The following is a 63,185-nucleotide window of genomic DNA, read 5'->3' on the forward strand; positions in this document are numbered from 1 at the left end:
CAGTTCAGAACACCGGTTAAGAGCCGACCAATTTGCAGAATACGACAAGCTTATCTAAGTAGAATCTAGTTGCGCACAACGGTATAAAAACAATTGTCTGATCAAAGGACAATAATGAACGTTGCAGCAGAGTTTAAAGTCAAAACGTTCTAGAATGGTTGTAAGAAAGGACAAGACACGAATATCGAGTAAAAGATTCAGATTGCAACAAACACATTTGATGAGTCTTGATGTACGGTCACAAAGCCTCTATAAATACAAGATCAAGACCATCAACAAACGCGTGTATGAAATTCATGAGAAAAGAAGAAGGGCACGATCAACGTATATCAGCTTACAAGAAGCATTCCGCCCAGATTTGAGGGAACACTTCAACTTGTTATCATCTTAGATTAGAAGCACAATTTTCTCAGTATGTGAGAACATTTTCGTGTTGTATTCATTGATCAGTTCTCACACACTTACACAACATCGCTCACATATATACAGAGAGTTAAGCTTATTGAAAAGCTGAGTGAGTCTTGCACAAATACATTAAACTTGTGTATATAGTCTTTAACACATAGACATTAAACAAGTGTTGGCTGGAAGGTGTTGCCTTCAATCTAGACTAGGAGTTCAGTTAGGAAGTAGTGTAAGTCCTAAGTTGAGTGGGTTTGTACAAGGTGTTGTATAAATCAAAGTCTTCTAGTGAATCTTACCTGAGATAGTAGAAGAGGTGACGTAGGAGCAGTTGAAGTTTTCAAACATCCATAAACATATTTTGTGTACCTAATTGTTTAACTATTATTTTCAAACTGATTTGATCAGTTCGAGCTGTTATCAATTCAGTTCTCACCATAACTGTAATGATACATGCAAGAATTGATCCCTCTGTTTTCAGGTTTTCATTTTACACAAGCTAAAATTTTTAAACTAATCAGCTTTCTTGACTAAAGATTATTTCGAGTATTTTTCGCTTGGTTTAAAACCAAACTCGATCTAATTCATCGGTGTTTACATTCTTAGAACACGGGCTATTGGAACTCATTGAGAATATTGTGTTTGAAGCACTCTCGCAGGTGTTAGAACCGATCTATCAATTGGCATCAGAGCTAGTTGTTCTAATAAGAACATTTGAAAACTGATATTTTAAATTTTTTTCAAAATGTTATTTAAAATGGTTTTCAAAATCCCCTTAAAAATTTTATATGAGTTTACAGTGGGAAGAGAGAATATTATTGGATCTGCAACTAACATTGTAGTCACTTCTCTCGATTACGTAATTTTGTTGTTTTAGTAGCTTGCATGATTTCGAGTCCAAACTGACAGCAGAATAACTAAACTGATCAGTGGACAAGATTTCATTTGTCAGCCTACCAGTTCAGCTGATCAACAGATGAAACCCAACTACGCCGAAATGTTGGATGATTGTTTTTTCTGTGTTTTTTAATAAAAGAAATTTAAAAGGCTATATTTATTTAAGTGTTTTTTTTTTAAGTTACAACTTTTGTATTCCTGACTAACTCATTATACTGAAGGGGCAAATGTCCTATTTTAAATATTACTTTAAAATATTATAAATTTTAAATAGAAAAATAAAAAAGTTGATAAAATGGCAAGTTTGATAAGTTGACAAACAAAAAAAACGTGCAAGTTTTTGGATGAAAACAAAACTTTGATAAGTTGAATGTCTAAAACAAAAAATATGTCAACTTACAGGTCTAAAACAAATTTTCCTTAAAAATATATATGTGTAAATTCATTTATTATGTGATTGTTTTAGATCAATTAGTTTTATATATATATATATATATATATATTATTTATTTGAATGGAGCAGACTTATAATGAACAAATAATCATCAACTAAAACAACATATATATATATAACGGAATTAAAGACCGAAACGAAAATGAAATTTAATTAGTAAATTCGGTCTTCATACATTTTTTTAAAAAAAATAGTTTTTTACGAAAAATTATTTATATATGATCTCTAATTTGCGAATGAACATTGTAGTCGGAATTTAGATAATTATTCGGTCTCGACAATTATTAGTTTTTAATATATTTTTTTGAACGCTATAAGTTACTGAACCATTCAAAAGATTTTGAATGCGCAAATGTTACGACTAAACTAGTGGTACATTATATTCAATGTACGCAAATGTTTAACAAAATGACTAGATAGGAACAATAAAGCAGGCATAAATATTAAAGTGTTAGTAAATGAGACACGATATTTATGGATGTTTGGATATTAACAACTCATATGTCACTCTTTCTTACACTTAAGAATGGATCCACTAAAAGACTTTGATTTATACATCCCTTGTACAAACTCACTTCAGTTAGCATTTATCAGTGCCTAAATCGAAACTTTTAGTGACAATTCAAACAAAGTTGTAAATAAGTCTGACTGTCATTGGAACCTTTTGGTTCAGACAGATGCGACGCAACTCTGATAGCTTTGAATAGCTAGAGTCGGTGAAATGACACAATTTGAACCTTGATGATTTGATATGAAATGTAAGTATGTGCTAGCTAGTGAACAACTTGATATTTGAAAGAAATAGAATGCACGAAATTTTGTATACTGCAGATTGTAAAGACTTCATTCTTCTTGTTTCTTCAATCTTGAATCTACATATTTATAATCGAAATTCTCCAACGGTCGGAAAAATTTCAAATGCACTAACATTCGACAAGATGACATTATCAACTTCTCTTCACAGTACATTACATTTAATGTCCATTTTTTTTCCTTTTTATGGCTTTGGGTACTTCGACTTCTGAAAAGTCGATTGACTCTTGATATATAAGAAAACATTTCTGTCAATCGAAAATTGGTAGGATATTGTGTACGATGTGTCATTGTACTTTAGCTCATGAAATGTCCGTCTAGAATTAATCTGCGGCTTGATCTACTAATGCGATTTGGTTGGATTGCAGATTGAAGTGGAACAACTTGATATAATCATTTCAACGAGAATGCAATCCGGCTTGACTTGGCATCGAGTTAGAAACCTGTAAATATATATAAATATCAGTTAGACCCTAAAAAAACTCGAAACTATTTGTTATCATCAAAACCAATGATATTTTAAATCTAACACAAACGCAAGGTAAAACACAAGTTTATTTTTGTAAAGATTATTTTCTATTTTTTTTGTCAAAATTCTGGCTGATTTTTGCCTGAGTTGTATGATACATATATTTAAAAATTTTATGTTGATAATTTTTATATCAATATACGCAATAATTAAATTTAGTATTTGGTGTTTATTTACATAAAATGAATAGAGTTCACGTAATATCATGTTGTCAATTACTAGAGAAAATATTATATATTTTGTTAAAAAAAAAAACATAATATAAACTAACATAAAAATCTTACTTTTGATCTTAAATTTTTTAAACTTTATATTTTTGTAGTGTGATTAGATAAATACTAATTTGCCCTAAATAATATTATTTATTTTATTTATAATTACTATGAATTAGCCTATAATTATATTTTATGTAACATTTATTTTAGTCGGTGTATTTAATATATATAATAAGTTATTAAGTTTGTATAATACACGTGAGCCTCGACCATTTATTAATAAAAATAAGTCTCCTTCTATACGTTTTGTTTTCTTTATTTTTCATGAATTATATAAATATTTATACTATATATATATAATATAATTAATGTAGAATTTAAAAAAAATTGACAAAAAAAAAAAAGAAAGACGAATGAATCAAAATTAAAGTGGGTCTTCTTTCTTTCTTACATTTTATTTTATTTTTATTTTTTTAGGAACCTGAAATTTAATTTTCCATATATGAAAATAAGATAAATTGTTTGGTACAATAACTGTTAGTACTGAGTAGAACAATCGAAACGTGATGATTGAGCTGTCGTCCGATTTAAAATATTTGAGTTACATCATTAATATTAACTATAAATTTTGATAAAATGACAAAGATCAATTCTGCATAAATATTTCTCAGTGCCTCTGTTAGATCAATAATTGGTTATTATATGTATCAAATTTTAATTGATTTTCTAATTGTATTTAATTATAAATTTATCACACCGATAAAAAACTATATATGTGACAATATTGAAATACAAAGAAAAAAAATAGAGTAAATTAGTATAACATTCCAACACAGAAATAAAATATTGAAATACAGAAGAAAAAACAATATAAATTAGTATTTAAATCGTGAATTGTCCAACAATATGACTAAAAATAAAAAAAAATATGCAAATTACGTGACAAAAAAATACAATTTCCAACCCCCCGTTTTTTCATAAAACCTGATAATATATATTTCAGCGGTGTTTTCTTTTTAGAAAAAGAAAAAAGAAAAGGAAACATTCTTACAAACAGATGTTCAAGAGCATGTATACTCGAAGAGATTCAAGTATCAAACAAACACAGCAAAATTCAATTTATTATCAACCCTAAAGTTATGATCTTCTTTTTTCATAAAATACATGTTTTTGGCAAAAAAGTGACTTCGAATATACACAAAAAATTCGCCATCATACAGGTATATCTTTTGCTCCAAATCTTCACAAAAGAACTAAAAATACCATGTAGAGATTTTTGCCTTCTTTCATCTCCAATGGTTATTCATCCATTACCTTGACATGATTCTCCCAGATTTCTCCTTTTCGTAGCCCTTTCTTCTTCAAAAATCTTTTCAAAGAGAACGGATAAATTTCCAGCAAGCAACTTAAGAACGAAAGACGGTAGAGAGAGAGGGACTACTACCTTTTTGGTCATGCATTGCAATATGTCTGTGATTTCAGAAAACTCCGGTCTCAGAGATGGTTCTTGCTGCCAACACTTCTCGAGCAATTCGACCAACAACAGGTGCGTGTTTCTTGGTATTGCTGGCCTCAGACCCTAAAGAAACTGGCATTTAGCTTCAATATTTCTTAGAAAAGAAAGCTATTTCCTTGCATGAAAATATTACCTGCTGGGCGACACAGACTTCTGCCTGTAATGGAGTCATGTTTGCATGGGGAAGCTGGCATTTCGAAACCAAATTGTCACACCCCGAGACCGGGGTTAGTTGACACCGACGTTGTTTTACAACCACACAATTGAAAACAACAAGCCTCGTAGTACAGTATAAACCAAAAACCAGTTTATTACTCGTAATCAATCAGAAGATTGTCTTTACAACGTAGATTCTTAAAATGAAAAAAATAATATGCGGAATCTTTTACAACTTACTAAGCCAAAACTAAAATAAACTTCTTGAATCATCTTATTATCAGCCCCAAAACTGGTCTTGCTCATCCTCCTCGATTTTCTTTTCTGATTTATCTGGGGAGAGTAGAGTAAGGGGTGAGTGATATGGTCGTCACTCAGCAAGTGAGGACCGTTCGAGCACAATATAACAACATGCATAATTTCGAAAATCACATGACTTGCACTTACATAACATCATTCATATCACATGGATAACATTTACCAGCACTGAGATTCATCCACTTTCTATGGTTTACTGATATCAGTCCCTAATTTTTACTCCTCTAAGGGGGCGAGGCCGTATAGCGGTTATGTCCCCCACCGCGTAAGGGTACGTCATGGTTGGGATTCCCACCCATATACAGTCGAATCCTCACAGTGCCCAAAACCGTATGACAACCAACACAAGAACGGAGTAGAAGAAGAACGTACTCGACCGTATTTTCAAAAAAACGAAATAAATATGCATAAACGAAAGTTTAATCTTTAAAACAAGCCCACTTACCTTAGACTGGAAGAAAACGTGAAGAACTCTGAAACTATAGAAGAATCATGCAACCAACCCCTCGAAAACGCAGCAGCACATCTACCGAAAAATCAGCCGTCTTGAAAAATTCATTGCGCCTTATTTTACCGTTGGATCGGACTCAAAATTTTACAGTACGTTCACAAGTACGTTAAATATATCATGAACGGTGAAGATCGGGTTTGGAAGTCGTTTAGGCCTGTTCATACAGAAAAAACGTAGGTATGCTGAATTCCCGCCTAAAATCTGAGCAGTTTTCTTTCAAAGTCTATAAACAAAAAACTAATCGTTGGATTTTGCTGAAATTTGGATATGTTATGTGAAACATACCGAAGCATATTCTGAACGGCGGAGATCGGATTCCAGGCACCCGAGTGAGAGAAACGAATTTCTGAACTTGAACAGAATTTTGATGACTCGTGCAGAATTTTAGGAGCAAAATTTCGAAAATTTGGGGAGGAACTCGAAAAATTCATGTAAATTCTGAATGAGAGGGTCCTCTTATTTATAAGGGTGATGTAAAAATCCTACCATAATTCGATTGATATTTCTTCCATAATTTCGAGATAATTATTCCATAATTATCGAGATACTCATTCCTTAAATATTAGGATGCTACCTTGTTGAGAAAATCTACCTTGTGTGTAATATTTTCTTCCAAATTTAGTAGATGTCCAGCCTTAATTTATCGTGTATCTTGCACCGGATTTCGATTTCCATGTATTATTTATATTTTCGAATTTATTATAACTCGAAAATAAATTCTTATACATGTCTATATTTAATTAATTACGTGTCCAAAAATTTGGGTTCTCACACAAATTAACCTGACTTGAGCATAATTGCAACTCACAGAAGTTCAGTGATGAAACACTGCGGATGACGATTGCCCCCACTCAATTTGAATTTTTGGATATACATAATCTTTTGCAAAATAGAATTTCTCTCCCCAAACACATTGAATTGCCACAAATCTTGGGTCCATCTATTGATATATGTATTGCTATAAAAAAAAAAAAAGTACCTTTCCAGTCAGGAGCTCCCAGAGCACAACACCGAAGCTGAATCAGACGCTTTCCTCTCTAAATGAAAATCTATGTTCCAATTTCATATATTTCTCTCAAAACAGCAAGTTCTGCACTTGTAAATACAAGGGCAGCACTAAGAAAAATTTATGGGCCGACCCCTAGTTCAAGGGACTGACAATATCACACCAATAATATTTCGTTTTCATTATAACGGGATAAACAGACCTTTAAACATTAGTATGCCACAAGCTAATTGTAATTAAAACACAAATCCAAAGGGATACAATATTTTGAATCAAATTGACAGATCAAAGAATTTTCTTGGAGGTCTTGTACATGCACCTATAAACTGTACTACATTTTTGTGCCGCACTCTCCTGAATAGCCGAAAGACAAAGGTTTAGGCAGAAGAAATTGAAGTAATCTCTTGTTTGAAGAAAGCTAAAGTTACATCGTGTTCAGTAACATGCAGGCAACATCTTGGGGATAGAAAATATTAAGTACACATAAAACAATTAAAATACAAAAAACAACAATCAGAGTGATTTAAATGACATTGGCAAGACATCATAATGGCCGGTTACAGCCATGTCATCCAATCTTTAGCATTTCTTCAAGACACTAAAGTAAGCGTAAAAAATTTGAATGCCTGGATGAAATTTGGAGGCAAATGACTGAACGTGATGAAGGAATTACACCAAAGCTTGATAAAACGTAAACCTCAATATGTAAACTTCTTGGGTGAACTCTCTTTGTATGTCTTCGTTAAGGCATTCGGTCCTAAGCACCTTGATTGCCACATCTTGACTGTGAAACACACCCTTGAACCTGTGTTCATTTGGGGGCAAAAAGAGAGACATATCTTGAGCCAACAGAATCACTAAAGAAAAAACAAGCAAGAGAAATGAAACTCACATGTCGCCGTTCGATCCTGAAGCAATCTTATGTCTAAACGTGAGCAAGCTGAATCAATCTCCCAGACATCATTCAAAGGTGATCCCACATGGTACTGCATAGGAGCCTTGATCTCTTGTTTGAAATTCGACTGTTTCTGCGTTGAGATATGAGAAAAAGCTTGAAGTAAAACATATGATGCTTTCTATGCAAATTTGAATAGCTTGACACCTCAATGCTTGAAATTTCTTTAACCAGTGTATTCCTTAGTTCTTCAATGCCCTAAAAAGTTGCAAAAAACAAGAAAGTTAAAAGTTGTAACACATTCTTCTTTTTTAAAATCATAAATTGCAACAAATTCCAGGAGCAAGAATCTACGTAGGATAATCTCACTGTATCAGAATTTAATATTAGTGGATAAAAGAGTTTAGAAGAATGCAACAAAAAAGGACTGAGTCGAACTAATAGGTAGATTTTCGAGACAAGAGAAATAATGGGAAAAAAACACCTCGAATTCTATAAAAACAAGTTTAAAAATCTTATTGTAAGGTCGTTCTTCCTGAACGTCCCTAGTTCAAGGACGAGGACAAGTACTCGTGTCCTCGTCCTCATCCTCAACAACTGCTTCTTCAGTGTTTCCTTCAGTGAATAGAATGACACAAACCAAGATCCATAAAATAATTCATGAACACTGAGAATTTAATGGAAGCATATGCATGCAAGTTCATGGATGTTGAAGTTTATTTCGCGAAACATGCTAATATTCCCAGTAATTAAAATGTTGAATTGCCTCTTATGAGTGGTGTACAAATAGCAAACAACACAGATAAAAGATAAATACCTCGTGCTCCCAGCCATCAACAACAAAGACATCTAATGAGTAACCATCTATTGTGCAAAAAGCATGTGCTTCTTGAATGTTCAACCCAATCTCAGACATCAGGCAAGTCAGCTGTAAATATGGTTCAGATACACAGTTATCAAAATAAATAATATATGGCTGTAGATTTTGGAGAGTGGTCACAAGAAACAGTGACACGGGTGGATCATCTTTCAACATAATCAAAGTTCTAGAATTAGTGAATGGAAACAGTACAAAATACCCAATGAAGGAATAAAATTAGAATTATCATGTAACCCCCCCATCGAAAATACAATCTCCAGTCACAGGAAAGCAATGACAATCATAATCTCATTTATGAATAAATAAAAGGCTCATGAAAGTTTATGTACTCATTAAATGGTGTATAGGATAAGAGAATTACTGGTATCCACAGGCATTTAACTAGTTCAGAATGAAGAGACATTACCCCATTAAGGAGCTTAGTTTTGTCTTTCGTTGATATTGTTATTTCAAGCTGTTGCCTGAAAAAATCACATCCCAGCCCATACACATTGAAAAAACCATAGTAAAATTGACGGTTCAAGAGAAAAATTACACATTCTAAAAACTCAATATAGATCAAAATCTTTCAGAATATTACCGAGTTAACTGCAATTTCCTACTCATAGAGCCATGCCTGTCAGGAGCATCAGATTCATCGGTTTCATATGAAAGATCAGTATTTGCAAACATCCCAAATGCCGGTGGAGGATGAAGACTGCAAATCGAAACAAAGGACTTCAATATCAGATGCACTTTTTACCTCGTTTTGTCCAGGGAAAAAAAAGCACTTTTTGGATGCATGTTTACATAATTAATTTCCTACTTTCCAAATAGACTATCCCCTTCGTTAGTGAATCTTGAATGGACAGAGGAGTCCTCACCAGGATTCCCATCAGACATAGGATGAACCTGCATTGCATGAACTATGGATATTTATTTGACTAACTCAAATAGGAGGCCTACAGGAAACGCGAATAGAAAAATTAACTTCCAAATTTAAACTAAATACAAAACTTTAGATTTAAATAAAAAATTTTCACTTTAGGACTTTGTATTGCTCTCAAATTTATGCACGATGTAAATGTCAGTCCACTAGCTCATACTTTAAAGCATTGATCCCATCAGTCAATTTGCTTCTTTACCAGCACAAAAAATTTGGAAAAAATGTTGTTCATGAAGCTATATATCAAGCATTAAGACATGAAACGGAGAAAAGTTTAGATCATATCAACCACATAGTACCTTACTCTGCATGAATCCATAAGAAAACGAAGAATGTAGGCCTAATAGCAATAAGCATCGCTATAATCCAAAACTATATCTCTAGTCATAAAGAATTAAGAACAATTAAAGTATTATGCACCTGCACGAGGCGGACTTCAACTGCAGGTCTAGTGAGAGGATCATGTGCCATGTGCAACAATTTCTTGTGCATCAGAACATCCTTTGCCCTTTCAGTGTTCAAATCCAACGCATAACTACAATATTAAAGCAGGGCAATTGGTCGTAATGAAACCATTTCAAGCTCCATAAGAATTGCTTCTAAATCTAGTCTATCGGTACCCACTAAATCCAGCCATATCTCAACATTCTCGCAACATTTGAATCACTGATGCACAGTTTCCAGAGTTCAATAAGGCACATCTCTATGTTTCTTCGTCAACTATGACTTTGCCTACTGTTAAACACAAAAATACTCCCACAAACATCACTAATCCAAGCAAAAAAAATTTGATCGCCTCAAGCATGCAAGTACTAAGCAACATGCCAACACAAAGTACAAGTACATAAATTTTCATTGCAAGAAACAAAAGGGCTCCAATAAATCAACTTAAACCATAAAGGAGTTCCAATTTTACTAAATAAGTACTACTAAAATGCACTACAACCATGGAATTTCAATTTTATATGTTTTTGATTCGTCACTAAACTCAAATTCTCAGCCCAAGTACCAAACAAATCATTTCGCTTCTCCATCTCCACTTTCCCAAAGCTGATCAAATAAGCCAAAAATAACCCCAAAACACATATGGCCTGGCCTACTTTCAACGATCAAATATCCCAAAAAAAGAGGAGCAAAGATTGAAACTTTACCGAAGAGGAAGCATACAAAAATGAACCCACAACTCATCTTCAAACCCCGGCTGCGCAGCCTCTTCCACGTCCAATTCCTTCAATCTATGCTGCACTTCTTGAAATACTTCAACTTTCAGGCTTCTTTCCCGGCACTTACCCGGCGAACACTCCGATGCCCTGCTGCTACAGCTCTCACTGTCACCCATCAAACCTTCACTTCCACAAGAAAAAACAAAAACCCAAAAAGATACAAAACATAAAACTCAAAGAATATGCACTTTGATTCAGATTCCAAATAAAAAGGAAAGTGGATAGGGGCGTGGGGAGTGATGTAAGAAATGTATCAATCGTGATATATATATTATGTATGCATATTCTTTACAGCAGTTTGCATGAACTGAAAGTGAAACGGGCTGATCAAAATTTCAATAATTAATATTGATTATAAAAAAGGGAAAATCCACAGTTTTATGTTTGCTGCCATGGATTCTAATAGCTTGGGTGAGTTGAAGTACTCTCAATTTTTATTTTGTTTTTTACAAGATGTTTTTGCTGCCATGGATCAAAAGAAATGCTCTCGATTTATTTATTTTTGTGTATAAAATGTTCACACGAAAATCTTATACAAACTTAGCATAGATTCTCTGCTTAGCTTTGCTTCTAAATTCTTGGAGTTTAATTATTGAACGTTTTAGTTTAATGAAGCTCTATCATTTTAGCATTTTTTTGAATAATATATTTTAAAAAATCGTTTGTTTTAAAGAATTTGTCGAATTAGAATAAATGTCCACGTTAGAGCCCAACCAATTAGTTCACTTGTAGAGCTAATTCTTTTATTTTATATTTGATATTCGATAGATACGATTTATAAAAAAGTTATACAACCTATGATAATGATACAACTCGATATTTTACAACGCATAACAGATCAAAGAGCAACGTTTTGATCATTCTCCCTTATAAGCAAATGTTTACTATCTCATTCTCTTCCCAATTTAATTACCACACAAGCTTACAACTTGTGGGAAACAAACATGTAAAATAATTACTTTTGATATCAATTATAAGATCGATTATTTGTTATTTACCAGAAAGTATAGCTAGTGATAATACTACAAAACAAATATTTTAAAACATACAGGAATTCAAACATCACAATTCGATCACTCGTCCAATGAAAAAGAAAAAAAATTGCTCCGTAATAGGGTATTTGGAATATAAATAAAGGAAATTTTGTTTTTAACCCCATACAAACTAGCCGTCTTTGTGATGCAAGTTAAATAGACTTGGTTGGATGCATGTAAAAAATTCTTGAAAATCCTTCAAATATTGTTCAAGTTAATATATCATAATGAGTTAAAAAAATCAATAAATAAATTATAAAATATGCTCAAATATTTAGCCAAAACTTTTGAAATTTTCTCGTACTTTTCTTTGAAATCCGAAGGGAATCATTGTCAAAATAATGTTGGAAGTATGGTGACGTGAAGCGCAATGAAAAATATCACTTGAAGTATGCTTTAGTTGAATAAATAAGATTGTAACATGGGAAAGTCTTACTATATAAATTTAGTGGATCTTCGTTTTAGATTTTAGTCGAATAATTTGTTAAAATTTGATTTTAATACACTCACTATTTGACCAAAAGTAAAAAAAACAAACAAACAAACAAATTTAATTTATTATGTCAAAAACAAACTTTGACTATTTAAAGTTAGTATTATTAAGATGGGTAACATCTTAAGAAGTTCTTGAGCTTCAAGTTACTGACGTTGCGTTGCTTGATTTGGTTAGCTAGTTCGACAATAAAAGAGTGACATTAGATCTTAAATAGTGATACCGTCTCTATTGCGGAAAATGCTAAAGGTAAAACAAAAGATAAGACTGATATGAGTGACGTCATGAGAAGTTTCTCACGTGTCAAGCTGCTGACATTTTGTTTCAACCAATCCATTAAAATATATACAAAATTATAATTATTTGAATAATTGAAAACTTAAACTTAAACCGAAAAACTTGAAACATAAAAATAATAATAAATTTTTCTTGAAATTTTCAAAGGTCACGAGCGAGGACGCCCTAGATCCACGCCCCTGCGCGCTTGGCTCTCTCGAGCCACCTAAGGTGCACATGTGCGCTTTGATATCTACACGTTTTTTCTTTGAGATAATCCTTTAGCTTTATCTCCGGATCTAATTTCTATAACAGGGTAAAGAATATGAAACATGATAACGTGCGATCCGGAGATCATGACCAATATATAGATAATTTATATCGTTATTTTTGATATTCTGTTTTAACACATCATAAAAATATAAATTTTATTTTGACTTCTATATATTAAAAAGATCAACAACCTATCAGATACATTAAAGCTCGTTAACCAAAACCTTAAATTATTACTTTAAGTTTTGAAATTCATCTTAACAGACAACTCATATCACATATAATTCACATATAAGCTCATCTAATTGAAATTAACAGTAATATTTAAAGTTATTTTTCTCATGAAATGGAATGAAAAAATATATGCACTCGTTTGTTGCAAAAAGGCAGACACAAAAGATATGTACACTGCAGTTTTTTAATGTATGATGCGTTTTTTTCTCATCCTTAAAATTCTATTTTGAAATTTCATGGAATGTCAAATACAGGTTTTGCTGGTGTTTGGGACTTTGTTTTTTAGTTGTTTTGCAAGATTTGTGTGGAACTCTTGATCAATTTTGTTTTTTATTTTTTGGAGTTATTTTGCATTATGAATGTGTTCATGTCATTGTCGAAATTCAGTCTTATAAAAACCATTTCTCTTTTTTTAGGCTTTCACTATTTTTTTCATCATGTGTTGATCTAGTACATTAGCAATATCTAACATCACGTTAGTTCTTTAACGAAAAAAAAACTAAAAGAATAAAAGAAATCAAATTATTGGGCTAAGACTGACATTTGACAAATCAATCAACTATAAACTAATATATATATGATCAATTCTATAACTTTACCTACCACTTAATTACCCGTCACTTTATTATGTTCCTACATTTTGGGACTTAATTCTCAGTTGTATCTAAGTATGTAACGTCTCGGATTTGACGATTATCCTCACTGTACCAAGATGATTCTTTCCTGTAAAACCCGAAAATTTCGAACATTGTAATTAAATATTCGCATTCCTCAAGGAAATTTTAAGAGCATAAATTTTTGGATTCTTGTATTAGGATAGACATCCATGCATGTGCATGATGATTGGAGAATATATTGGAAATCTTTAAGGTTGAGTTTTAATAGTATATACACTTGTGAATGTATATTTTCGAAATTTGGGTAGGAAATATTGCATAAATATTGCAAGATTGGAAAATATCATACAAGGTCTAGAGAAATTAGTGCATGAATATTACTAAATTCGAATGGTAGATACTCAAGAATATTTGGGATCAAGAATTAAGGAAGGAGATGGTGGTGAGATCTCATATATGAGTAGGTTGTATATTCGAAATTCAATTAGATTTATACACCTAAATATTGTGGTGTTTGAATACTAGACTATATACAAGCTTCAATTGAATGAATAAACTAATGGAACTTCGAACCAATCAAGAGTATTAAATTAGGAAATAAAGAGCATAAATTGGTAAGCTAAATCATCAGCCATGGAAAGGAATTTTTGGAGTCAAAATCATGAGATTTGGTACAAGTTAGGGCATGATTTGAGTACTTTTTTTAGCCTTCTCCCCTTACCTATAAATAGTCCATCATTCCTAGTCTTCCTTACACCCTAAAATTTGAAACCTAGAGCTGAAAGTTTCGAAAATTCCTGCAGCATACTCTAGACGAAATTTTGCTTAAAAATCGTCTTAGAGTTAGGCTAGAATGTGAGCCAAAGTGCCACCCGAGCAAGAAGCAAGAAGTAATCCGAGTTGAGTGTGGTTCGAACCTTCTCGTTTCCTTCAAGAAATACTGTAAGTGAGCTTGTTTTAAAGTTAGATTTTCGGTTATGCATTTTTTCGTTTTTGAAAATCAGGTCGAATACAAATTTTTCTTCTAATTCATTCTTGATACGATTATCGTACGATGTGTGTGGGCACTGTGGGGATTCGACTTGATATGGGTGAGAATCCCAATATGACATGTTTATAGACCTTACACAGTAGGATTGTACATTTATATTGCCTCTTCCCCCTTAGAGGAGTAAAAATTAGGGACTGATAACAGTAAACCATGGAAAGTAGAGAAATCTCAGTATCTGGTCAATGTTATACATGTGATATAAGTCATATTGTACATGGTATGTGTTTCGAAATTTATGCATATTGTTATGTTGTGCTCTAACGGCCTCTACTTGTTGAGTGACGACCATATCACTCACCCCTTACTATTCTTTCTCAGATAAGTCGGAAGAACATATTGAAGAGGAAGAGTTGGACCAGTTTTGGAGCTGGTGACTCTCGAGATTATTAGTTTAAATTGAGTTTAATTTAAGTATCAACGTTTCCACATTAATTCTTTCATTTTCAGTTGTTTCGTCGTAAAGACAATGTTATTTTTTCTGAAATTATGATATAAACTGGTTTTGATTTACACTATACTACGAGACTTGTTGTTTTCGGTTGTGTGATTGTTAAACAACATCGGTGTCGACTAACCACAGTCTCGGGGCGTGACATTTCCAGCGTACTTATATCCTCACTCACACACACCTAAGAAACTTCCCAGGGGGTCATCTATCTCATAATTGTCTCAAGTCCAGCACGCTTCACTTTCAACCTTTCATTGCACTGATGATCACCCCTAATCCCCTCTTCGGTCACGGGCCTCACATGCCCACCAGCTTCTGCTTGGTTCGTTCCCGAATCACACTGTACTAAGAAAATTCGACTCTGATACAAACTGTAACGCCTCAAATTCGATGAATATTCCTACTGTACCAAGACGAGTCTTTCTAGCATACTTATGTCGTCACTCATATGCACCTTAAGAAACTTCTCAGGGGGAGTTACCCATCCCAGGATTGTCTCAAGTCAAGCACGCTTATCTTTGGAGTTCTTATGTGATGAGCTCCTGAAAAGAAGATGCACATTCTCCATATGAGTAGTACCTATCAAATTTTTTAAGCACTCCTCAACTGCAATGTCCTATACTTGAGCAGTTTTTGGAATCTCTCTCATTCCAGTGTGATATCAGTTCATTCATGTTCTTTTCGCCTAGAAACCTGCCAGGAGCCGCTCATTGTCTGTGCAATCTCTATTGCACCGACTATCGACCCCCCGCCCTCTTCGACCCCGGGCCTCACATCACCAACAGCTTCCGCTTAGTTCGTCCCTGAACCACACCGTACTAAGAGATGAAGGCTCTGATATCAAATTAAATGTCACATCCCGAGACCGAGGTTAATCGACACAAGCGTTGTTTAGCAATCACACAATCGAAAATAATAAGCCTTGTAGTATAATATAAACCAAAACTAGTTTATATCATAAATTCCAAAGAAATAACATTGTCTTTAGAATAGACTAACTTAAAACGATAGAGATAATGCAGAAGCAGTTCACAACTTAAATAAAACGTAAACTTAAACTAATGGTCTTGTGTATCCATCACCAGTTCCAAAACTGTCATGTCTCATCTACTTCGGTCTGTTCTTTAGGCTTATTGAGATAGACAAATTAAAGGGTGAGTGATATGGTCATCACTTGCTGACACTCAGCAAGTGGGGGCCGTTCGAACACTTGCATAACAAATAAACATAAATTTCGGAAACAATATGCCATGCATAATTAAAATCATAAGCATATTTTTGACCTAGGCATTGAGATTCCTCTATTTTCTATGATTTACTGATATCAGTCCCTAATTTTTACTCCTCTAGGGGACGAGGCCGTATAACGGTTAAAATCCCACCGTATAAGGGCCATAACATATTTTATATAGGGATTCTCGTCCATATCTACTTGAATCTTCACAGTTCCAACACATAAAACATACGATAATCGTATCAAGAAGGGATTAGAAGGAGAATTGCACCTGACTGAATTTTCGAAAAAACAAAAATTATACTTTTAAAACAAGCACACTTACCTCAGATCTGTATGAACAAAAACGTGGGAGGGGTTTCGTGTACTGGGTATTTTTAATTTTCCTTGGATCTGGACTGCAGCAGAGCTTCGTTACTCGAAACAATTTGGAGAGCACAATTTCGAAAATTCAGCAGCACTTGGAGATGGAATTCTTGAAATTATTACTGAATTTGGGTGTGAAATTTCAATGGTATGGAATGGTACTTATAGGGGTGAAGTGAAAATCTTATATTTCGTTTAATATTCATTCAAAAAATTCTGAGATAATTATTCCACAATTCGAGATACTTCTTCCATACATAATATTGTGTCATAATTAAAAAAATCGTGTATCTCAAGTATAAATTTCGAAATTCTACTCATGTATTGGATGGCTGGACGTAGACTGCTTTTTTGTACAGATTTATAATGTATCTGGACTGTTCTGCAAATTTGCTAGCTTCCTTGTTGAGAAAAATGTCTTGTATGCAAATTTCCTTTCAATTAGGTTGATATTCATCCCTAAATTTGGAATTTAAGGTGTATCTTGCACTGAAATTTGTATTTCATGTATTTATTGGCTTGAAATTTTTTTTGCATACCATGTATTATTTAATAATGGAAAAAACTTGTGTGAGACGGTCTCACGGGTCACATTTTGTGAGATGAATCTCTTATTTGGGTCATCTATGAAAAAGTTTTACTTTTTATGCTAAGAATATTACTTTTTATTGTGAATATCGGCATGGTCGACCCATCTCACAGATAAAGATTCGTGAGACCGTCTCACAAGAGACCTATTTTTTAATAATTCTGAATTTATTATTATTTGAAATAATTCGAAAATAATCATATACATGTCTTTGATCAATTACAAATCTAAAAATATTTGGGTTTTTGTAATGCCCTGGATTGTAGGTGGATAAAATGAAAAGATGAAGTGGTGCTTGAAGAAAGGGACCGCACCCGCGCCTAGAGAAGCACCGCACCCGCGGTGCATGGACAAAAAGTTAGTCATTTTTACAGTAAGGTCACCGCACCCGCGGTCCAAGAAAGAGTGCACCCGCGGTTGATGGACAGAGAGTTGGAAAGTATTTACAGAAATGACACCGCACCCGCGGTTCAAACGTGACCGCACCTGCGTTGATGTTACCGCACCCGCGGTCTTATATGTAGCGCACCCGCGGTCGTTTAATTCCAGAAAATGAAAGGCATGCCGTGGGCACAGCGCACCCGCGGTGAAGAGTGACCGCACCCGCGGTGCTGCATGCGAGAAATCCATCTTTGTTCCTTGTTGTGACACATGGCATGTATATATATATAGATATTGAACTGATTAGTCCTTCTCATTTCAGAATTCAGAACCGAGAGCATCTCCAACAATTCCTCAAGTTCTCCCAGAGTTATAATTGTGATTGTGTGAGATTTATACATTAAAACTTGAATTTAAATATAGATTTGGGTTCCTTTCTTTGGAAGCTACAAGAAGATGTAAGTTTCATTCAATTCCAGCATCTTTTGATATATATGTGTTAGGAGAAGGATGAATTGAGTTTCATAATATGTTCTTGAGATTATTGATATCGTAGAAACGCAACCGGATCGAAGAACGGACGTTGTATGCTATAGTTATTATTTTCCAGCATGTTTAGAGTTAACTTATACAGACTTTGAGTACTATCATATGCTTATGATGATGATTATGAGTTGAGAAGTATGGATTGATGATATATGTTAAGAGTTGGATTGACCGGTGTCGAGAAATTGCGTCATTATGCCGTCAAATGGTACCGAGGTCAAGTATTGAATTGGATATGTGTTGATTGAAATTAGAGATTGATAGAATATGTATCAACATTTTCATTTCAGATTTGATAGTGACAGATTCGTCATCGAGACTTCGACATCGACAGACATTGTGCGACGAAAGGTATAATTCATGTTTTGTTTGGAGAAGACACAACTCAAATGAGATTCAGTTTGAGTTTCCCAACCAAATCACATACTAGAATTGTTGTTTATCTTTTGATGTTATTGTGATTTGTTTATAGATTTATATTCAAATCTCTTGATATGATGATGTCTTGTTTATAGATTTATATTCAAGCCTTTGAGATAGGAGAGTCATTGGCAGACTTGCCAAACTAGATGTTCGGTGGTATCGACGCTTCGGATCAGATTCACTCTGATTGTAGACATTCGAGACAGATATGACCGAAGTCTAGGAATAAGACGTACAGTTACCCCGATTGGGAGGGTAGGTGACAGACAGTGACGTCTTATTCATACCGGGATCCCTAGAGTAGAGTCGATTCGAGTCAAGACATGATTTGATTTGAGTTGCATGTTTAGATAGATCGGTTTCATAGACTATGGAGCCATTGTTATTGCTTTCATGCATGATTTATGATTTCGTATCAGCATGTTTTATACTGGGATTTGTTCTCACCGGAGTTTCCGGCTGTTGTTATGTCTGTATGTGTGCATAACAACAGGTAGGGCAGGATCAGGGTCGCGACAGATATGAGAGATGGACATAGCGTGGTGATCACGGGCGTAGCAGATGAACTAGTAGTTGTACTTTTGATATGTACTGTATTTAATTACTGGTTTGTAGAATATGAATAAAACGAGACATGTATATTATGTTTGTTGTAATGAAATGAATATAGAATTATCTTGTGCCTGAGTTATAAACATTAGATTTAATGTTAAAAGCAAAATTTTGACCCGTATTTTTGAATAAAGATCCAATTAACCCCGAAAAGAATTGAGTTAGAGTCCGAGTCCCCACAGTTTTCACAAAGTATATGTATTTTTTTCATATTTCGTTAGGTGATTTCTGTGGAATCAATGTTGATCTAAAACTGGAATGGTAGTTGGTCATTTAACTAAGTCTGGCCATTTCATACCCTATAGAATTAATGAGGATTTCTCTCGCACGGCACAATTGCACATGAAAGGAATTCTTCGTTATCTTAATCGTCTCCGATAGAGATCCTCGATTTACATCGACTTTTGGGAGGTTTCTTACACAATACAAACACACGAGCATATGTTAAAGACATATACTTAGGTCTTGTAAATGACTTTCAGATGTTCCACCAAAAAAGTACTCGAACAAGCAACACAATCGTTCTTTCGAAATAATATGCATTTCGTAGGTGATTTTTATTTTCTATTATCACAAATTTTTAAAATATAGTGTGCGTACATTACATTTTATTTTATAATATAAAAATAAATCTTTTTTTAGTAAAAAAATTTAAGTTTTCTAAATGAGATTATTATAAAATTTCCCTTGGATGAGGGATCCAAATCATCTTCCAAAAAATAACAAAAGATTTTTTTGAGTGTGGGAAAATTGTTGGATAGAAAACGGGAAATTATTTGGACTTAATATCATCATCATCATTATATAAATTATTATTTTCGGTACACTAATTTTTGGTTTTGCTTATTTTTCAATTGTGAAGTGTCGTTGAAAAAATACAGATGTGACATACAAATGTTGACATTACATCGAAAATTGCTAACTTGTCATATGTCTCGTCAACAATTTAACCAAAACAGCCGAAAATTAAAAATTAATTTAATTAATCAAATAAAAAATTAAACAATTTTTTGCCGTCAAAAATCATGTTCCATATTATTATTATATTGTTAAAAAAAAAAAAGAGGGAGGGATGGATGATTGGATGTAGTATGGAAGTGCACCGGTGGAATACTAAATGAGGAGTAATTAATATGGGAATCTTTGTCTGATGGCAAAGAATTAAAGTGCGCCATCTCCTTTTCTCTGTTCCGCAAACAATTTGTGCAGAGATTCCTTTTTCTTTTACACAGCATTATTAAATATATCACAGTGTAACTTGTTCCTTCGTATTTATTATCTTTCAGCCACTTCTTCTTTGCAATATTTACTCCCCTCAACCACTACTCTAAATATTTGAAAATTTATATATATATATATATATACACACACATACAAAGTCTATATAGGTTTAAGAGTAAAACACGATGTGTGTACCTAGATTAGAGTTGCAATCCATCTTTGTATCATATATTATGTGTCGTTGCGTGGGGTGAAAGATGAGTTTGTTGTTACTAAACTATATATCAATCTACTTGTAATCTTGTCGTTACGCAAACGACACGTTGTCGATGTTAATTGGAGTAATTATTAGAATGTAGCCCAAATGATAGAGAGGTAATTATTGCATCTCGACGAATACTTTTGTTTTTTTGTTGACTTGCAAACTCATAGCCCATGAATACGTTAAAATAAGCTTTATAAATAAAATAACTCAATTTCTTTCTTATATAATGGCAGCGATGAAAAAGCAATATATTTGTATTTTTATACATTTCTAAAATGTAAAATAATTTTAAGTTTGTGAGCCGGATCACGATCTTTGAGCAATATTTAAATATGAGATCGAACTTCAAGATCATCGATCGAGTTTATAATGATCGCACCAACTCATACCCTTGTTTCAACGGTACATAGCAGGTCAGAGGTACTCTGGATATGCCTGTACTTTATCCTCTTTACTAAGAAAGAAGCCTGGATTATTTCATGGCCGTGGAGGAGGCGCCTAGGTGCTTGGTGACGCTAATAGACTCAAAATCTGTAGTGAGTCAAATTCAAGAACTTCAAGTACTTTTGCACGAGATTCATGCAAAGAGAATGAGCCAAGTTGCTACCTTGATTGAGAAACTCATTCCCAGTGTCCTGGATTATTCTAGGGCCGTAGGAGAGGCGCCTGGCGGTGCTGGTTGACTAAAAGTTGCGAGTCTTCATGATAGTTTGCATCAAAATGGTGTCATTTGATTTTTCATCGGACTTTTGGATGAAATAATACCTCTTTGATGAAATAACACGTCCCTAATGATTGAAATCTATAAATAAAATATCAAAGACGACTAGAAAATACTTTTGATCATCGAATTTTGTGCATTCATTTCATTTATTTTACCTTCTCCTCCACTTTCTTCTTTTGAAAGAGAGTACAATCCATTTTCTAGTTATTGTGTTTACAATTCACAACAGTGTTATTATTGTAAGAAAGAGTTGTTGTATCTTAAGGACTAATTGTCATAAACCGAAGAACTAAAGTGGGGCAAAATTATTTTTAAGGAGAGAGTGTACAACACTTGTCTCAACTAAATTTGTTGCTGCAATATTGTGTCAATTATCAAGATTTTAGGTACACCACCACAAAGAACAATAATTATATTTTTATGAGAGATTGACATGATCCATACCTGTAGTAAAAAAATACTTTTAATATAATATTAAAAAAATTTACTAAAAAATAATCTCTCAAAATTGACTCGTGAGACTAGGCATGGTTGATGGATTGAATCAATCCAGAATCGGTCCGAATTTGGTCTGGTTTAATTCGGTTCAATTTGCAACCAATACAACTGATTTCGAGCTGAATCGAATTCAACATCAATAGTGAATCAGATTGGGTTGCTTAAAAATAAATCTACAACAATTTTAACATGGTTCGTTCGAGTCCAGTAACGGAACTAGTTCAAGACTAGTTTCATACGGGACTAAATCATCTACTACACTTGGTTCTCCAAACCGTACAAAAATTTGCACAAACAAGTTCCATTTGCAAAAATTATTGAAAGTTAAATGCACTAAACATCATGTATAAATAAAAATAAAAATAAAATTAACCATTAATAAAACATTCAATTCATCTGTTTTTTAAGAAATCGATAATAACTTGTATCTCAAGCACTATAAATTATTAAAATAATATATTGATGATTTTTTAATTGAAAAATAGACGATTGAATGTTTTGTTTTTTACAAAATAGACTTGTTTGAGCAAAGTGTAGCGTTTTTTCGAGCAACAAGTGTAGCAGAAGATTTCGTCTTGTTTCATACAACTATAATCAATAGATAAATTAAGAATTGACGTGAAATTTATATATAATTTATTTAGATACGTGATGAAATCTCTAAAAAATCGATTCTACTTTGGTCCCAATCTGGTCCAATCCGATTTTTTGGTGATTTGAAAAATAACGAACTCAAAGATTTTTTTTTTCTATACTAAAAACAAAGAGAAATCGATAACTCAACATTCAGATTAAATATATCAAAATATGAAATATTCAAAAGTATAGAGTACTCTTATGCCACTATAATATCTTAATTTATACACTTTAGATAACTTTCATTTACGTAATATTTTCTAACATATATTGTAAAATATTCACAATTTTTTTAGAATTTTTTCCATTTTCATAAACCTAATTATAAGCAAAGAAAAGTTGTATGTCATAAAGTCTTAAATAATATGTTATGCAAATTATCCATTTTAGTCGGCCAAACATGGGCACACACTCACATGTATAAATAGAGGGTAGGGCATGCAAACGAGATAATATATATTGTTGGGGTACAATTTTTGCTTATAGAACAATCAAAACATTATGTTCGTGTTATTATACGCTTTAAAATATTTGATTCACACTGTTACCATTAGCTATAGATGTTGGTAAAACGACAAACATAATCAAATATGAAGTTTTTATGAAAAAAATTTAAAATTAAAATTTTAATATGATGTCCCGTAAATATATAAAGTACATTTAGTGTTTGTATTAGTTATATCATTTCATTTTAATTTTATTATGGTTTTGATTTTGTGTTATTTTTTAATTTTTTTAAAAAAATCAAATTTGAATGTGATGTCCTTTTGAAACATAAACTACATTTAAGTTTATGCATTTATTAATTATTATATCATTTAATTTAATTTCGATTATGAATTTTAATTTTGTGTTATTTTTATATATTTAGTATTCACTACTCTCCAACATATTAAATAAAATATATTTTTTTATATATAATATTATTTTTTCAAATTTTTAATGAGTGTCGTCATGAATTTTTGGTACATCAAATGTCTGTAAATTGCTATTATTATAATAATTTAATATAAATATTTTTAATAAAATAATTACAATTTTATCAAAAATTATTTATCTAATAAATAACAAAAAAATTTATTTTTAAAAAAATTTATTTATTCTTTAAATTTTTTATAGACAAAATAATATATGATTTTAAATATCTTTTTCTATAATTTTATTAATAATAGTTCCACTCAAAGAAATCAATTTAATGATAGAATATTGTTATCTTCATTTGTGTTATTTCAAATGACATAAATATTTTTTTATATAATATCATTTTATAATAATATTTAAATTTTAAATATTTCATTATATTAATCAATAATTTTAAAATATTATTCAAACACTAATACTTATTAATTTTAAATATTAATTATATAAAATAACACTGATAAAATAAAATTTATATATATATATATATATAATTTTGAAATTTTTGAAGAAAATAGGAATGATGTTGAAATAGAGTTCCTTTCTCTTGGTGCAAAAAACACAAAAGAAACATGGACAATAAATATTTTGAACAGGATTTGCCCATACTACTATAGTATTTATTAATCATCTACAAAAATTCAACAAATTATTAACTAAAACAATTTGTGTACTATTAGGAAATTAAATAGAAAAAAGTATTCAATCTAATTAAATAAAAATAGAAACTATTTAACAATATGTATATTCGTTTAATATAAATATTTATTTTGTGGGAAAATATACTCTAACTATTATGTAAATATTCCTATCACAATTCAATCCAATCAGGAAGGAAAACATACAAAAATTTAGGCAATCAAAACGAAAAATTTCCCAAAATCTTAAAATCTTTTATGTAACGTAGATATTACATATTTGTGAGACGATCTCAAAGCGTAAATTTTGTTAGATGATCTTTCTATTTGAGTCACGTTTGAAAAATCATTTTTTTATGGAAAATATGAACATGATTGACAATTGTCTCACAAATCTATTCTAGTTAATTTTACTTTACTTTAACTTTTTCTATTACTCAAACTCGATGTAACTATTGGATTCATCAGAATTAATGTTGCTCGATCCAATTTATGAATTAATCTTGAAAAAACCAACTGGACTTGACCATAACTCAATTAAGGTTTAATAAAATCATGATTTGTACAATATAATTTGACAAATATTCTTTGGAATCGTTAAGGAAAAAATAAATTTTATATACTTATAAAACACAAATCGAACCTCAAGATTGAAGATCGGTATATTGGTGGGAGTTGGTCTTCTTAAGTAGTTTTTTCAAGCATGAAAAAGCACTGAGATATTGGCACGGCTCAATCAAAAGTCCAAACACGAACTTGGGATCTTATTCAAGAATTCAAATTTGTTTGAAATTTCTCTGAGTGAACCGAGCCAACATCGCAGTGACTATTTCAATGTGATCTCTATATAATTTCTTCGGAGCAACGAAAAAGGGGAAAAAGAAGAGGAAGAAGAAAGGCCCGAGGTTTGTAATCCGATTCAAGAACTCAAAAGTTTTGGCTAAAAGGGATCGAATAATATATATTATAATTGTAGAAAAACATTTTTTAGATTAAAAAAGGGTCACACAATCTGTTTCTTTTCCTTCTTTTTTTCCATTTGAAAGAGACTCTACGACAAGATTTGGCATAGAGATTTTGACTAAAATCAAAACCCTTTATCCCATTTTTTACTTTGATCCCGAACAGAAAGGATCGATGCATATATCAAGTATCTGATTTTCACCCCTTTAGCCTCAAAATTCAACAAGAACAGTGGTGAAACCTAAAACCACAAAACCTAGAACAACAAAAAAAATTTCAAAAAGAAAAACGGATTAAAAGAGAGAAAACCCACAATTTTTTCCCCACTTTCTTGATGAAAAAACAGAGAAAAATGGGTGAAAAAAAATACAAGGAAGAAGAAAGAAAGAGGGTGGTGTGGAAAAAATAGAAGAATGGGGAGTGCATTTAAAACTGAGGACTACCAAACCCTAAAAAAAGAGGACCAGAGCCATTAATGGCAACAGATGATTAATATAACATAATATTCTCTATTCTCTCACTAAAAATATAAAGGGAATTTATTTACCCTCACACACACACACACACAATGCACTGTCTCTGTGTCTATCTATTTATTTTTCTCAGAAAATTTGGTACAGAATGGCTTGTTTAAATTATTTCTGCAAGGGGAATATGATTTGATAATCTTGCAAGTCTGCATGCCGTATATTATACCCTCAAGTTACTGCCTTTGGACAAGCCATGCATACAATTTGTATAGAAGGATAATGATGAAGATCGGGTAAATCGGGTAAGAGCTTGGTTGACGATTATACCGGGTCGAGTTGATGAGCTGGAGATGATTGCCCGGGCACCTAAACCTGCACTTTCAAGGGAAAAACGAACATTAATGGGCATCGGAAGATTCTCCGGCGTGATCACTCCGACGCTTAAGTCAGTGAAGGGTTTTTAGAGAGAATCTGATAATAAATGTTGTAGGCCATATGAAAATGAACCATGCTTTAATGTTAAACAAACTTGGTCTTTATAGAAAGTCAACGATGATCTTGTTTTCAGTGCTTTCTTACTAATTATGCAAAGATGGTTGCACATACCATGTTTTCTAACACTAACTTGTTTTCAGTGCTTGCTTACTAATTATGCAAAGATGGTTGCACATTGATAAGTGCATTTTATGCACTTAAATTATCCTTATACTTTATATAGATTGTTAGTCTTTTTGGGCGGAATTACGCGCTTTTGTTGCTTTTTGGTGTGATTGCAGGAACCTAGGTAAGACTGTCATTCGGGCGCAAAGGAAAGTGAAAATGGCACCTAGAAGAGAAACATGCAAGACGCCCGGGTCTGAAGGCAATGAGGCTCGCGCATATGCGCGAGTAAGATCGCGCATATGCGCGCAAGAAGAAGGCAATGCACAGAAGGACCCGCGCATATGCGCGAGTCTTTGTCGCGCATATGCGCGCGGCGCAACAGTCAGACTTAAATAGGGTTCTCGTGGATTTTAAGTGGGGGATTCCGAAAATTCTAGAACAGCCGACATATCAGAGAGAAAAGGAGCGAAAAAGTCAGAAGATACGGACGACGAAACGCGAAGTACGGAGACTGAAGACGCTAAATCCGGACACGGAGACGCACTTTTATCTCTCTTCAACACGTTTCTAATTCGGTTCTTTGCTTTTACGTTTTAATGATTACAAACAGGTTTTGTTGTGATTTAGTTTTGAGCATGAACTAATTTTATTTTCTAGAGATTGACGTAATCGTGTTCAAACCTATGTTATTGACATTTTGAATTTTCATTGAATTAATTCATCGTGTTTATTTGTGATTTCTTGTCTTCAATGATTTTGGATTACTGGCCATAATTCGACTGATCTAATAATTGAGATCTAACACTCGAGAGACGTGATCGAAATTAGGACAGGGGAAATCACATCGTCAGATGTTTATAACATGCAAAAGACGTATAACTTTGGCGAATCCATAAGAGAACCTTGTGTGCATTTATTACGTGTTACATGATTTTGAATAGACATATTAAAATCGGTAATAGGTAATACAGTTCTATTTATCACTCGACAGAGGGAATAGAAAATATTGTGAGTTCTTGGTTAATAAATATGGTGCGATTTAATTAAATGTTAGTCAATGTTAATTTAGCATAGGAGAGACTCGACGAAATCATATCTCTAGATTGTTTTACTCATGGAATTTCTCTTGCGTGCTAGAATTACAGGAATTGTTATTTTCTTTGAATTGATTACAAACCAACCACTTGATTTTTCTAAATAAAGTCGAGCTATGTCAATTATGGTACTTAATATAAAATTTTAAATATTTATTCTTCGTGGGATCGATATCTGTACTCAAACCAGCACTAATACTTGACACCGTATACTTGTGGTAGTGAAAATACGCAACACACATACCATGTTTCTAACACTAACTGTTCCTGACCATCCATTATGTCCCTTGATTTGACAACGATGATTACTGAATCGAGGTGTCTCATATATATGCACTCAAGTGCGTTGCTTTTATCAAGGCCACCCGGCATGGAGATATCATCCGGAATCTGTCTGAGAGCCCGGGCATCCTTAGATTCCCCGGGCATCCATCTATCATGAACCTTACCTAATCAACCTTATCCCGGGGAAACGATGCCCCGAGCATCCATATATTCGGGCCTTACATGATACTACTGAAAACTTTCCATGCTCCGAGTTATTTTATGATTATCCATGACCCAGATTCCTCCCGATCCATGACCCTGGTTCCTCCGGGGGGTATCAGATATTTTTTTATGCTAAAAGTATTACTTATTATTGTAAATATAGGCAAGGTTGACTCACCCCAAAACTCTTGAAACCATAAATCAAACGATCGGAATTTCTTCAAATTCGATCATTTCACAGGATACAATTCGATCATAAATCATTTCCAACATTTATAGTACTCATAATCTACGTTTATGAAACTATTAAAATAATTTTACAAGATGTTGACTAATGATGGATAAGAAATAACATATTTACTTTGTTTGATCATGAAACGTCCTCCACTTTTTAATTTAAAATCCTACTAATTTTCTTGATATAACCCTTATTTCGAAAATAATTAACATAACTTAACATTTCTATAAATCAAAATAATTTAATATTTAAATCTCAAGTACATAAAAATCCCTAAATCGTCAATTACCAAAAATCAACTCCAACCTTTATATGATCAACCTAACTTTAAAAATAAAACGTAAAAATCTCTAATAAAATCATTTACAAAATTTTTAAATCTTTTAACTATCAAAACTAATGCGGAAAAATAAAGGCCCTCAGGAGTGTACTGTCGGACCCGATCCACTCAAGCGTCATCGCCTCTTTCAATAACATCATCACCTGCAGCATTCAAACCTAGTGAGTCTAATAACTCAGCACGTTCTAAACATGAGTAACAAATAACACATATACAAGCACATGCATTAAAATCATATTTTTATTTAAAATAACTTGTAAGCATAAATAAATCATAAAATCGTAAAATCATAAAACTTTCAAGCATTTATCATTTTGGGTGAAGTTTGATCCTTGAAAGTGACTAGCCTTTTATCCTCTGGTCGACTGATCAGTCTTAGCTCACCATTGCGCATTGGGATAGGCACTAGGCACCGACATAAAATGGAAATACGATCGACGGGTTCTCTCTGGAGTCTTTTCCCGTATCCAGACTCCCTCTGGGGCCTTTTCCCTCACGATATTACCAAAAATCATATATCATATCCTCTTTATCACAGTCAATTCACATCCTTCAAAATATTTTCATTTTCCTTTTTAAATCATCAAATATCATGATTTTCCAAAAATAGCATTTTAACAGAAAAAATTGCACAACTTTAACATAAATAATTAAATCTCATATTTTCATCATAAACATCATAAGATATCATTTTACATGCGTTATGACCCTTCGGGATGCTGCCAACTCTTTTTGTACAACCCAGATGTAAAATGATCGTTTTGCCCATGCACGTAAAATTTCTCGATTTTGATTTTTTCTTACTTTCATTGACTTTAGACCATCCCAAATAATTTAAGATTAAATTTAATTTTTAATATTTTTATTTAACATAAACTCGAAGATTTCAATTTAATTCCTTAATTACTAATTCGTGAAGCGTTTAGTTCCCGAATTAATTCAAACTTTCCAAATTTTAAACATAGATTTTTATAATCTAAATAACCCTCGTGAGCCATGAGCCACCCCCGTGGACCCATGGTTCGAACCCTTTCCCATTAAACCCATAATTCGAACCCTAGCCCATGTATGTGAAGCTACGGCTCGATTCCCTCGAGCCACCACCGAGCCATCTTGGACCTACCCTGCCCAGACCCTTTTAAACCCTTCCAGACCTAGTCTAGCCCAACGCAACAACCCCTAGCCCTAAAGCCAAGCTGTGCGCCTCTCCCTTTTTATCACTAAGTTTCGGCCCTCAACATACCGAGCCACCATCGACCACGGTTGCACCAGGCCCTGACCCGATCCATAGCCAACCTCGCTATACCCTATTGGACCAACCCTGGACCGCCCTGACCGATCCGCGACCACCCTAGCCGTAGCCTCCCTTAAGCATGCATGGGGGGAGTCCTAAGTCATGAGGACTCTTCCCCAGCCGCTATACTTGAGCCCTAGCCTTGCTAGGACTCTTCCCAGGCCTTGACCACGTCCAGCACGACCCCTAGCCGAGCCCTGGCCGAGCCGCATGGTGCCAAGCTACCTAGCCGAAGCCCTTGCCCATCGAGTAGCCTAGGAAAATCCTAGGACCCTCCTCCTTGGCCAAGCTCGATTTCCAGCCTGCATTTCATCCCATATCAACTCTTTTCCCGTCATTTAAACACCTCCTATTCGCAGCGTATCCTTAGGAATCATAGCGTTAAATAAACAAGCGTAAAATCATCAAAACATTGACAATAATCGTTCTATCGTTAAATGGTTCATGCTTAAATATTTTTCATGCAACAATAATCAAAACATGCATATAATAGTTTGAATGATACGTCAAAGGAATTTAGAAACGTGTCTTTGCGTTTTAGAACACTCGAATATGCTATCGTCGGCATAGGATGCAAAGAAGAACGAACGGGCGACGAAGACTCCTTGTTTTCTTCCCTCAAAGTTTCGAAAAATATGTGTGTGTGGTGTGTGTAGTATTCCGGCTGGTTGTGTGCACAAAAAGCCTAGGTTTTCTATTTTATATATTTTAATTTGTATGATAATGGGCTTGGGTTTTGGGCTCTCAAGTTTAGGAGCAATTGATCTTACTCATCCTAGGTAATTTAGGTCCAATAACACCTATTTAATTTAAAAATAAAATTTTATAAAAATTAGTTTTCAAAAATAATGCATTTGTTATTTTAAACGTCCCTCATTTGCCCAGAACCGGTTTCCCGGATAAAATCGTGCTCGTCTTGTAAAATAATTTTGAACTCTATCATGTTTAGAAAAATTTAATTATTTTTAATCATATTAAGAAGCCTTGAAAATATTTATTTTGTTTTGGTCGTCCCCGGTCTCATTTCCCCAGCCTATTATCGAATATTCAGATAAAATCTTCAATTCTCATGATATCATGCTATTTAATCATGCAATCATACATTTAATCATATAATATGCATCATGCAAATATTTAAAATCAATTAAATAAAATAATTAAGCAATTTAGTTCATTTGCATGCATGTTGTTTACGTAGGTCGATTTTTGGACGTTGCAGATCAATTTTGTGATCGAAATTATGATTAAGTAACGAGTTACAATTTTGTCATAGACATATAATAAATAATCTGATGAATTTATACATTTGTGATTGTGATTTTTATTGAAGAATGTAAAATATTATGAATTCATATGTAAGTTATTTTCATTTACCAAAATTATTGGATATAAATTTTATTTATTTTTTTAAAAAAAATTAACAAATAGAGTAAAAAAATTTCCACGAATAAGGATAAGTTGATGATATACGATTCATCAAATGAAATGTATTAAATAATATCTTAAATTACTTGATTTTTTATTCGTGTTTCATAATTTTTTTAATGGGTTTTTCATATGTTATTTTTTGGGAAGTAAATGTTATTAATATAATTTTCTTCCATTCAAAAAATTATCAGTTAAACATAATTATTTATCACACCTTCTATTTGTGATAAATAACAAGTTTTAAAGTATACATAGTTGATTGATTAGGCTGCATGTTCTTGTTGGAAACTAGTTTGACATTTGAAATATTGGGTGATTTAATTCATTTAGTCGTTTGCATAATTATCGATCGAGCTTAATTTGTGACATAATGTGCAACTTGATTAATGGCACGACCACGCCATAACTCGAACAAGACTCTTGCTCCCTTCAACAGACCTCTTACTAAATCGAGCACGTACACCCTCGGTCTGGTTACTTTGTTATACAACGTTAACTATGATGCTTCTCTATATAAAAAAAAAAATCCGGGGTTTGGCTGACCCCTAAAAGTGAATTGAACAAAATAGGAGGAGGACTAGACCCGAACCTCTTGCAAATTACAACTACGTCTTTATACAACGTAATCTGGTTTTATACAAATTATTTATTCAAACTATTGTATAATCTACAAAATAATTTCAAATCTATATCAAGAACAATGCAAGAAATTCAAATGCCGGTACCCTTCAGTCAAGTACATTTATTTTGTTGTTGGATCGACGGATGCATTTCGTTTGAATAAAAGGATTCGATTTAATAACGAACTTGAAATAATGTTCGTATTCGAAAATGCATTTCAAATCCACCACAAATACTACTATATTTGTCTAAATTCATAAATAATTGTTTTCAAATTAACATAATAAATTCATCCAAGTAATATAATTGAATTTATTTGAAATTAGTTTTTTGTGTTAGGAACAATATTGGGTACCATAAAACTATTTATTTTTATGGGCCTGCTGATTAGATTGGGCCCCCTCTAGTCCATATAACTACCTTTGGGCCAACGTCTGGGCTGTAGCTTGAGTAATTATTTAATATATTATGTGGATAGTTTGTAGGAACGAGCGCTTGCCTCTTTAAAAAATGATATTAAATATAAAAGTGAATTATATATTTTAAAAAATAAATATAATGGGGACAGATGAAATATATATATATATATATATATATATATATATAAATAATTATCACCCTATATCTTTATAGATTTATCGCTAATATTTGTGCATAATATATTCTAGTCAGTCTACATTAATTCTGAAAGCATCGAATTCAAATGTGTAGAACCAAGTGATTATCGTTTTATCAAAAATTATAATTGATGATAATGGTGAAGTTCAATTATTTTGAAACTGTATAGCAAGTCAAGTATATCATTGTTCGATCACTTTCCCAACATAGAAAATTATCTCATCTCAATAATCTATCTCTCAATAATTGTACTTCTTAAAATCAATTAAAATCGAAGTCGTGACTTTTACTCTGATAATAATTATAGAACCGAGCGCTTTCTTCACCAAAAGTTATTGCAAGTGGTATAACCAACAGCTCAAATTGTTTTCAAGCTATACAACAGACTAAACAACATGGTTCGATAGTTCAACTTACGGGAACAGTTATCTCATCCCAAAAAGTACCTATTTTCAAAAGTACCTATTTTCAATGTTAGAGAGAGCAAATGGGCAATATATTGTTTGTGTGTGTTTGTTCCATAGTTGTACTACTACTACAAGTCACGGCGGCTTTGTATCCCATTTGTACTGCACCATCACCTAAAAAATCAGAATCTTCAACATGTACTTTTTGTGTACTACTGAAAAGTGTATCTATATATATAATTTCTTGTGTGTATCTATATATATATATATATATATATTTGGTATTTCAATTTCCTTACTCGTGTTTCAATGTGCCATGCTCCCATAGAGTTAGAGGTATTAAGTTCTTCACATTGTGTTTTTAGTTGAAATATATATATTTTTCGCAATTATTATTGTTATTATATGATTTATTCAAGGGGCGATCGAAAATTTTGTGGTGGAAATGAGAATATTATAGGTTGCGTTTATATTCTTTATAATTAAAGTTTAAAATATTTAATTTTTAGGAATATTGTTAATAAGACATAGAGTTTACATAGATTTTAATTCGGTCTCTCTCTAAAATGGTAAAAAAAAAAAATTTATAGTATGTCAGTAGATGAGTAAAAAAGAAAGAAAGAAAGAATTGGTCCTGGAAATTGGCCAGTGTTGATTTTTGATCTTCAACTTTGGTCTTAGAAGAATGAGCTATGTTTTCTCGTCGGAGTGCGAATGATCGGGGCCGTCGTGTTAGTAATATCCGATCAAAATTCTACTTTGGCCAATTTCAAGGATGAATTCTTTCTTTTGTAAACTCTACTTTTGTTGTCCAAAGAAATAGTAGCATAACAAATTAACTAGTTAAGCACAATCTAGTGGTTAACATCATCAAGCTTTATACCCATGCCCTATCATAGTATAGTTAATTTTTCAAGACTTACTTATATTCTAAATTATTATTCAAACAGCACATGGCATATGCCCATATGTTTGCGTGTGTGTATATATATATATATATATATATATATATATAATGTTGATATGTTGCACGCTTATCGTATACTTATGTGAGCACCGATGAAACCGATATGAAAATTTTATATGTTTCATCACATTCAATATGTCTATGACACTTCGTCGATATTCACATAAGTGTGAGCGGTAGATGAGGAAGAGTATATTAAAACTATATATATACACACACATTTGTGCATGCATGTGTGTGAGAAAATAATCCACTTTCAATCATAAAATAAGCTAAAAACTTGTCCAATTTCCCACCTCATAATACAGTAGAGCCATCCAATCCCACCTGAGAGGATAGCATCCAATCAATCTTTATTTTAGTCAGATATCCAATCATCCGTTATCTTATAAATCACAACTCAACAAAACACACACCACACACACTGCAATCACATCCTCTTCTCAACATATTAAATCCTACCTCAAGATCCAGCTTTTCTTGATTTCCAACCAGTAGGAGAAAAAGAAACAATAATAAAAATGGCAGCTATTACCTCTGCATCAGTCAGTATTCCATCATCATTCACTGGCCTAAAGGCTAGTGCCTCATCATCCAAGGCTGCCACCTCTGTAGTTGCCACTCGGGCCGCCCCGAAATTCTGTGTCAAGGCCTCATTGAAGGACTTTGGCGTCGCGGTCGCAGCCACGGCCGCCAGTGCAATGCTGGCTAGCAATGCGTTAGCAGTTGATGTCAAACTTGGTGGTGATGATGGTTCTTTAAGCTTTCTCCCAGGGGAATTTGAGGTGGCATCAGGGGAGAAAATTACCTTCATAAACAATGCTGGATTCCCACACAACGTGGTCTTCGACGACGACAATGTTCCGGCAGGGGTCGATGTATCCAAAATTTCAATGGATGAGGAGGCTTTACTCAACGCAAAAGGGGAGACTTACTCTGTGTCTTTGACAGAGAAAGGGACTTACACTTTTTACTGCTCCCCTCACCAAGGAGCTGGAATGGTTGGGAAAGTAACTGTAAAGTAAAAGCCATAGATAGTTCTTTGTACCTGAATGAAAAGTGCAAGTCATCTCATTTTTGTACTCCTTTGTAAAAACTGAAAATTGAAACTGTCTCTTGTATGAGATGATGGTTCTTTACACTGCTACTGCCATCCAGTAAGTTGATAAAAGTTGAAATGAACCAAGAAATTGCAATACGATAACTATTATTTTATAGCTTATGATGAAAGAATGACACAAAGAATTTGTGTATCCGAATTACAGACCAATAGACACCATATGTGCAATACAATATATCAGATGTTACATGACAACACCACTAAAGTTAAATATTGTAAAATCGTGTGTTTGTTCATATCTATTTATGACCCCTTGATGGTATAACAAATATCTGTAACCTATAGACGTGAAAAAACTATTGCAAGTTTATGTGGTCAAAGCATCAGGAAGATTGGTTGGAGCTCCAAGCACCTTACCGCCAACATCTGGAAAATTTTCATATCCGAGCAATGGAGAAATCCTTCCATCTTCATCTACCTGCACTGGATATTTGAGGATATGGCCTTGTAGTGGAGTAAACTCGTCAGCTGTAAATTTCTGCCAGTTATCATTAGCGATAGAATTAACTTTTGCCACACAGTTCAATTTCTCAGGATTCTTGAAGCAATCATCAATGTTTCCCATGTGCTCTGCCCAAAGCGACATTCGGTAGCCATATACCTGCAAATGCACGTCAGTTAACCAAATTGATAAACAATATCTGTCAATGATATGAACTTTATGAACTACGTCAATGCTGAGAAACTTTAATTATAGAGATACATGAGCTTATTAGCATATTATAGTCACAAGATGTCGGGAAAAAGACAAAAAACTATTGACACGGCTAGCAAACCTGCCCATATGGATGAGCCTTCTTTTTAGCCCAGGTGTGATGCGGCTGATAGGCGCCCATGGCAATCTCGGTATCTCTAGAACCCGCCATAGACCGTTGGTTTATATTGGCAGAACCCAGTATAACATACTCATCATCCACTACCATTCCTTTGGCATGCACATATATCATAAAACGCCTGAATTTTTGCGAAGGTACCTGGCAAGAGTTTGATATCAAATTATCGTGGTTTAACTAATAAAGGGGTCATCATGAAATCTAAGACCCTTCCAACAAGTTAGCAAGGTTTATTTTTAGTCTTATTTTATTTTTAATTTTCACACCCCCTCACCAAACGAGCAATCTTGACATCTAGATTTTATATTTTTGACTGATATACTATGTCATTATGGATCAAGTTCAGCTTAGAAGATTCGGCTTCCATGTAAAACGGTCCAAACAATTGGTATTTTTATGTTAGCATAGTATTTCAAATGAAGCAAGAGTCAGAAGAGGTATGAATTCAGTGGCATTTATACAAACAGGAGATGTTTAAAATGTAAGATTATTACTGAATTTCCATTTGAGGGGGATTGGCCGTTTGCAGTTGATTCATCAGTCGGTTCCTCTCTATTGCCAAGACAATAGAAATTCAGATAGTCAGTTGGCTGCACATTTTCAAGCTCAGCGGACTTGATTTCTCGGGCAATAATTTCATACATCATTTGCATTGTCTGCCCCTGCAGATAAAATATGTCGAGAATAAACTACCAGAAGCATACTGCATGTGCAGAAAGCAAAAGATTAAACATTTTATGTTTTCATCAATTCTTCAAATATTCTTTCCCGCTCAGTTAGACTGCTTGACACTTCCCATTATGTAGATTAACTTGTTCATTACCTGCCAATAAAGGATTTCTTGGACTGAGGCTGAACTGGGAACACCTTCAGGCCACATTGGGATAACAACGTAAACCGTAAATCTTTCTTTTGCCTTTATTTTGCTGGCTATCTTTAACGCCAGTTCCATTGGAATTGTATTGTCGGCACCTAAGAAGCATGAACATGTGAGATAAATAAATGCAAGATAGAATAGGAGACCATGAATAGGAAGGCTAAATAAGAAATATGATCGTGTGCATGTGTAAAATTTTGATGTAGAAAGAAAGTTTTCTTTATAAATAAATTCTTAAAAACGCATTCGTTTGTTTTGGCAATCCCCTCCATGGGGGAAAAATCAACTTCCAGGTACAGTTTTTTCAAGAGTTTGGTCTCAAAAATACAATGAATCGCCAAATCAACTAAAATCCTACATCTGACCGGACCCATACTTGGATGTGTTGAAATCTTAATCCAGTTCAAACTTCAAACCAAGTAATGCTGTCAAGTTAAAACTGAAATATCTTAAAGCACCCCACCTGCATCTTTGTATGAGGGCCAAGCATAAGATGCCCCAAGGAAATATTGATTCTCAATATATATGTAGTGTTGAGCAGATCTTATCGCTTTGATATAAGCCGTCTGAATGCTCTTATCAATCACCAAATTTTTAGCGCAGACTAAGTTCTGCAATAGAGAGAGTCCGGAAGATTAATATAACTGCGAGTTTAAATAAGCCAGAGCAAAACATTTAAGTCCAGGAATGAAAATAAAGTTTAAGCCAATACTTGCTCCTCGGCTGCATGTACATTTTTGGGAAATCCTTTCAAAGATCCTGAGTCTATAGATCGGAAAACCTGTTGACATCAAAATAACCAGCAAGTTCAACACTTTAGTCTCCTCGAGTCAAAAGGAAAAGTTTTTTTAAGTTAGACAAACCTGACCTGAACATGCCAGTTTTGGGGATCATCTTCCTTGGAAACCCATAATGAAGGGTGATCACTTGGAACGGTGGACGAAGGGCTAATTATCCATGAGATGCGTTCAATCTTTATCAAAGCATCATCATGCCAACGTGATATTTTTTTAAAGCGGCGTCCGAACTCTGACCATTTAGTGGCTTTTTTCCATCGTTGCTCAAAATTTGTAAGCACATCATAAGCAGCGGGGCCTTCAATTTTGCAGTGTAAATCATGCCATGGTTGTCTTGGGGCTTTTGTTCCTGCCTAATAACATGACAAAAAATTTAAAACCCATGTTTTGAAAAATAAGTATTGTGGTAACAAATTAGAATATTAAACATGTTTCCTAGTTCGTTTCATGGTTTATAATGGTACATGGACCCTTGCTTACAGGAAATGTGGGATTATGATAATCCTCCTGAAACACTGTGTCGAGATCACGAGTTATTCTATGTTCAGGTGTATCATAGCGTCCATCACAGATATCAAGGCCACCAATGAATGAAGTTATCTTCCTGTTGTTGCCATGGCCTTGAGTGTCCACTATCACACATTTCTGATGGTGAGTATAAAGGGTTCCGACAACCTGCATAAAAACACAAGTAAATATGAAGAATAGGTCGATGTCTAGTTGTTAACATATGCACAACTTTTTATAAGAATGGATTTTGTTTCGAAGGGATGAGCCAAGCAGGGCGGCCATCACTACACAAAAAAGTTTCCAAATTTCACATGCAATTTCCCCTCCCCATAAAAAAAAGCATAAAAATAAGACTAGGTTGCCCCCCTCTCAAAAACTAATGAGTCTGTCTCAAGTTGTATCCTCAAGTTTGGAAAAACATTTCAAGGTTTAGTTGGTCTTTCAAGTCATTTTTACCTGATAACCCTTAGGCAGATGAATCAAAATTTGAAGAAAAAGTTTGACTCGATAACTGCTTTAAGAAAATGCAAGATACAAGTTGGTAGTACGGGCTGAATATAAGAGAACAGCGAGAACTCGGTATTGTTTGCTCAGCTGTTATTTTGTGGGAATCCTATTTGATTGAAATGACCAAAAATATTCTATGGGGAAGTCTTCCTTCCCGGTTGCAATTATTAAATAGAAACATGATCTAAACGTGGTGAAACATATAATGGCTTTTCTGAACGAAGACCTAAATTGAGTAAAAGAATTAACGGAAATGGCTCCCAAAAATGTTAAAATTAGAAGCAAAAGAATAAACATCGGTTGCAATTATTAAATAGAAACATGATCTAAACGTGGTGAAACATATAATGGCTTTTCTGAACGAAGACCTAAATTGAGTAAAAGAATTAACGGAAATGGCTCCCAAAAATGTTAAAATTAGAAGCAAAAGAATAAACATCTACAGGCCCCTAGGGAAATCAGACATTTAGACTTGATAAAAATGCTAATGTAGAGTAAAGCATGCCTGTTGCTTGAAAAAGCTAAGTTTACTGCTAGCATAACGAGGGGCCAAAACACAAGTTACTGAAGAATGCTTGAAAAACTTTCGGGTTTCCTCATCATGAGTTTGCATCACTCCTGCCTGCACTAAAAGATGCCATTAAGCGGATTAGTCGAGTATCTTGACAACTGATAAATGAAATAGATAGATTAGTCATAAATTCATATGAAGATTGAGTCACACATCCCATCAACCAAACTTTTGGGTAATTGTCCTAGAAATCAAGATAAACATTAGCTGTCCGGAACATTTGGCAACTTCACCATCGATATTTTCAATTGTATGTTTCTAATTCCATCGCAAGACATCTACACGTTTATACATGGAAGGGAACAGGTGCAGGAAATCACGATAAAAATCATGTCAAACCTAAAAGTCCCATGCCCAGAAGGGAAACAAATTTAGCCCGAATTCAGTAAAATCACTCCAAAAATTTAAGATTTCAGGTATACAAAGGCCACAGCTATCACATTCCCTTCATCCTGTCTCCAAGCAATCATCTTGCCTCTGTACTACATACACCTTATTAACATCAATCGCCCCTATAAGAACTCCAAGCAGGACATGTAAAAATAATTCCCCCTATAACAATGACATTGTGTCCATTCAGAATCAAATTCCGTACCGTGTTAATAAAAAACTTGCTGTGAGAAGTCTTATCATCCCAAACCAGCAACAACACTCTCACCCCTTCTTGTGACTTGTACTTAAGCAACTCTCCCAAATTCAAATTCCCACCTCTTGGCAAAGGCTTGGTCGGCTCCCTGATAAGCCGCACCTTGTGATAAATCGACCATCCGACTATGTACACCAAATGATGCGCCTCCATTATCGCATGGCATATATCCTCCCAACACTTTTCATGCTCAAAATTGCTCTGGTCATCTAACTCAATCTCTGGCAGCATCCTATCAATCACATGTGCATCCTGATATAATGTTACCTTCCCCCCATGGCGTAGCGGAAAATAGCTTTCATTCAATCCATAATTTTCTGAAATCCCATTAAAATAAATGGGATTCTTGTAACAGGGAATGAACGTCATCTGCAATCGAATGGCTGTATCCGGCTTTGGGGGCTTCCCACCTGACCCGAGCACGGGGACCCACTCATCAAACGGCTCGCCAGCCGCAATCTGTTTTGCGGACACAAGAGCCACTCCGATGAGCTCGGCACCGAAAACATCGTTGTCTTTAACCTGAAATTCAACCTGGTCCACAATAATGCAACATGAGGCACGATTAATGTATAATTCCAGATGAACCCTTTAAACTTACCAATAATTCGGGAAGATCGTAAAACATTTCGAAATTGTCTTAGCAGAATTGGTAATAAAAAAATGTCAACTTGATATTAATCAAATCAATATCCAAGCATCCTCTAGTTTAGCATGCGGGTGGTCAACAAAGATAGCATTTTCGAAATAAATATTCCTTTAGTATGATAAACGAAATTAGATTCAAATATAAATGGATACAGTAAATCAAAGATTCAAGATAATTGATAAGTCATTCCAGCTGGAACCCACCTTGGAAACCGGGTGAGCTAAGGGGATCTTGAAATTCTCATTCCAAACGGGATTCTGCGAGTTGGAAATGACCCGAGTACGCGCAACCCGTGCGCCCGCGAGACAAACGGTGACGTACGGATCGCTGGTGATGATCCTTCTGTGGTGATGCTTGGATTTCCCGCCTCTTCCGCTCCCGGAGAACGGCTTGTGGCAGACATCGAATGCGGTGAAGCACCGGCGGAGGCGCTCGGAGACCATATCCATGTTAGGCAAGCACCTAGCTTCAAGGATCCTAAGATCAAGGTCTCCATGAAGGTATATCATGCTTTCCGAATTCTCTTCCACCATTGGTGAGCGTGGGCTGCGGCGGCGGAGAGGTAGGTGGTTGTTAGGTATCTCCGCCGTGGCCAGGGAGGAGCGGGTGCGGCAGCGGAGACAACTATGGGGAATGGGACGTGGGTGGCATCTGTATTTCCACAGGTGTACGAGAAGTTATTTAACTGGAAGTTTGAATTTTGTGTGGGGCCCGTTTCTATATATCGGGATCACTCTTTTTCAATTGGTTGGTGGCAAAAGAGGAAATTTGTAAAATAATTTGATCAACCACGTTTTTTTAAAAAAAATTCAATTTTAAAAAATAAATTAAAAAATTATTAAAAAAAAAATTGGTTGACCAAAATTTTTTTTAAAAAAAAAAATCAATGGAAAAAAGATGTCTCTTAAAAAAATATTCTTTTTATTTTACATTTTTGTAATATTTTCTTAAAGTAGAAAAATAGGCATAAAATGTGTCACCTAGTGAATTTATGTCCTAAAGTAAATTTTTTATTGCTTATGTAATTTTGGTTTCTATAATATCAAATTTCGGTTTAATCGGTTATTTTTGTTTTTCTTATCATTCTAGTCTTTATTTCTCGATGTGCCACGCCGCCCACATTAATAATTTCAATAAAATTAAAATAAAATTATCAAAAATTGAAAGATACATAATTATTATTTAAATCTGATAATATAATAAAAGATAAAAAGTCTCAATATCATTAGATCATACGGATCTTTCGTATTTCTAGAGAATATGGCATCACCTACTGATGACAACACAGGAGAATAAAAAATTTGAAGTGTATCTCAGAAGAATCAAATGTTAGTTTAATAAATAAAGTGTTGCACATTAAACTCATTACTTAAATTCATTACTAAATAGTAATGAATGTAATATTAATTACATGGTTAATAAAGAGATGCATTTAAATTTATATTTAGCATTTGACTAATAAGAAAGGTACTACTTTTAAAATCCAATCATATGATAAGTTTTATAGCATTCAAATTTTGAAGTAACATGTTGTATTAGCTGAATGTCTCTGTATTTGTAAGGCGAATCGATCCAATTTATTTTTCAATTAAAAATAATATTTTTCACTGGTCGGATAAATGATTTATTTCACAAAACTGATATGTAACATGTCTCATGAGAGTTTTTATGTTAATTGAAATATACATTGTTTTGTAATATACCTGAATTGTCTATAATTTATAAATATTTGTATAAAACTCATATATATTAAATAATTTTAACGAGTCAAACTATATAATATATTTTGTCCATTTTATAATATAATGGTAAATTATAAATTGTATATTACTCCAATTCATAACCTTGATCTCATTATTTTTTTTACAATAAAATTCGTAGAGTAGGTCTCTTGTGAGACGGTCTCGCGAATCTTTATCTGTGAGACGGGTTAACCCTACCGATATTCACAATAAAAAGTAATACTTTTAGTATAAAAAGTAATACTTTTTCTTGGATGACCCAAATAAGAGATTTGTTTCACAAAATACGCCTGTAAAACCATCACATGCAAATTTTTGTCAAATTTGTAATATGAAATTAAAAGGCAACCTTACACATCATTTGTGTGAAAGGGAACACGTGGCAAAATGGTATATTTTGTGGCCTTATTTTCATTGTCGTTCTTTTGCCCACACGAAATATGTAAGACAAAGTCGTAAAGTTGGAATTTAATATGTTTACACACATGATGCGTCTTACTTCATACAGGAACACGTGGCAAACAAGGCAAATTGTGAAAGTTTTATATTCATTTAGTCATCTACCATGTTATGCGGTATCGTGATAAAGATCTGTTCGTGTAGATTCACCGGAATAAAAATTAAATATCAGATCATCGTCGGCATTCTCCAGCTCAATATTTGTAGTCTGGTTCGATATCTGTTATGAGACATTGTCACTTCTCATCATCACTCTCGTTTGTTAAGGTTTTTGGACTTGATTGATATGAATCTGAGTCACCCCATTGTTTCTTACTTTCTTTGGCAATTAGCACTTTTTGGTTCTTGTGTTTCTTGTAGGTTCTTTTATCATCTTTGAATTGTCTTTTCTCGAATGGCTTCTTATCATCTTTATTTGGTATGTTGTATTCTGTAATAAAATGATCTTTCTTTCCACAATAAAAACAATCATGATTACCATCTGTTTGATCCTTTTATGATAAGATTTGAATTTATACTAATTTTTCTTAATAAAGTTGCCAATTTTTTTTAAAAAAATAAAGACAGTGTTTCATTGTTTATCTGGTCAGCTGATTTTCTGTTGAAAGCTCCTTCACTAACGGTTGGAGTTAAAATTGTGGCGACTAGAGCTTTGGTGGGTTGTGGAGTGGATGACTCTTCTTCCGTCTTGATCCCCAGCTTGAACTCGTAGCCTTTCAAATCTGAAAAATAGGTCATGCAGCTCGAGTTTGTTGAGATATTTGGATTCTCGGACACCACCTTTACACCCCCATTCCTTGGACAGTGCTCTCATAAGATTCAAAGCAAGTTCACGATTAGATTATTCTTTACCAAGTGATGCAAGTTAAATAACAATAATGTTAAACAATTCATCAAACTCATTGAGAATCTCATCGGGATTCATCTTGACATTATCAAACTTCTGGATAGACAGTCAGCTTGTTCTTTTTGGTTTGATCATTACCCTCGAAAAGTTGGATCAACTTCTCCCATATCTCTTTGGCGGTTGAACATGTCTTGATCTTGCTGAATATGTTTTTGTCAAGGGTCTGATATATTATATCATTAGCCACATTGTTCAAGTTAGTTTTATTTTTATCTTATGTGGTCCATTCTGACCAGTGTTTCTCGACCATTTTTTAGGATTCCTCATAAACTGCTATAGTTGTATTGGCTTTAAATATCTTTATTGGATTTCCGGTGATGACATACCGCATGTTATCATCTTCTGTAACCAAATGTGTGTATACGAATCTTTCAATTATCAAATTCCTCTTTTGAAAACATAGAGATCTTGTTAAAGAATGTAATTTTAAATATATTGTTATCAGATTTTAAGAAAAACTCGCTCAGATACCACTTGTCGGGATCAATATTAAAGTTTTAAAGATGGGTGAATAAACTCTTTAAAATATTTTCTTTGAACTTGATCTGTCCCAACATTTTTGTTGGGGATCGATATAGAGTTTATTCACCCCCTTCTAAACTCTATTTCGATCCCCAACAAGTGGTATCAGAGCAGATTTTTCTTGTTCTATATTTACAACAGATATGGCACACTTCAGCAAGGTTCCCATGTTCTCAAAAGAAGACTTTCATGACTGGAAGATCCGGATGTAAGCTCATCTTGCAGCTCAAGACGATGACATGTGGTTTGTCATCACAGATGGTCCTTTGAAGATTTAAAATCTAACATTGCTGTTGCTGTTACTGAGGGAACACCCCAGATGGTTGAGAAGCACATAAGTGAATGGACTGGCGAAGATAAAAGAAAGCCAATCTTGATAATGTTGCGAAGGACATTCTTTACAAAACCCTCGACAAAAATACCTTTAGCAAGATCAAGATGTGTTCTACTGCTTAAGAGATTTGGGTAAAACTCATCCAAATCTGTGAAGGAAATGAGCAGACGAAGGAGAATAAACTGTCTGTAGCAATGCAGAAATTTGAGAATCTCAAAATGAAATCTGGAGAAACTCTAAATGAGTTTGATGAATGTTTCAGTAGCCTGGTTAATGAACTAGCAGCTCTTGGGAAAGAGTATGGCAACAGAGAAATAGCACTCAAAGTGATGAGAGCTTTACCCAGGGAATGTGACGTTAAAACAATGGTTATGAGAGTCTCTAAAGATCTAAACAAGTTAGAGTTACATGACTTGTTTGCTGACTTAAAAGCCTATGAGTTCGAACTGGAAGTGAGAAGCGGAGAAGAGCCCTCAACAAATCTACCGACCAAGGCTCTTGCTGCCACTACTCCTGCTGCTGCTGCTCCTGCCGTAGTTGTTCCACAAGCATTACCTGCTATCATCATTGAGAGCACTTCTGAAAAGACTGCTGAAAAGATCAGCAATGATATTATGTCTATTTTTGTGAAGAAATTCTCCAGATTCATGAAGAAGAATCACCAAGCTTACCAAAGCCCTAACCGGAACTTCAAAAAGGATTCACCACCTGGTGACATGGCGTGTTTTAACTGTGGAAAGATCGGTCACTTTATTGCTGATTGTCCAAAGCCCAAAAAGGATGACCAGAAGAAAAAAGAATTCAAGAGGAATGACAAGAAATTCAGAAGAGACCGCAAAGCGATGATTGCTGAGGAAAGCAAATCTAAATGGGCGGATTCTAGTTCTGAGTCTTCTGACTCAGAAAGTCATTCTAGCGAAAGTGATGCAGAAGAGATCAAATGTCTCATGGCAGATATTGAACCAACCTCGACATCTGGAGAGGTACTTGACTTTGACTCTGACGAATTTACATGAACTGATTTGATTAAAGCACTGCATGACATGGTAGAAGAGTGCTCAAGACTTTCTCAATCATTCGAGGAAGTTAAGATTGAAAATCAAGACTTAAAAGATCAAGTCAGTAAATTCACTTGCTTGCAAAAGAACAGCTGCAATGATTTAAAAGTTGAAATGAGTAACTTAATAACTGAGAATGAAAGAGAATGCAGATTACCAAACAATGAGGTCTGAAAATCAGAAGCTATCTGTTTTGGTAAATGCATGGAACAAGTCTTATGTTTCTTTAGAGAAGATGCAAGAGTTGCAGAATCAATCCGGTGACAGGAGTGGTCTCGGATTCAGCAATAATAAAAGCACTTCTGAAACAAGTACTAGCCAGAACTGGATAAAGGCAAAGGAAAATTCATTCACTTTGTCAAATCCAGTGTGGTATATGAACCTGAAGTACCAACTGTTCGACTTGAAAAGACTGTAGATCAGACGAACAGAAGGAAGCATTGTGGTCTGGGTTATGTTGAACCTAAGGGAAGAGTTCACCGGAGTTCTGGATCCAGCAGAGGATTCAACTCAAGAGGACAACCCTCTATGAAGGTTAAAAACTACCAGTACTATAATTCTAGACCTGTTCAGAAGAGATACAGACCAGACAACAAAAACAGAAGGGAAGAACAACATTCTAAGATGCATTCTGTTAGAAATAGCAGCTTTGTGTTGCAAACACCTCTTTGGATACCCGAAGTACAAGGTCACCTAAAATTGTACAAATGTGGGTTCCTAAAGGACTGATAAGGATTTGATCCAAATAGATTGGGTACCAGATACTAAAATTTGTGTTTGCAGGAACAGGAGAGGAAAGCCAAAATCAGCAGCTCCACATGGTATCTGGACAGTGGATGTTCCAGACATATGACTGGACAGAAAAATCTACTATCAGAAATAATGAGTTGTACTGAACCAAAGATAACATTTGGGATAACTCAAAAGGTAAAATCGTGGGTAATGGTAAGATTATCCATGGTAACATTAATATCAATGATGTACTATTAGTTGAAAATCTTTGTTACAACTTGATTAGCATTAGCCAACTGTGTGATAATGGTTACTCTGTGGCTTTTCAGAAGCACACATTCACAATTAAAAATGCTGATGAGTCTACTGTATTAACTGGAAAAAGAGAAGGCAACACATACAAAGTTTCATGGAACAAAGACCATATTAATGTTCCTACATGTTTAGTTGCCTCTCTTAGTGATAAACATTGGCTATGGCATAAGAGATTGAATCATCTGAATTTCAAGTCAATCAATAATCTCAAGAAGCAGAACATAGTTGATGGTTTGCCTGATATAAACTTCGTTAAGAATCATGTTTGTTCTGCATGTCAACTTAGTAAGCAAGTCAGATCTAGCTTCAAGAATAAAGGTAGTAAATCAACTTCAAGGTGCTTGGAATTATTGCATTTGAACTTATTTGGTCCAATCCCTATCATGAGCTTAGGGGGAATGAAATATACACTCGTTGTTGTTGATGACTTTTCTAGATTTACTTGGGTAATATTTCTTGCTGGAAAATATCAAACCAGTAGTCTCCTGATCAAGCTTCTGAAAAAGATTCAAAATGAAAAATCTATTTCTATCATTAAAATCAGAAGTGATCGGGGAAATGAGTTTACTAACAAGATGCTTGAGTTATACTTGGATGAACATGGCATTCATCATGAATATTCAGCTGCCAGAACGCCTCAACAGAATGGAGTAGCTGAGAGGAGAAACAAAACTCTTAAAGAAGCTGCTAGAACATTGCTGATGCAGACATCTCTCAGCGCTTCTAGGCAGAAGCAATCAACACAGCATGCTACACACAAAACAGAACAATGATCAACAAAAGGCACAATCAGACTCCTTATGAGATATGGAAAGAGAGTAAGCCTAACGTATATTATTTTCATGTATTTGGTTGCAGATGTTTTGTTCATAATAACGGTAAATATTATTTGTCTGCATTTGAATCAAAATCAGATGCTGGAATATTTCTTGGATATTCAGCAGTAAGCAAAGCTTTTAGAATTTTCAATAATAGAACTTTTAATGTTGAAGAATCTATTCATGTTGTCTTTGATGAAGATAGCAGTGCTCCTGGAATTTCTAATGTGTAAAATCTAAGTAACAGGTTAGATAGGATTCATCTGGAACTGGATAGTGAATATGATACAGAACCTAGTGTTAAAGATGCTCAAAATCCAGAACCAGACATTCCTCTGGTAAAACCAATTGCTCAGACACAGGATTTACCAGAACCAGAAGTGAACATTCCAGAACATGCTACTGCTTTAGCTGAGCCTGATTCGAATCCATCAAACCAGGAAGAAATTTCTTTAAACCCTTTTGTCTGGAGGAAATCTCATCCTCCATCTTTGGTTATTGGTAATCATGCAGCTCCATTAAGAACCAGAAGGCAAATGATTAATGAATATATGCATGCTGCTTTTATCTCTCAGGATGAACCAAAGAAAATTGAAGAAACTCTTCTGGATCCCTGTTGGATCGAAGCTATACAAGAAGAGCTGAATCAATTTAAAAGAAATAAAGTTTGGTTTCTTGTACCTAGACCAACTCATCAAGCTGTTATTGGAACACGGAGGGTGTTTAGAAGCAAACTAAATGAAGAAGGCATTGTGGTCAGAAATAAAGCAAGACCGGTGGCTCAAGGTTTCAGACAAGAAGAAGGAATAGACTATGATGAAACCTATGCACCAGTAGCAAGGCTTGAAGCGATCATAATATTTTTAGCATTTGCTGCTTTCAAAAATATCAAAGTTTATCAGATGGACGTGAAAAGCGCCTTCCTAAATAAAAAGTGCGGAAACGATCCGAAGTTGTACGGTGAAATACAATAAAACAGTAGACAGTAGACAATGGTTGTTTATGGAAGTTCGAAGATAAAATCTTCTACGTCTCTCCTTCTTCTGTTTCCAGAAATGTATCACTAAAAGACTTTGGTTTTTCCAGTACAACACTTGTACACACCCACTTCAGCAGGACTTATCATTTGCCTACTGAAACTCTTAGTTTCTCAACACAATAAAACGAAAACAGCAAAGTTCTGGAAAAGACTCTTTTCCAGATTACAAACTCTTCTCAAAGATATAATAACGAAAATATGATTGTAGAGAGAGTAAGAAACAGTTAGCACGATATGATCTCAAAATATCAGATAACTATTATGAAGCGTGTGCTGCTTTTCTGTAAATTGAGCTTGAAGATGATAAGAAGTTCGGAGTGCGCAAATCAACGTTCGTATGTTAGAGAATGTAATCGTTGTTTTTGGTAACCTATAAACGTCGTTGATCTTGTGTATTTATAGAAGTCTTGAATCCAGCGTCTATAAACAAAACGGCTTCTTTGACTTCTGATAGAATCAGCTTTATTACCTAAAAAGGTTCCTGCAAAAAGTTTCAGAACAATGAGTCTTGTTTCATACCACATTTGGTAAAACATATTAAATGACTTTGTTCAGCATTAATGATGCATTAAATACTTGTACTTGGTAAAGTAACGATAACATTTAATATATGATTGATAGGTTCTGATTCAGTAAAAGTCAAGTTTTGCTTCTGTTTATCTAAGCTGATAAGTACTGCTTTGTTAAGGCGATACGAGAACTTCTGCTTTTATACTATCTTCTGGTTTACTAACGCGATCTACTGGTTTTGACTATCATCAACACAATTAAATTAAGTCTATCAAGTTTTTAGACTGTTAAAACAAATATTATTCAATGGCTAACTTCACTAGATCACTGAAAATAACCAAGTTCAGAAACAGTTTGGTTTGACTAGTGATAAGATATATATATATATATATATATATATATATAAAGAAAACGATAATTAAAAAATAATTTCTACATAAAAGATAGGCAAAAATGTAAAGTGCGTAAAGTAAGTGAGAAATATATTTATGGATGTTCGGAAATAAACAATCATACATAACCCTTTCTTCCATTTAGAAATGAATTACTAAAAGACTTTGATTTTACAACTTTTTGTAAAAACTAACTTCAATTAAGACTTATCACTGTCAATTTGAAACTTTTAATAATCACTTTACAATATCTGGATATTTAAGAATCTTCGGTTTACCAGACAACAACAAAAAAATCAACAGTTAGCTTGAACGGCTTGAGTTGGTAGAGTATCATAAAGTGATCATTAAAATATCTTATATGTTCTGTTATGCGTGTGCTAAGTGAGCATATTGAAATATGATCTCATGATTATGCTCACAAATTTTGAATGAATGTAAACTTGAAAGATGTAAGCATGTAATCGTGATTCAACTAAATTTCTTATTCAATCTAAAATCTGAATATTTATAGTAGTTGAAAAGCTCCAATAATAGTAAATTTTTTTCAACAATCATCTGTACTGAATGTCCTTGTCGCTCTCAGTCACCGTCATTTAATGTTTCTTTGCTTATTTTTAGCTCCTAACTTCCGAAAATTGATAAGCCATAGATGATTTAGGAGACTTTGTCATTTATGAGTTGATAGGATAATGTCAAATCATATTTTAATAAACATTTGTTGGATGACTGGGATTGTAGTATCACTTTGATTTGTTCATATCTGACCGGTGCGGTTGAACTATAACAGTTATGCTTGTGCATAGCCAGAAAACAGAAGAACTACAGATTGAGTTCTCTTGATCGGTTAATCTTGATACATCAGCCGAAAAACCTGAAATTGCAGGGTCGTTTGTCTATTTGGCTGGTGAAGCATGTGATAATTCATAGATGTTTAGGCTTTGATTATCAAGGAATAAAGACTTTACAAATAAAGCCCGAGGATTGGAATTCCATTGCTGTCATTTTATATGTATATGGTTAGAATTATCTACGTTCCTAATGTGCCTATGATGTAGCACCTGGCGTACTGTTAACTAGTGTGTATCATCTTACAAGAACAGAGTATGGTGTGGATCGACCAGAAGATGTGTGGAAAAACTCATTTGAAAAATAAAGAAAAAATATTCTTCTTTTTTATTTTCAATTTTTTTAGTAATATTTTATACAATTTCCATATCGTTCACCTATACTTATTTTTTTATAAAAAAATATTTTTTTAAAAGAAAATAAATCTATAATGAATTAGGAAAATGTATATTTATTTGACTGGATCATGTAACAGCTCGATGATGTTTATTTTATCAATTATCAAAACTTAATCTAATAAAAATAATATTATAATACAACATAAATCATATGATTTAATGGTATAAATATTAGAATTTTAAAATTAAGAAATAAATTAATGTATTTTGTGTGAGATCTATTGTAGAAAAAAAAAATTTGTATGCAACTTTTCTCCAACTAATATTTTAAAAAATATAAGAAATATTTTTAAAAATTAAAGTGAACAAATTATTTTTGAAAAATAAATCACTCAATTTTGTTTAAAAACATTGGACCGGCATACACCCTTTTTTCAATAATAAAAAACAATATAAATAACCAATATCTTATAATTTATAAGATGGATGCCTAATCATATGCCCTGCCACATATGCAACGTCATCTATTGCACCGTCCCCATGTATATCCGGGGACCTCTGGTGTGGTTGACAGCCAAAATTGAAATTTTTTATCATATAAATTTGTTCATTTATTATATTTTAAGTTATTTTTATTTTTATTTTTAGTCATTTTCTATCAGAATACTAGTGTGACCAGATGAAAATAACGACATACCATTGAATATTGATTATGTGTATCGGAAATGTCAAAAAGTTGTGTAAGACGGTCTCACGAGTCGTATTTTGTGAGACGGGTCTCTTATTTGGATCATGCATGAAAAAGTATTACTTTTTAATGCTAAGAGTATTATTTTTTATTGTGAATATCGGTAGGGTTGACCCGTCTCACAGATAAAGATTCGTGAGACCGTCTCACAAGAGACCTACTCATCGGAAATTGCTGATATAGTGTCGAACATTGATGACATATCCGATGCTACGTAAACGCTCCGGTGAAAATGACTAAATGTGAAAATTGATTAAGACTAACTTATTAGACTAAAACTATAGATCAAATATTTTTAAGATTAAAAATGAAAATTATATAAATCTTTATCGAGAATTCATATCTGAAAATTTGATGTACTTGTTTCACTAGCTAGTATTATTAGATATATGTTTTGATCTTTTACTATAAAAAAATGCATAAAATATAATTACATGCTCGTGCGAAACGATATAATAGGACTATTATTTCATATTAAAAATTCTTAAAATATTTCTACACTTTTGAATATATCATCACGGAAAATAAATAAATCTTCTTTTTAGTTAAAATTAATAATCCAAATTTTAAAATAAAAATAATCTGAATTTCACTAATCAATATTGTGAAACCTCAAATAATGGAAAGTGGCACGAAATTATAAAGCCCAGCAATTACAACCCACACTGATTGCGAAATTGCCTAGCGCTGCTGGCACGCGTCAAGATCTTGACATATATTGTTTATTAAATTTTGTTCTTGCTCAAAATCTAAGACCTAGATAAGATTATGACATTTATAAAAAAATAACACATGTCAAGATCCTAGTCCGTGCAGATGTTTGCATGCACGGGCATGATCGAATTTTCCGGAGGCCGGTATTATAATAATCTAATGAATATTCAAACTTCACCAAATTGCTCCTTTACTCATAAATAATTTTAATATTATTATAGAAGTTTCAAAAATATGTTCATCAAGAATTTTAGTTGAAATTTTAAAATCAATAGTAATTCATTTCCAATTTTGTTTGATCTCGGATGAAGTAAGTTTTGTTATTTTTATGCTATCCCAAGAAAAAATTATAAACACTAAAGTGAATACAAAAGTCCTATCTAATGTTCTAATTTTAATTTTATAATAAGTTTCTTGTGATACGTTCTCACATATATTTACTTGTGATACGTTGTGAGACGAGTCAATCATGCAAATATTTACAATAATAAGTACTACTTATAATATTTTTTTATAAATGATCTAAATAGGAGATACGTCTCATAAAATTAATTCGTGAAATAGTCTCACAAAAGTTTTATATTAATTTTATTATATTATATGAAAATAGGGATGTTATGAAGAGGATTTTGGTAGTTGATGGTATGGATGAGCTACTATCTTTAAATGGATCTTAGAGACTTCCATTGGGTTAAGAAGGTTATTCCTGATGATACCTTGCCTGAAGCTCTTTTTTATGCCGAAAATGGCTAGAGTTGGAATGATAGCATCAGCTTGTGCTATAAAGTGTAACTTTTTTTGTTCTACATAGAGACGGGTCGATACATTCTATATTTATAATGAAAATTAATCTTTTTAGTATAACAAATACTTTTTTTAATGAATTGACTCGAATATTTATATCACAAAATTGACAAGTGAGACACTTTCGTATGACTTTTTGTGATACATAAATTAACATTTGAGACATTTGAAGGCTTGGATTTCAAATTCTTGATTACTCGAAGAGATTTCAAATCAAGCCCCCTTCTCTTTTAAATTATATTTGGATTAATAGATCTGAAACCAAATATTTCAAGTTTAAATTGTATTTTGATTAGTGGGTTTGAAGCTAAAGATTTAAAATTCATAATAAGTCAGACAAGTTTGTCTGGTTAAATTAATTCATTTCACAATAAATTTTAAATCATCATGTTAATTGTCCCACATCGATTTGGATAATAACCTTTGAGTTGTATATATGGGCTTGAACAATCCTCCCCCTTGAGCTAGCATTTGGAGTTGAGTTAGGTCCAAGTTCCATTCTTAACATGATATCGGAGCCCGGGTTTCACCGTTATGTGTTGGACTGTCTTTAATTAAGCCACCCGTTCTGCCCATAATTGGGTCATTTGTAAACTCCACGCTCCAGATGTTTATTCCTGGGCGTGAGAGGGGTGTGTTAATTGTCCCACATCGGTTGGATAAATAACCTTGTAGTTGTATATATAGGGCTTGGACAATCCTCTTCCTTGAGCTAGTTTTTGGGATTGAGTTAAGTCCAAGTTCCATTCTTTAACACATCAACGAGTTAATTTTTGAATCATGAACTTCAAGTTCATCTCATTTACTTACCCAAATCAAAATCCTCCCATTCAAATTCAAACTTTTGATAGATGTAAATGTAAATTCAAATACAAAATTTTGATAAATTCACTCATATATATATATATATATATATATATATATATATATTATTGATTCATATTTGGTAATATCCCAAAAATTTCGATTGAGGGGAAAAAGTTCATAGATCATACAAATGTAAAAATGACAACCTGATATATGCAATTTTTGTATTTTTTTTTATTTTGTAATTCACAAATTCAATTTTTTTGTACAATATAATAAAAAAATTGGACAAAAAGAATTTCTAGAGAATAAAAAAAAAATAACCTTTTTTTTATTATGATTCAATTTCATCTGATCTTGTTTAACTGAAGTGGCTTAGGCTGAGACATGGTCCTCCTCTTCCACAAATTAATCTCCTTCCTCGGCTCCACCGCCGCGCCGGGTCCTCCTCCGCCGCCGCCGCCCGTCAATATCGGCGCCGAGAACGGGATGATGACGTCGTCCTCCCCGTCTCTGTACCCCTTCTCTTCACCGGAATAGTCGCAGTCTCTCCGGTTATCCTCCGGCGCAATCTGCACAGCCGACCAATCGAAATTCGCGAACGTATCACGGCTGCTTGCGAACTTCCTCATCTGACCGATCCCCGGCGCTCTCTCCGCCGAAGACGGGTGCTGCTGCTGCTGCTGCTGCGGAGGGCTGTAATTGATCGACGCATCGGATTTCCTCCCCGGCCCGAAAAGCTTCCAGACCCCGGACGGCTTCTTCTTCAGCTCAACCTTGGCTGGCCTGGGTTTACCTGGTCTCTCGGGCTTCGAAGCTTTATCGGGCCTGACCTTCCTCGGCGGGGAAACGCGATTCTTCTTACTGCTGATCCTCTTCACTTGCTTGATCTGTCCCATGCATGAGACCTTGGGCGAAGTGGGTTCTTGGGTTTCGAATTTCTTGGATCTCCCTCGGGCTTCGGGCGGGATCATTGAGGTCAATATCGGGCCGGAGAAGCCCTTGTTGTGATGGGCTCTGAGCCTGTCTCTGCCGGGACTGAACGGCAGATTTTGGAAGGAGACTGCCGCCTGCGCTGCTTTGGGCAAGAAGTTTAATATTTTGTTCTTCGGTTTCGGAGTTGGCTTCTCCATGGAATTATTTTTGGAATAACTTGATTCTCTTTTCTCCGTTTTATATATAGATACACATATACACACATAGATATACATATATATTTATATATTTGGGTGTATATAAATAAACATATTCAACACAGTCACACGTGTGGTTGTGTATTTGCGTGTATAATTCGTGTAACGGGTTTGAAATTAATATCTTTATTTTGTTGATAATAATCAAATTTATTAATATATCAATCATTTTATATGTCGCTGAATTTTTATTTTTTGTATATCCCGAGTTACTTTGAAATATTCTTCTGTGATACGATCAAATGAATTTATTCGCGTAAAACGAGACAACTCGATTTATTTTTAAATAAAAATAATACTTTTTCATGAATTGATTGAGTCAGATATTCGTTCATGAAACCAACTCGTAATATAGTCTTACTGTCTATATTAAATTACACATTCCAATGATTTGTATTTACTCTTCCATGTCATTCAAGCGTCGTCCAAGAAAAACGAGTCACATTATAGACCGTAAACAAGCTTTAAGGATGAGCTCAAGGGGTATTACCAGGGACAAAGAAATCCAATCGAGTCAAATATGGTAAAAAGTTGAAATTTTGAATTTGTCTTGAATTAAATTATGTTTGAGTTTGAGCTCGATTTGAAGTTCGAATTTTTTTTGGCTCGAATTCGTTTCGTATTAAAATTCGAGTTCGACTCGAAAAATTAGAACATGTTTGTAAACTATTCGAAATATTGCTCGGAAGACTCAAAATTTCTTTATATAACATATTATTATATTATATTATATTAATAAAATATTAAGGCTCGCGAGCGGCTCGCATATATTGAACAAAATAATTTGTGCTCGAGTTTGGTTCGGAAAAAAATTCGAACATGTTCGAGTTCGGAAAATTCGATAAACTCGAATAAGAATCAAATATTTTTCGAACCAATTCGATATACAGATATTATAAATTATACTTTCATAATTATTAATTTTATTCACACACATAAATTTTGAGTCTACAAAGTTGAGCCACATTTCACAAGTGGTAGTTATTATATTCACACGCAAATGAAGGCGTGTGGCAAGAGTAGCATTTATGTGGGTGAGGATATGATATTTTTAATTTCTTATTTATAAATATATTTATTGAAAGGTAAAAATTTGTGTGAGACGGTTTCACAGGTCATATTTTGTGAGACAGATATCTTATTTGGGTCATCCATGAAAAAATATTAATTTTTATGCTAAGAGTATTACTTTTTATTGTGAATATCGGTAGGATTGACCTGTTTTACAGATAAAAATTCGTGAGACCGTCTCACAAAAGACCTACTCATAACGAAAAACTTAATGCTGCTGTCTTTAAATATGTATTGAGTAAATATATGGATTAACGTAGCAGTATAGAACCCACATTAACAAGATAAAATGTGTCGGATAAATCCTATGCGATAGACTCGTACGAGAAAATAGTTGATAACAGAATTAAATTTTTTATTATTGATCAAACGATTATCTATTTCATTATTTCGAACACTTTTTAGACCGACAATGATAAGGATTTTATTTCAATAATATGAAACATGCATTCTCTAGGTCGGAAAAAAAGAACATAGGAAAGGATCAAACCAAGAACATAGGAAAGGATCAAACAAGGTTCTCATAATTGACCTCTTCAAGAAAATGAAACGTAAAAAAACAGACAAGTACAAAGTAATGGTCAAATGATAAGTATGACTTCACAAAACAAGAAATATTAAACAATACAGCCAAGACTCGTTCCATTTAATTATTTTTTGAGTAGATTTGTGTGAGACTGTGTTACATATTTTTACTCGTGAGACGAATTAATCTTACTCATATTTACAACAAAAAATAAATTTTTTTTCATAGGTGACTCAAATAGAATATTTGTCTAATAAAATTGATTTATAAAACTGTTTCACGGATTTTTTTTGCTAGTTTTCAAGTCCTACCGCTTAAATATGGTTTTAGTAATTATCATTAAATAATAATAATAATTATTATTATTAGTCAAAGGTCTCAGTTTTCGAGCTTAATCAAATCGAGTTTTATGTTATTAAAATGTACTATACAATATATTTACAAGAATGTACTCATTCAATCTTGGGGTTAACCATTTTGTTATGAGATTTCTCATTCCTTTTCCAACTCTTTAATGTTGTATTTGGATTGAAATATTCTATTCGAAATGATATTTTTTTCGAGGAACGATTTGAAAAAAAAAAATTTAAACGACATCGACTTTGCGCGTAACTCACAAACATATACCCTGAGGTATTAAATATGAAATTATAATTACACAAAATTTGGCTTTTGAAAAAACAAAGGGCAAAGAAATCCATAGTTGGATGGATAATTAATTGTAATTAACATGAAGATTAAATTTAAGATAATGAAATAAATTGATAGTAGGACTATTATAACATGTAACCAAACACATCTTAATTCTGATTCGACTCCTTAACATGCAACTATGGTCCATTCTTCCATCTATGATTGAAGCAATTGGTAAAGACAAAACTTGTATGATCAGACGTTCTCATGGATAGTATTTTGTGACACAGATATCTTATTTAGGTCATCCATGAAAAAATATTACTTTTTATGCTAAGAGTATTATTTTTTATTGTGAATATCGGTAGGGTTGACCCGTCTCACAGATAAAGATTCGTGAGATCGTCTCACAAGAGACCTACTCATTGTTAAATGAAGTGATATTTTTAATGGACTAAAATTGGTATAAAAAAAGATATTTGAACAAAATTTCAATTTTGTTAAATAGATGATCAAAATAGCAAACAGATAAACACACGAAACCGAAAAAAATGAAGAAGAAATTTTCTCTATTTTAAAAACATCTAACTTCAATTGCATTTACTCAATGTTAATAATACCATACGACATTTGGTATTATCTGATAACACCAGCACAACATGTTTGACCAAATCTTTTGAGATATAAATCAATATCTGATATAAGAGTTCTGGAAAATCGAGGCTTGACATAAATGATTAATCAATATGGATGATTGATGAACAAATACGGTTAGACATTTTTTTGGGGGTTTTAATTATTAGTTTAAAAATATATATAATTTCAAAAATAATTTTGTAGGTGAAGTTTTGCAAGATTATTTTGCCGCGTCCGTGATAAGGCCAAATCTTATAAAAATTTTAGAGATTTAATTTTATAATATTTGTGTTTATCTAAAATTTTTATCCCTAATATTGTGTTTATCTGAATTAATTTTATAACATTTGTATATTTGAATAAAAGAGGAAAAATTCATATTTTGAGAGAGATGATTATACAGAATTTCAAAGGAAACAAAATACCAAAATAAAGGAAATAAAATATTCTTATATTTTATTATCTTGATAATATTGAAGTTTTGGAAGAAAATCTGTGCAGATATTGATAGAGATGAATCATCAAAGTTGAAAAATAAAATCTCTACAATTTTTAAACATGAGATGAGCTTCAAAGAGTTGAAGGATTAGGCCCATGAAGAGAGATAAAAGGAAAAGATGAGAGACTTACAAAGGGGAGCAGAAGAGTGAACAAAAGAAAGAAGCACAGAAGAGAAGAGAGACGTAAAGAGGGAACAAGCAGAAGAAGGAATAGAACAGAAGAGAAGAATAGAAGGCTACAGTGAAGACAACAACAGAGCGGAAAAATAAACATGAAGGAAGGACAGAAGGCAGAAGCAGGAGGAAGACCTCAACACACGCCACAAATTACTAAGAATTCTTTTTATTCTTTATTGATAGGGATGACAACTTTTCCCACAGGTTTGGGGACCCCGCGGGGAAAGCACGAAACGGGGATGGGGATACCCGATTTTTTCGGGTTTGGGTTCGGGTTCGGGGATTAAAAAAAATCCCCGATGTAATTCGGGGCGGGTATGGGATTACTATCTCCATCCCCGAAATCCCCGAACCCGTCCCGAAAATAATATCAATAATAAAATAATAGTATTATTATTAATATTAATAATATAATAATAATATTATTTTTTAAAATATTAATAATCTTATTATTAATATTGATATTGATATTAATATTAATATTATCTCTAATAATAATAGATAATAATAAGTCTTGGATTTGAGAAAATCTTCAAATTCGTCACCGTCTTGTCATATTATTATTTTTGAAACAGGGATGGAGACGAGGATGCGAAGTTAATCCCCGAAGTTTCGGGTTTGGGGATTCCCCGAACCCGAAAAAGTGGGGATTGGGGCGGGGATGAGGGTGGGGATGAAATTCGGGGATGGGGATGGGGATGACAAACCCGCCCCGGCCCCGGCCCATTGCCATTATGTTTTCCACTATGAATTTAAACATGAGTTTTTACTTCTGTTTTGAATTTATGGAGTAGACTTTTATAGAATAAGGCAACGATAGGGGCAATAATTTTTTTTAATGTCTTGAGTTTGATTCAATCTAATTTTTTATTTTTATTCATTGATTGATGTCATTTATCACGTGTTCTTTTAATCTAGCCAATTAAATTGAATATTCGTTGGTTAATCTAAAACCGGAAGTTGATAGATTAATATTTGTTTCATTACATCAATCAACACATGGTTAAACTTACTAGAAATAGTATTCGATTTCAGTGTGCGACTTTAGGTTGAAAAATAAAATTTCACAGTGATTTAATGTGGTTGAATCTAATTAAATTCAGCTAGGTATAATTAGACTGTTAGATTTAATTAGATTTATTAATTCAAGAAATCGTTTAATAAATAATTTTGAGAATCTCGTCATGAATTAAATAATTAATTTATTTAATTTGAATTTGACATGTGGATTACAAGTTTGTCTCGTACCGTTGTGCGCCTTAGTTGTTTTTAAAGAATTTGAATTTTCGCCTAAATTAATAGTTTGGATTATTTTTTCTTAGTTAATTTATTTTTAATCAATCCATCTTATATCATTTGAATTTGATTATCCTAAATTAGGAAAAATAATTCATATTATAGTATTTAAACATCGATATTTGTGGGTACGATACCTGGACTAATCATCCAATTATTATTATTTGACGTAGTCCGCTTGCTAGAATTATTCCCAACCGAAATTGTCGGTCAGTCCGCTTACAATAGAAGCGGACTCTGCACCTGCTATCAGCCTCAGCAATTTTCAGCGCGAGAGTATGAAATATTCATCTATAAATCTCTCTTTAGTTTGTTTCGTTATAGTCAAAACCTTCATAATTTCTAAACTTTTTTGCCTTGTATTTCTTTCTTACTTACACTTTTTAAGTCCAAAATTATTATATCAATTTGTTTAAATTTTTCCTCTATCCGAAATTTCTTTTTCCAAATGGCTAGTAAGATATGCTTTTGTATTTTGGTGGTCATGTCATTGTCAGGAATGGATTGGTCGAATATAGTATTCTATATATTAGACCAATATGATTATTACGATCTGTTACTTTGTTGGAATTTGTTCAAGTTGTAGATAAAATATTATGAATCGGCCCCAAGTAATTTTACTATGAAGTTGTCAACAAGATATTTATTCATGGAGAGATCATGCAAGGATGAAGTTTAAGTCAATCTTGTTAATGACAGCGCTTTAGAATTTACAATACAATGTCTCAATATGCATATGTCGTATTTATACGTGGAAACAAATCCAATTGATCATCATGTTGGTTTTGTGAACCTGAATTGTAAGGACCGTGTATCGTATTATCGTAAATCCTATATGATTATCGATAATTCATGAATTTGATATGTGATTATACATTTGATGTATATTATGACAATGAAATTGATAAATGAATATTGAATATGAATTGACATTGTAAGAGCTCGATTGGAGAGGCCGGACGCCAATATAATACCAAAACCAACATTTGGTACAGTACATGTGGCGCCCGGGCGGTAGAAAATGACCGCCCGAGCGCCAGTGTGGAATATGGTGTGTTCTCGGACAGAACATGCCGCGCCCGAGCGGTAATTTGTGACTGCTCGAGCGCGGTATATATTTGACTCCGGGGCAGAACCTCTCGCGCTCGGGCGCGAGAATTCTACCGCCCGAGCGCGTAGGCGGTGAGGATAAAGATTAGATTTTTGTTCTTTCTTCCTTCATTTCACCTACCGAGAGTTCGAGAGAATACGAGGGAATTTAAATTTCTTTCGTCCGAATCGACTTCGAAACGCTGTCTAAACGCGAAACATATTATATATCTGTGATCTTCGCGTCGAGGGCTTCTGACTGAGGTAATTTTCTTCTAGTTCCAGCAGCTCTAAATATCAAAGTGCTGGAATAGCATGTATTTGAAGTTGAATTTCTGATATGTAGTAGAATAACCGACAAGAAACTTGTATTCGAAGTCAAAATTGAATTATGATATGAATTTGATTTGATATGAATTTTTGAAGTTTCAAATGATATTTGAAACTCATATTAATGATTTTGGAGTATGTTATTGATTGGAATGAGTATGTTATTGATGTAGATAAAGTGTAATATCAATATCTTCAGGCTACATCAACTGGAAACGAAGAATTGAGGTATGTTGCGATCGGGTAACATACGACAGGTATCTGTATTATATGATATATGTCGGATTGATTTGATTGATTGGAATGAGATTATGTGTCTATATGCCTTATTTGTTGATTGATGTGGCATACATGACATTGAGATTGAGATATCGATGTATAAAATAAATGTTTTGTTAACACACATTTTATGCATACATCGATACATGACATGCACGTTGAGCTATGATCCTTGGATACCCTTGATATGATTGATTGGATTCCGGGGTTTGTGAACACAATCGCTATGCCGGTATTATATGACCCGTAAAGTATAGACAATTGTGGCCCCATATGATTGGATATGAGATTTGAGATTTGATGGCGCTTTGCCGACGCTATCATACGAGTATCCCATATTGGCCGGTGTGCCAGCTCGAGCATTGATTTGATAGCGATTCGATTGATTCTGACATGTGCTCAGTGGATGGGCATTTGACCTGATACCTCCACGACATACATGCATTGCATACCATATATCATTGTTTAGATATCTGTGGTATATATGATTGGTTGTTCCATACGGAGCTTTGCTCACCCCCAAGGGGGGCTGTTGTTGTCTTTGTGTGTGGACAATGGCAGGTACTCCAGGATATCAGGAGACCGGAGAGGGTACTTCTGGAGGGAGCCACAGCTTGGGCTGAGGTTTTATGTTTTTGTCTTATTCCCAGTATATATGTATATGTATCTATATACCGGGGCATGTCCCGAGGATTTGAGGTGTTTGTATATGATTGGTTTTGATTACGTGTGGGCATGTTTATGACGTGAGATTAAATACTATTTTTAGTATTCAAATAAAATGATTTGGGCTCATTGTAAAGAAAATTTAAACTCGTTTTCCGCTATAATTAATTAATCCTAATCAGATTGTGTTGTAATAACGATTAGGAGTTAAGGGCCCCACACAGAGTGGTATCAGAGCATAGCTGGGAATGCTCGATTGAGTCTTGTGCACACATAATAGGCACAAATGAATTGTGCGCTTGTGTTTGATTTACTTGTATTACTTGCTCTTATGTGAGTTGATTCGAGTAAGTATTTCATGAGATTGATGATATGAGATGATGAGATTATGAGATTGATATTGATTTGTGATATTCATCTTTTGATTTGTAGATGGATCCCACAAATGAAACTGCGAGTAGCAGTACTGAGAGGATTGTTGGACAATTTGAAGGATTGTCCATGGATGTGGTGATGGCTCGATTCCAGGATTTGAAACCACCGAGGTTCTTTGGCAGAGAGTACTGAAAGCGCTGAGGCCTGGCTGAAAGATATCGAGCACTTGTTTAATATTGTGGAATATTCTAAGGCTCGGAGACTGAAACTTGCTCTTTATCAGTTGAAGGACCGAGCTAAATCTTGGTGGGAAGCCGCTGAGATTGGATTGAAAGAAGTCGGGATTGAAGTCACTTGGGATGTCTTCAAGGCCCAGTTTTTGGAGCAGTATTCCCCTCCATCCTATTATACTGCTCAGGAGAATGAATTCAATAATCTGCAGCAGGGAACGATGGCTGTTGCAGAATATGCTTCGAAATTTTCTACTCTGTTGAAGTATGCACCTCACGTAGCTGGGAATGTGAGGCAAAATATAACAGGTTTGTAAATGGATTACATCCTGCTTTATATACTTATGTTGTTTCTGGATTGCCTTACCAGCTACGCAGAGGCAGTGGAACGAGCCAAGGCAGCCGAGGCTGGACTTAGGAGAGGAGGTCCACAGTATACTCCTCCACCTCCGGTGTCAGCTCAGCAGCCTACTTTGCGGCCGAGAGGTAAGAAGTTCAAGAAGACTGGTTCTGTTTCTTCGTCTTCTTCGAGTTCGAGTGGATCCCAGAGAGGGAGTCCTGTGATTGCTCCCTACTGTAGTCATTGTGGGGGTAAACATACTATCGAGCAGTGTCGAGGTATGTTTGGTACTTGTTATCAATGTGGGCAGGAAGGCCATTTCTCTCGAGTATGTCCGAACAGGGGTACGACTTCTGCTCAACCCCAGCCAGGATTTAGATGTGGCCCTGGTATGACGAGACCTGCTGTTCCTGTTCCATCTTTTCAGCAGTCGAGTGTCCCACGATATCGAGGACCGAGTGGTCAGAGTGCCCAAGTTCCTCCTCAAGTGAGAGTGT

The 63,185-nt window shown here is 33.8% G+C and overlaps 3 protein-coding genes, 1 long non-coding RNA gene and 1 pseudogene across 4 annotated transcripts; 1 reads left to right on the forward strand and 4 right to left on the reverse strand.

The window, feature by feature from the left end:
* Nucleotides 1-4,368: 4,368 nt before the first annotated feature.
* Nucleotides 4,369-7,117, reverse strand: LOC142521182 (uncharacterized). The gene is made up of 4 exons (XR_012814091.1): nucleotides 6,791-7,117; nucleotides 4,960-5,013; nucleotides 4,755-4,889; nucleotides 4,369-4,679 (listed from the first exon to the last, which is right to left on the reverse strand). It is a non-coding gene; the product is annotated as an uncharacterized LOC142521182 (long non-coding RNA).
* A 2-nt stretch (nucleotides 7,118-7,119) lies between these two features.
* Nucleotides 7,120-11,192, reverse strand: LOC142521321 (serine/threonine-protein kinase STY46-like; annotated as a pseudogene).
* Nucleotides 11,193-34,163: 22,971 nt separating this feature from the next.
* LOC142521460 (plastocyanin-like) lies at nucleotides 34,164-34,888 on the forward strand. The gene has a single exon (XM_075624663.1). It carries the CDS (start codon nucleotides 34,271-34,273, stop codon nucleotides 34,772-34,774), a length of 504 nt encoding a protein of 167 aa, XP_075480778.1. The 5' UTR covers nucleotides 34,164-34,270; the 3' UTR covers nucleotides 34,775-34,888.
* Nucleotides 34,889-34,937: 49 nt separating this feature from the next.
* Nucleotides 34,938-40,950, reverse strand: LOC142521458 (phospholipase D delta-like). The gene is made up of 11 exons (XM_075624662.1): nucleotides 40,463-40,950; nucleotides 39,560-40,144; nucleotides 38,899-39,015; nucleotides 37,857-38,051; nucleotides 37,448-37,729; nucleotides 37,292-37,360; nucleotides 37,043-37,190; nucleotides 36,526-36,674; nucleotides 36,197-36,364; nucleotides 35,646-35,843; nucleotides 34,938-35,470 (listed from the first exon to the last, which is right to left on the reverse strand). The coding sequence occupies exons 1-11, from the start codon at nucleotides 40,790-40,792 to the stop codon at nucleotides 35,177-35,179; spliced, it is 2,535 nt and encodes an 844-aa protein (XP_075480777.1). The 5' UTR covers nucleotides 40,793-40,950; the 3' UTR covers nucleotides 34,938-35,176.
* Nucleotides 40,951-53,559: 12,609 nt separating this feature from the next.
* LOC142521337 (uncharacterized protein At1g76070-like) lies at nucleotides 53,560-54,522 on the reverse strand. The gene has a single exon (XM_075624555.1). The coding sequence runs from the start codon at nucleotides 54,478-54,480 to the stop codon at nucleotides 53,695-53,697; it is 786 nt and encodes a 261-aa protein (XP_075480670.1). The 5' UTR covers nucleotides 54,481-54,522; the 3' UTR covers nucleotides 53,560-53,694.
* Nucleotides 54,523-63,185: the final 8,663 nt, after the last annotated feature.

Source organism: Primulina tabacum, chromosome 12 (genome assembly GCF_025594145.1).
Source record: "Primulina tabacum isolate GXHZ01 chromosome 12, ASM2559414v2, whole genome shotgun sequence".
Classification (NCBI taxonomy): domain Eukaryota; kingdom Viridiplantae; phylum Streptophyta; class Magnoliopsida; order Lamiales; family Gesneriaceae; genus Primulina; species Primulina tabacum.

What these genes read in the sequence shown, in the direction of transcription:
- LOC142521460 (XM_075624663.1), top strand. Translation starts at nt 34,271, where the DNA reads ATGGCAGCTATTACCTCTGCATCAGTCAGTATTCCATCATCATTCACT.
- LOC142521458 (XM_075624662.1), bottom strand. Translation starts at nt 40,792, where the DNA reads ATGGTGGAAGAGAATTCGGAAAGCATGATATACCTTCATGGAGACCTT. An exon ending in TAGCTCACCCGGTTTCCAAG is followed by an intron (nt 40,145 to 40,462) that starts GTGGGTTCCAGC and finishes ATTGTGGACCAG; the next exon opens with GTTGAATTTCAGGTTAAAGA. An exon ending in TTAGCTTTTTCAAGCAACAG is followed by an intron (nt 38,052 to 38,898) that starts GCATGCTTTACT and finishes GTTTTTATGCAG; the next exon opens with GTTGTCGGAACCCTTTATAC.
- LOC142521337 (XM_075624555.1), bottom strand. Translation starts at nt 54,480, where the DNA reads ATGGAGAAGCCAACTCCGAAACCGAAGAACAAAATATTAAACTTCTTG.